This window comes from Lygodium microphyllum, chromosome 18, assembly GCF_053477565.2.
Source record: "Lygodium microphyllum isolate KBCC chromosome 18, Lygodium_microphyllum_v1.1.10, whole genome shotgun sequence".
Taxonomy (NCBI): Eukaryota; Viridiplantae; Streptophyta; class Polypodiopsida; order Schizaeales; family Lygodiaceae; genus Lygodium; species Lygodium microphyllum.
In genome coordinates, this window is record NC_141152.1 from 124,351,564 (window position 1) to 124,423,652 (window position 72,089).

At 39.8% G+C, this 72,089-nt stretch overlaps 1 protein-coding gene and 1 pseudogene across 1 annotated transcript; one reads left to right on the forward strand and one right to left on the reverse strand.

The window, feature by feature from the left end:
- The first annotated feature begins 21,854 nt into the window (after nucleotides 1-21,854).
- Nucleotides 21,855-52,528, forward strand: LOC148021341 (uncharacterized). Its single transcript, XM_087699218.1, has 2 exons — nucleotides 21,855-23,416; nucleotides 47,970-52,528. The coding sequence occupies exon 1, from the start codon at nucleotides 22,019-22,021 to the stop codon at nucleotides 22,616-22,618; it is 600 nt and encodes a 199-aa protein (XP_087555344.1). The 5' UTR covers nucleotides 21,855-22,018; the 3' UTR covers nucleotides 22,619-23,416; nucleotides 47,970-52,528.
- Nucleotides 35,495-36,638, reverse strand: LOC148021342 (uncharacterized; annotated as a pseudogene).
- Nucleotides 52,529-72,089: the final 19,561 nt, after the last annotated feature.

The following is a 72,089-nucleotide window of genomic DNA, read 5'->3' on the forward strand; positions in this document are numbered from 1 at the left end:
GACATACAAGATAAGAAATTCATTCTCAAGCAAATTAGGGCACCCGAGTTTGATGGAGAAGGGATAGACATCGCAGTGGAGGTGGAGATATGGATTGAGTCAATGGATGATTATTTATGTGCTTCAAGAACTACTTTCTCCAATCAAGCAATGATAGCCAAACTTAAGTTAGTTGGCCATGCTCAGTTATGGTGGAAGCAATGGTGTAAAGATCAAGGTGTTTCTGAAGCCATTGTCACTTGGGCTCATCTAAAAGATTCTATACGTGGGCGATACCTTCCGCCAGCCTACCAGACTTTGAGGATGAATGAATTCTTCAAGCTCAAGCAGCTGGAATTACCCTTGGAAGCTTACTTCTCAAAGTTTGTAACCTACTAAAATATGCACCGCCTATGGATATTGTGCAGCAACAAGTATCCAAGTTTTGTCATGGCCTGAATACTCCTCTAAACCATCGTCTTGAAGAAATGCATCCAACAGACTTGCAAGATGCATTACTTTGAGTGAACCTAATCATCTAAGAATTTAAATTGGGCAATTGTAGCAAAGATGATTCTCGAGATCAGGACAAGAGATGCCGCATGTATAGAGAGATAGGGCACATCTGTAGGAGATGTCCCAACTTCCGATGTTTCCATTGCAATGAGCTAGGGCACATCTGTAGCACTATGTGCAGCAGTTGGGTTACGAAGACCACTGCCTTTTATGCGTATCGGGCTGCTCCTTTGAGGAGAATAGCAACTTACAATCTCCAACCGCCGTCTAGCCCTCTTAGCACATTCTGCTTTTTGTATTTCGACTTGACGGTCCTTGTCAGATGACATAAACCAACTTTTTTGTTCCCTAAAACCCCTAGATTCGAGAACCACCACTTGTTGGCATCTCCCGGCAGACACACCACTGATGGGACCTCAAATGGGCCGGCACTGGCTATGGCACTAGCCAGACCTCATGCTCATAACAGACAAACACACCCTCACGGCCTCGCGGGCCAGGAGCGTCTATCTACTGCAAAAGGACAAACTGTCCTAAAGCCTAATCTATGCATTTATAGTTTCTTGTAGTCCAACGTTTCCCTTTCCATAAACTCTACAGAGGGAGAACCCTTACACCTTGGCAATAAATGCCACGATATTCACATACATGGGAGGCAACCTCTCGGTGGAATCACCGCGGCCCCACTGCAGCTCTTCTACATCGCTGGGATTGGCCCCTTGATGTGCTGCTCAACATATAGAACAAATGAACAAACTCCACTCTTTCATTTTGAACATATTCCAGGAGATACCATGTGTCCTTACCAAATGATCTCCTAAGAAACGAATGTCTATCCTACAGCTTAGGTTGCACGCAAGCATGGGTCATCATAATCGAAAACAAGTGTTATGCATCCAGTCCTGTATATTCTGATACCATGGTTTACATGCACATGCAAAAGTGGATGATCCTAAAGTGCTCAAACATAATTTTCAATCAGAAACGTGTTTTGCACAACCAGGCTTTCCAATGCTCATTCACTAGCTCATTGCGGCGATGTAAGGATAGCATCGAGACAACACTCGTGCTACTATCCTCTTAATTAAAATACAACAAACTCTATGTCATGATATGCATGAAAAAATCAGCAATAATCAGCACGCAAATCGCACCCTTCAAACATCCCACCCCCTACGTTTAGGTATTACTTTCGTTGCATAGGTGTAGAGATTCATTTTGTCATGTTTTGATGTATGAAAAGCGATAAATCACAAACTTTGACAAAGAGATAGGAAAAACTGAGGCTAAACCTCATGTTTTGCCACTACCATATATCCACAAACAATCATTATATTTTTTCTTATTTTTGTGAAGCGTATTTCTATTTTTTCCCTTATTTTTCTCATTTTCTTGATTTATTTGGCAATAAAATATGTTAATTTTTTATTTTTCTTGTTCCAATCACTTCAGCATACTAACATTCATTTTATTTTTCATTTTCTCCCCATAGGAACACATTTCACCCACCTGAAACGACAAAACTATCATTTTACCACTTAAAAACCGCATTTCGAGTTTTACGAGAATTAAATAGCGCATGTAAATCATTGCGAAATCAAAATTTTCTAATAAATAGCAATTAATCATGATGCAACCAGCACTCACACAAAATTTCATCCAATAAAAACATCATTACCATCATAAACTATCAAAAAACTTCATTTTTCTTCATAAAAATAGTCATACCGTGTTTTTACAAAACCCGAGACGCATTAAATGACTATGTGACCAGTGGATGGAGCCTCCATTGCTCTCAATCCAATGCCGCACATCAATCTTCAGCATCTCTATCCATCTCCATCACCGTTTGCTTCAATCTCCTTCCCAATTCCTCCTTCAAGATAGTGCGCATGAACAGCCCATAGAGAGGAGAGAGAGGGGGAGAGAGAAAGACTAGATTCTGATCTCTTCATGCAGTCAACCATATCTTGCGCGAAGACCAGCGATAGGATCAAGGAAGAAGGAGAAGTTGCCGGACAATGTCTGTTAGATAGGTTGCTTGCAGCCCAAAATTCGATTTGGGGGGGGGGGGGGGGGGGGGGGAGGGGGGGTTGGGGGTTCCCCCTCACAAAGGGCTACAATATCTGATCAATCGCCCATTCGCATTTGGTCAAGGAGCTCCATTAGCTCCCCCAGTTTCTAATAAGCAAAGGTTAGTTGCACCAAGGGCAACAAACATTCATCCAATTGGTGTACCTAGACCCCTAGCATGAATCCTTACTTTCCATAGGGCAATGCTCCAGTGTATTATGTAGAAGAACCACTCAAGGAGGAGCCTTATGTGAGCCCCTACACCTCATATGATGAAGAGGGAGACTCGGTCCTTATGGACTACATGCCCATTCTAGTGATGACATTGGGTAGAGGAAGAGATGAGGGTCTACATGTTGGAATTGCAGTCATTCTAGACACATTTCTTCTCAATGCCCTATAAGAAGGAACAAACTAATAAAAAGACATGGGATGCCCTAAGTGTGGCATAATACACTTGTATGCAGCTTTTCTTAGAAGAAAAGCATCAACAAGTGGCTCAAATATGCCATCAATTCCCTTAGAACTATTTAGAATAGAGACTCTTGATGATGACACAATGCCCATACCACTTAATGTGATGACTAGGGCACAAGCCAAGTAGGCCGGAGTGTCAATACTTGGGCCTAGCAATATGGATGTTTCATCTATTGGCAAAAATAATAAAAAGAAAAAGAAGAAGAGAGTGAGAGGGAAGATCAATTTGAAGAGCAACAGTGCTACAATGTTAACATCGAGAAGGCAGGCACTTGATGCAGAACTCGAAACATTTAAACCAAAAATGAAAAACCCACATGTTCAAGTATTTGGGAATTTTCATAAAGTTTGGGAATTCCTAATGTGATTAATATTTGGACACATGGTCAAATCTAATCCTCCAACTTAAAGGTAAAAATTTTCCTAGATACTATCCCACTCTCAAATATGGGGTTAAGATTTAGCCACTTGGTCAAATCTTTACTCCTTATTTGAAAATGGAACTTGGGAGATTCCCAAATTCTCTAATATGGTATTAAAAAGAAGGGCACTACTAAGATAGGGGAGTATCTAGACCTGAGACATCAAATGGAGATCATGGAGAAGGTCAGGTGATGGGTTGAAAAGGCTCAAGCACACATTGGACAATCTTTACTAGATCATGAATACCATGGATATCTAGTATAGTGCTACTCTCCTCACCAAACAACTGGCCAAGGACAAGAACCTCATTTCTAGCAAAATGAAACCACCTTGCCACAACCTACCGACCTATGGATGGAAACCTAACCACCAAGTTGATATGTAACCAACAAGGTTGATGCAAGATTGCTAGCAGTTCTTGTATCAATGCAAGTATCATCGCCTTTAGGGAAATTGATGAGGTAGAATTGCAGGTTGTGGAATACTTTTAAGGCATGGGTTGAGAGACAAGAGAGAACTAAGCCACCAAATGAAGCAAATAATGACACTCACATACCTAGTGTGATGCCATCTCCAATGACAAGGTCAATACAGATCAATGCTTTCTAGGAAGGGACCAAGATGCATGCCATCCTACCTATGATAGTGCTAGGAGACATGGCATGAAAGGGCATTGTAGACACTAGGTAGGAGTGTGTATTCTTAGCCATATAGTGATACAAGCATCGGGATATCCACCTATTGAAACTACTAGATTCAATGTGACCTTGGCCAACGATATGAAGGTTTGCATGTTTGGAGTACTAAAGGATGAATACGTGGATTGTGACTCTAAGAATGAGGATAGTGAGGAAGAAGTGGAAACCATAAACCATGACACTAATGGGCAGATAATCAAGCAAGTAATGATGGACTCTAAGCCCAAAGGCACTAATGCTTTCAAGATAGAAAAGAGGGTTATGAAAGTGGATTGTGCATAAACTTGGCTAGAGCATCTAAATGTGGTTGACTATGAGCAAGCAAGGTTAACCTAACCCACATCCATAACCATATATGAAATAGGACCATCATTTGAGCTCCAATCACTTGGTGAGACTCCTTCTTCTAGCGGAGAAAAAGTGAATTCAACTCTGATTTTGAAATAAGCTCTGATAGTGACCGTAAGATTCCAAAACCCCCTAGGACTGACACACCAAGGGATATCTCCTAGTCCATGGCTATAGGAGGCAACAAGGAAGTAAACTAAGGATTCAGATGCCAAAAAGAAAAGGAAACAACGGGACCTATCTAAACAATTCACGAAATTCAAAGGATGATAGAATAGTGGTGTTATTGGAAGTAAAATGACAAGGCCAAATGAGCGAGCCCATTGAAGGACCTGCCAAGGTTAAGGAAGTGAACTTGGTTGTGGTGAAGGTGAAAAAACCTAGCCGATATTCATAGTAGATGACCTAACCATGGACAAAGAGCCTTTCATTTCACCCAAGGAATGAAGAAGTTTCATTATTAAGAACATACCAGATACTCCGGACATACAAGATACACTGGTGGTGCACAAAAGGAAAACAACCTACTAGAAGTTTTCTAGGGGTCTTACTGACTAATTTGGCATAGAACAAGGTTAGAAGAAGCAAAGAGTACGTGCTTGTATATGATAACTCATGTACAAATGTAAATTTTTTATAAGGATAGGCCTCGATATAGAAAAATGCTAGAGACAGAGCTCAAAGAGCAGATAATCAAAGCTTTTATTCCTATCTACATGGGCTCAAAGAGAATGCTTTCATATTTTTTGTCAATCTTCGTTCTAGATCTTAGCCAGATTTGCATTGAATTGAGACTATACAACCAAAGTTCAGGGGCTCTTTCAAATTGGCCCATGAATAGCACTTCCTAACCAATTACAAGGTATTTGCAAACACGACACCAGCATGTCACATGAGCTCTTCTTCTTAGCCTTGGAGTTTGCAAAAGGTATGCAAAATGACCATATGTAGCATTGTCTCCTCCCTTAAGCCAGATGAGCAAGGAGGTGAGAGAGCATATACTTGGAGAGATTGAGAGAAACGAAGATAATTCAGGCATGGCTCATCCCCACACTCCACCATCTGCAAGTTTCTTTTATCTTCAACAAGCTGTGGAGTTTGTTCAATCCTTACACCTTCTTGATGTGCTTCCAAAAAATGTTTGACACTTATCACCTCATGGAAGACAGGGCTTCGTGGTAGGATTCAAACTTCAGTCAATCACAAATTCTAGGATGAGATCTACCTCCTACACTTTCAGCAATACATTTTCAACATATTTGCTCAGAATGTCCTACAATTTGTGCTTCCACATCCATATCATTGCAGCTGGTGGGAAGTGCGGAGTTCTACTACTCATCAAGGTTATGAACTTGAGGTTCACATCAAGCTCAATGGTAGAATGATGATGGTAAGGTCTTGCTAATTGACACTCATGTTGACATTCAAGGTGGACTGTTGTGTATATGCAACTAGCAAAATCTTTAGGATACTTTTGACAAGCTTCAAAATGGATCCAACATCACAGTAGAGTACTTGGTTATTAACGAGGTAGTTATGGTTCCTTGGAAGAGGGCTTATCAAGTTGGTAAAAGTTCCTTATATGAGAAACAAGGTTACACTACAAGACTAGAAGAGCTGCCTACAAGACTAGAATAGCATGAGGAGAAACATTAGAAAGAAGGACTAGATACAACTATAGTTGTTCATGCCCCTATGCTCAATATATTTGCATGTAGTAGGAGGCATCAACAAAGAAGCTGCTGAAAATTTACAAGGAGTCATTTGTGCTATTTGGTTCATAGGTCAACAGTGTAACATGTCCACTTGTATTTTCAGGACACGTCTTAGCAGTCCATCGGAAAGGATGACTAGAAAGCTTCGCCCGGCACTCCCATGGAATGTTATGGGGTTTGCGATTTAGGGCTTTCCGCGTCTGCCACGTAGCGGAAGTATTCCGACCGTTCCCACTTAGGATCGACCTGAATTAGGGTTTTGCTGATTGGTCATTTTCTAACATCAACTAGCGTCAGACCCAAGAGAATTACTTTACGCAGAAACGCCAGGTCCGAAGCTGATTCATGCTGCACTTGGTTCAAGGAGAATGGGAAACGAGAGGGATGCAAAGCTCAACCTCTCTGCCATAAGGCATAGTCCCATTCAGTTCCCCTAAAACAACGTAAATCAGGTTCAAATATAACTCTAGGTCAATGCTCTTGTTGTTCGTGTTCTTTGACGATCTTCCAGTTGTCCATCGTGATTTGAGAAAAGTTCCTGGCCAACCGGGACCACCCATCCATAGGACAGACCTATGGCCCATCCTCTGCACTTTCCTCGGGTTGTTTTAGTTATTTAATTACCTAACACATTAGTTGGACATGTAACAATCAGCTTCTTTAATTAACACGTTAAGCACTAGTTCTTTCACATAATCTTATCACTTGACATAGAAAAACAATATCAGACAAGTTCATTATTAATAGGTTAACATATTTATCTTTGAAATACAAAGAGTCCAGCCCATAGGCTTATCCACAATCCGCCCGAAGGCTATCCAGCAATCCACAGGGATCACTAATCCAAGTTTCTACCCATAGACTAGTATGCGGGCCTCGAGATCCAATCCCGAGTCACGTTAGCCTCTTGTGCAGGGCCCGGAAGGCGAGGGATTTATGGCCAAAGCCCCCTCTCGCACCCAAGCGTCCTCCTACTCCAAGTAGCGCTCAACAGAGAGACATCTCGCAGTGGGTTCGGTCCACTTGCGCGGTGCGGTTAACAACCCCCTTGGTTAGGGTTAGGCAGGCAGTTGGGGGTAACTGAAGCTGCCTCTCCCTTCAGGCCTTCAACCTGAAGTATAGATATCCTTTTATCTTTTAATTCATTGATCAAACAAAGCCAAACAGTGCTCTAAAATCTGTAGCAAGCACAAACATTTCCATTGATCGTTTTTGTTGGCAAACTGCTAAGGAATGAATCCTTCCTTTCGAATGCGTCCAGTACTCGATCCGGGATGACTTGCAACTAGGCAAGATCCCCTATATCCTGGGTTAGGGCATACCCTATTAACCCGACTTGGTCAAACCTTAAGTTCATTGGTTATTTCAGTTTATCGGTTGGTCTTTAGTTTCCAATCAATCTTCTTTACTCAAGAAAGATACTAAATTAGGATGATTATTCATCCTCTTACAAGATAACTTGCGTAAGGACTTGCCATTCTCGTTGCGAGAATTTGTCCATTCCCTTGTGATCCAATCACAAGATCGTATGACTCCGCACTTGTTGCACAAGTGTCACATCGAACTATGAGACAATGGAGTCACGAAACAATCTGTTTCAGGTTACTAGGCTGACGTCATTAGACCTAGGGTTTCCAAGTTTCATCTTGTAAGATTCTTAGGGACAAACCCTAGCTCACTTTCCAATTACATTTTTCATTGTCTCTACATTTAGTGAATGTGGGCAAGTATTTAAGGTAAAGGAATATCAGTTTTAACAATACGATACGATTAGGTCACGCGTTAATTTCCTAGTGAATTACTTGGAATTCAACTCTTTCCAAACGAGTACTCCGCGGTTTAGGTGTTTTAGATTTATACCAATTTGGTTAACTCTAGAAAATAATTACGTGATCATTTCCACATGACTCGTTGTCTATGCGTAAATTAATTTTTCAACCTTAACTTATCGATTTAGGGTCAGGCATAGGTTAGGTTAATTCCAACTAATCTTCCTATACTTTGCAAACAAAATTCATACTAAACAAGCAACCTTTTACTTGATAATTTATGCAATTTACAAACGATAATTTCCTAGAGTTATGCCTCGTAAGAATCATTTCATGCTTTGCACTTTCCATGATGATTCATTGTGAAGAGGATATGGGTTAATAGTGCGATACATAGTTTATACATCTAGGCTTAAACGAAGTATACTATTTTAATGGACAATAATCTAGTTTATAATTCATTTCAATGCATAAAGCTATTTGCTAGAAATGCGTTTATGCTTTCTTTAATTTGCATGTTTCATTTAAAAGTATTGACGACTAAGTTCCTCCGTTGTGAGCATCCAGGACAAAAATATATCATATTTCTAACAATTAACCTTGCATGATTGAATTACAACAATATCAAATAAAAATTAGGAAGGAAAACCTAAGCTTGGGGTGAGATATCCACGTGGATGCTGAGAGACGACCCTCCTGCCGACTGCACCTTGGACTTTCTTAGGAGGCATCGCAATTGTAGTCTTTCGGACGTGGAAGTAGCTTTACAACTCCTCTTTGGAATTCCACCGTCGCTCCCTTGCACCGTCCGTCGAAAGTAGTTTTAGAAGGCTCCCTCCTTGAAATAGGGATTTCGAAAGAAGGGGTGTTTCAAAATCTTTTGCGGATAAGACCCATTAAAGCCATGGGAGGGGCTTAATGGCCTTATAATGACTCACACAAACGGGGAATAAATAAAGTGTGGAATCCCTTACGAGGGTTTTTGAGTGGGAAAGGGAGGTGTTAAAAGCCTTCAACACTCTCTTCTCTTTTACGAGTGGGGAAAAAGAACAAAGCTCCAAGGGTATTTTGCATGGGGTTTCAAGAGCACAAGGGAAGGGCTTAAGGGGGTTTTTACAATAGGGGGTTTCAAGCCCAAAGGAAGGGCCTTAAGGAGGATTTAAAAAAAACTGAGGAGATAAGACCTTAAAGGTCAAAACCCGTTTATGGGGGAAAACCCTAAGGGGGAAACTCCAAGGGAAATAGTAACCTTAAAGGTTATAAGTAAGGGTCTAAGGACCCTTAGGAAAATTTGGAGGAAAGGGTTTCAAGAGGCCACGGGAAGGGGTTTCAAGATGCCTCAAGAGAAGGGAGGCTAGAAGAAATTTTTAAACACGGGGGCCCAAAGGAAAGGTTTCCAACATCCATGGGAAGGGGGCTAAGGGGGCTAAAACACGGGGGGGGGGGGGGGGGGGGGGGGGGGGGGGGGGAAAGGGGGCTTATAAAGCCCCCTTAGAAGCTTCCCCTCAGAAGCTTCTACAGCTTCTTTTAGACATGTGGCAGGAGGGGGAAATCTCAACACTGAATTGGCGGCGTTTGACGGGGCTGGGTGTGGCCTCACAGCAGAGGCGACGCCATCCTGGCCTTCGGCAGACATCAGCGGCCCATCTCCACTCCCGGAAGCAGCAGCAAGCCCGTCCTTGATCTCTCTCTCCCCTCACAATGCTGCAGAGTGTCCGTCTCCTCTCCGTCCTTCCTTTCTCTCGCCGCCCTCACAGTTTAAATAGGGGAGGGGAGGGAGATGCTTCCTCTCCTACGTGTCGAGAGGCATGCCTCCCAGTGTGAGCACGCTCGGGCAAGGAGCTTGCTTGACATTCTATTTCCCTCTCCCCCTCTAGCACAACCGTCGACTGGGGGGGATAAGGAAAAAAAAATTCCATTATCCTTTTTAAAAAAAATGCTATATCATTATCCTCATTTCCTATTAGAGGTAGTTTACGCGGAAAAAAATTTAGAACGTTACAAATAAACTAAAATGCAAACTTAAATCAACAAAATGTATCAAAAATTCTAACTCCAAACAGTACAAGGACTACCTCAAATGCATGCCACTTAAGGGATTATAGTATTGGTTATAAACTGTGGGCATCTTACTTCAGATGGTATACTAGATGAGCAGCTTAAAGACATAGAGATCAACGTTTTCCTTGAGACCCAAGGGACTTTGAGCCACATTTGTAGGCCATAGTTGGAAGCACCTGATCAATTTGGTCTACTGCACCTATGGAGGCTCCAATTGCTCATGCCCAAGTCATTTACCATTTGAGAGAGATTGCTAATACAAATGATCTGATTAGGAACTTGTAGTAGCTTTGGTCATGGAAAGGAAGGGATTGACCCTCTTCTGAATACCTGTGTCAAGCTATGTCATTAAGATATGACATCAATACTTGGAGCACCCAAGGAGCTTAACTATTGTTATTCAAAAGCATTCCAACAAGCCTCTGCAGTGTTGACTCCAGAGGGTATGGCCAAATCCGAGTTAACAATAAGTGAACTTGACAATGGTACTCATAGTGGTATGCCTATGTCTATGTTGGCAAGTATATGCCCTGTTTAGCAATGATACTTATTGGTCATGAGATGATCATGTTTAACAAGGCTATGCTCATGTTGGCAATGCATTTTGACATGGTGGCAATGGTTTGGATCATATTGGCAGTGACTTCCAACCCAAAATGATTTACAAGACAAGTTTTAGATCATAATAGGCTTATACATGCTGTTGTACACTTCCACTTCTACAGGTGTTTACCAAGGTATTTTGGGTTGGGAAAGTATTTGCAGGTCCCCTAGGGTGCTCATAGGTCTCCCAAAGGTCCTAATTCAATTTGATAACTTGGTTAGGCCCTATAAGGTATCAACTATTCAAAACATGCCTCTCACAGTTGCAAACAGAGTGTTGGATTGCACAGTTCAGCCACACATTTCTTATTATAGAATTTTTTGTATAAGACCTGTTATTACATACCTATGATCTTTGCATAGAGGGGATCAATATCTTCAATTAGAGCTACAAATATCCCTGATTAGAGCTCCCATTGGAGAGTTATAGCCACTTTTGTGTGTAGTGGTCCTACGAGATAGACTGTAGTCCCCTTTAGTACAACCACAGAAAGTTGTTCACAATCAATTCTAAATATTTTCTATTATAAAATTTTTTGAATAGGCTCGCAAAGGGCACTCTCCCCTCTATTTTGAACCAGAAAGTTCGCCGATCAGAGCTCCATAGCCAAAGTTATCTCAAATTTTGTGACTAGGGGCTTGTGTGGACTGCACCTTCAATGGTAGGGGACAAGGATAAAAGAAACATAAGTGACCAAGAATGTAGAGCTTTGCTCCATACTTTACGATGGATTGATGCAAGGGATGAAAAAAGGCATAAGGACTTGATGGATAAAATGCTCCAACAAAGAGACAATAGTATTTGCAAAAACAAATCAATCCTAGCTCTTAGTTCTAGTTCCTTTTCTCACTCTTGGCATCCCCAAATGAATGCATTGAATGCTACTCTATGGCAACAAGAAGCTCTTCCACATGCGAGCCACAACCAACTAATTGGGCAACACATCAATTCATGTCTAAGATGGATTGAGTGATCTCAACCATCTCAGTTACCAACATGCAAACCAAAGCAATCAATGACAAACTTGCAGCCCTTACAACTCAAGTTGCTCAAATGGCTGCAATTAAAGGGCGACTCAACATGATTATGAATAGTAGCATGGGCATTCTCATGGACATTATGAGTACCATGACCAAACATTGGCAGCATGGGTTCGATGTGCAAAGGCAATTGCATGCACCTACTTATGGTCAGCATGCATATGATGATTTTGAATATTTTGAGCAGCAGCATGCATCTAATGACTATACATGTTCTTACGACCTACATTCTGGTCACATACATGGAAAACCATCTAGACAGCCTTATATACATGGGTAGCATCATGCAAATGTATACGAGTATGTACATGGGAAGCAACATCACTATCAATAAAGGAGTGCTTGATATCATCAGCCATTTGATAATTACTATGAGCAGCATGCGCATCCTTATGAGCAACATGATGCTTCTCACAACCGATGCCATGATGAGAGCATCTCACTACAGCTTCATGAGCAAGTGCCCCATCAGCCCAAGACCCTTAATGTTGAATGCCCAGTAGTAGCCACGTGTGGGACTCATGGACATGAAATGCCTAGGGGTTGATGCAATGAATGCTATACTGATTGCAACCTCATCTGCTCTAGCATGCTACTGTATGGGTCAGTGAAAATCTTGTGCCACCATCAGTGCTTGAAGATGACACCATGAATTACTTCTATGATACAGCGGATGCATTGGATCACAATTATCCTTTTGACCCCGGAGGTAGTACAGTGACCCATGCTTGTATGGATGACCCTTATGCTCTTGATGCTTATTATGTAGGTTATCCATTTGACCCCGAGGAATGGAATGGTCTTTGAAAATCCCAACCCCAATCATCATTTCACCAATGCAATTCTCCCCCTACTTCAAGGGTGCAATTTTGACTAAGGATTAGCTAAATTTGCCCTAGTTTGCACTACAAACTTGTAGATAGCACACTATTTTAGAACACTTTTTACCCTGCATTAATGACAGTGAAGTGTGACTATATGGATTGAAAGTACGCTTCATGAGCTTCGTTTTAACATGTCACACTTCTCCATCAAAGCTGCCTATAGAAAGTTATGACCATTTTTCTCCACAGTAGAGGCCTATTCTGGACAGCATGCTGTCCACTATTTGTCAGCCCCTAATTGTCAAGAATTGGTGGCCAAACTCATACGCTATCAACTTGCACATGTCATATACATCATATACACATTTGTATACCCCAATTCCACATAATATTGTACTTTCCCATATCTGTATTCTCCTTTGTAATGCTAAACAGAGTAGTACTCTGCAACCCTTCCCCCCCTCCCCCCCGGGTCCGCTATGAGGCACACTAATAAGTCCTCTTTTTGTTTTTGAGGGCAAAAACCTTCAGGGTCAGGATGGAATGTAAAAGAGTGGGGATAGACAAGTAGGACACGGGTTAGCACGGGAATACCTAGTTATACATACGGGGTATTTAAGGTGTTGGGAGATCCAATTAGGGCATCAGTTTTATCAATAATCAAGTCTCTGTTACCCTTCCTTCCAACTTCCCTTCTCTTTCTCTCTCTTTTCTTGTATTTCTCTCTTCTTCTTCCTCTTTCTCTCTCCTCTCTATAGTCTCTCCCTTCTCTCCTCTCTCCTAGGTCTCCTTTTACAGAAAGGGGATAAGCATCAACCCCTAAACTAGGGAAAATATGTATGTGGTGTGATAGTTTGTAGCATGAAAGGAAGGATGGTAATGCTTATCAAGATGCCTTGGCACGACATCTCATCTTTTGGAAAGATGGCAAGATCCATGCACAAGAAATGAGATTGCCTCTTGCTTTGAATTTTGGAAAGGGAGATATGCAAAATTTGTTGGAAGACTTAGCTGTTCGAAATGCTTATGCGACTGTACATGCTTCTACTTTTGGTCTACAGTTGGATAGAATGCTTGGTCAAGTGATGGTTGGGTCCAAAGGCTACAACATGGATACATGATTTGCATGTAATTGAAAAGATTAAAGTAATTGATAGTGAAATGTCTCACACAGGGCAAGACTTTCGTAACATAACTAGCTGGAAATCACCGGTAGATGCATATTCGATGTATGCATATTTAGCAAAGGTGCAAAACGCGGATATACTTGCAAGAAGAAGTGTGGATCAGCCTAAAGTTACAAATCAACCACCTCTCGACCATGTTATGGAAGAGATTGGACAGGAAAAAAAACAGGATACCAAGCAAGAGAGCAAAAAGAAGGGCAAATAGTTAGGATATAAGCTGTAGTCTGATATTGAGATAGCCACCATGGATGCCTCGGAAGATCATGTAGTGGAAGAGTCAGCCATTGCATATGAAGATTTTCTTAATGCATCTGAAGAGGTTTATGAAGCTCATGTTTTACTTGATGTAGGGACTCAAAGGGAGATTGGTGAAGTGTTGGATACACATGATTTGCAAGATATAGTTATTGTTTTTGAGACAATTCATGAGCTCAAAGATATACCTTTAGAGGATGTTAGATGTGATGTCAGATGCTTTGTCTGATGTCTTGACATGAAATGTAGAGATGCTTCAAAATTTGAAATGTTTTGATATTTTCAGAGATAGTCTAAGTGTGTTGGATGCATTGATTATGTTGGATGTGGAGCAAAAAGGTTATTAGGAGCAACTTTCCATGCGATGGATTTTGAAAGAGCAAGCATATTGCTATGTATTTGTGATGGGGGTGATAGCCAGTGTATGAAGATTCAATAGCCTCTAGTATACAATACACACCCAAGCCTGATGACCCTAGAGTGGATGCTTGGTATAGTGTTAGAGTTGTGCAAATGCTAGTCATTTTGATCTATGATCAAGGGGGATGCCTTCTTATGTGCATGATGAGCAACAAGTTGATGATATGGGTGTTTGACCTAGGTGGATGCATCGTTGGCACATACTGGAGGATGTGCATGTTCAAAGGGGGTGGATGTCGTACTCCGCTACATGAACATAGTGTGAAAAACCTTGGAGTACATCATTATTAGGCTTTCTTATTATTGATCTAGAGAGTCAATGTCAAATTAGTCATTAGTCTTAGTGTCCATAGTATGGATGGTTCCAAAATACAAGTTTTTTAGACAAGTTTAGTCTATTTTTAACATATTGGATATTATTTCTTGTAAATATCCTAAAAAGGTATAGAGAACTTCTAGAATAGAGAGACATGCAAAAAGCAAGTGGTTTTTCAGCCAATTTTGGGACATCTTATGCAAAAAAGGGGCTTTCGAATTCCTGCACGATACGATCCAGTTTTCAGGCAATAAACAACACTCTGAATTGGGAAGAAGAAGAGAGAGCAATCTAGGAGAATTTTGATCAAGCATCCTGGGTTTTAGCTCCCCTTTTAGAGCCAATGAGACCATTAGAATTGCGATCTAAGCAACAAAGAAGAATCTAGTGTTTGGTGAGCGTGTTTAGTCTACTAGAGAGCTCTAGGATATCTAATGCTTAGAGATTGCTTTCGAGTAGTCCCAGATAAGGATTTTGCTTATCTTCTCAGGTTCTATCAATACATAGTGCTTTGATTCATTGAGCTTTGTCTTTATCTTGTGTACCTCTTGCCTATTCTTTTTCTTCTCTCCTATCTCCTATTCTCTACTTCATTCTCTCTTTGATCCCCGGTGGATATGACCTTTTGACTAAAACCCCTCTAACAATGTGCGCACACCCACACACACACACACACACACAGAGCTAACTGAGAGGTGGCAAGAGCGATATACATGATGTTGGGGTAAAAGGCCTCTGGGCCTGCCCGTGTACATTGTGACTGCCCATTCTTTATTCATATATAATATGATAGTGCAATAAGGCAGTCAATTTAGTTGAACAACACCTACATTGTGTGTGCTCTTCCCTCCTGTATCTTCCTCTTCTCCTTCTCCACTGCCATTGTATCCCCTTCAATTGGTGTCAGAGCTTTGGATTAGAGCTTGATCGTGGAACTTGGCTTGGCATTACTTCAGCCCAGATTGAAGTCCTAGAGCTTGGAGCTTCAATGCTAGCCATGGCTTCTTCCCCCCGAGGTAAGATTTCATCTCTCATCTCACCCCGGCCCTTATAGGCTCTTTGCAGGTGTTCCTTGGCTTCATTGGGCACCTTGTATGCCCCCATTTTCCCCCTTATCCTTAGCATAACCAACATGCCCCACAATAGCAGCTCAAGTTTTTTTGTGCTTGTTTCAAAACCTGGCTCAAAAATCCCATTTTTTCTCATATCTCGGGCATTCAGAACCCGATTCAGGCAAGGTAAGAGTCTAACTTGGGGTTTTGTCATGCTCCGAGCACAATGGTGATGTCAGATCTACCAAATTTTGATCATATAATTTTTTGTAACAAATTCGAGTTGATTTATAGCAAGAAAATGTCATGCTCTTAGCTTATGTGATGCTCCCTAGGCTTGGTATGTGATGCCCAAATGCTTTGGGGATGTTTGCGCAATGTTTTGAGATGCTTTGGGACTTGGTTTGAGCTTCCATAGCTCAATCTATGCAGGGATTTACTGTTGTACATTGTTTAGGTAGCAAGGTTTTATCGGGGACGACTTATGCATAATGCTCTTTGTTGATATTCGGGTGTCCTATTGGATGTATTGATGCTTGGTCATCATGGTTTATGCCCGAATATGCTATTTGAGAGCTATTGAGCCTTGTTTTGGATGCAGACACTTCGTTGTTGGTTGGGATTTATGCTACCTTGGTTGACAGGTTATTTTACCTCCAGTTTGGTTATGCCTATGGTCTACGAGTGCTGCAGACTACTCGGGAAGATATGCTGATATATTTGGATGATACCACTTTGATGTTTATACTCCCAGATGCTTCTTGAGCAAAGAATAGAGCTCAATTCTTGGTTCACTGTCATTTTCTTTGCATCTAGCATTTCACTTGACAAGGTTTACGCCCGGTGCTACCCATTATGGGACTAATGTCTGATGTGGATGCTTTTGGATTTGGCTGCAGTATGGCAAATGTTTGAGCTTGAATCGACTTGCATTTGAGAATTTTGTGGAGCAGTTTGCATTTGGTTGGCTTATCACTTATGCAGCTTGGATGCTATTTGGCCCTTAATGCCCCGATTATGGATCTTGGATTTACTTGGATACAGATACATGTTTGAGCCGTGCTTGCTCCGTTGTCTTGGTAGTTGGTTATTGAGATTTCATTGCTCATTGATGCTTGGTTATTTGCGGGGTACTCCTTGATCACTAGACTTCTTGAAAGTGCTTGGATTTAGCAGTTATGGCTTTGTTGCTTTTGTGCTGCCTAGCTTCTATGCTAGTTGGGTTGCTTTTGCCCATATAGGTCAAAGAGCAGTTGCTCTTCATGCTTACCTAGCTATGCACTTTGTCTACTGTCATATACTTTACAAAGCCACTCATTTGGATGTTGTTGTACATATACTTGGGCTTCTCCTGGAGCTTGACCATTGCAGGATCTTATGCCACTCACCGATCTTGCATTGACTTGGATGCTACTATGTGGTCTAATGTACTACAGAGTCATGTTTGCCATTATGGTTATGGGCTGATTTCATGGTTGAATACCATATGCTCTTATGAAAAATGTCTTATGCTTTACCGTACTGTGGTTGGTTATGTCATGCAGTTGGCTATGACTCTTCTTCATGTGGGAGCTTTTGCATCCTTGGTTGATGCCTTTATGTCCGCCCGTCTGTTGAGGTTTCATGAGCCTTTGTAGCATGCTTCTACCACTGACGTGCTTGCAGATGATTGTCTTTATGAGCAAGTTCCCTCCGTTGGGATAGCCCTCGACTGCTTGAGCTCCGTGGGGGATGCTATGGATAGCCCTATTCATGATGACTTGGATTCCTTGTCGTCTTCTACAGGTTCTTCTACTTCAGATGTTGTTTGCTTCCATTATGGGAAGCTTGGGCATGTTCAAAGAAAATGCTTTAGACGGATTAGAGAGATGCAAAGACAGAGACGGACTCGACATGAGCAAAGAGTCAGAGATACAACAGATGCAACATGTGTCACCACTCTTACTAGTGGTGAGATACATGCAGTTACCCATGATGATGCAGTTGAGCATGTACTCATGTCATCTTGTTTCCCTACAACTTACTTACTCAATGAGCAAGCCTATGCATTTGATTGGCTTTTGGACTCTATGGCATCTTGTCATGTTACCACTCATAGAGCATGGTTCTCTTCTTACACGGAGGTTGACGAATGTATTGATTTGGGCCTTGAGCAGTCTTATGCTATTGTTAGTACAGGGGATATACACCTAGCTTTGCCTAATGGGACTTCTCTTATACTCAGGGATGTTTTGCATGTTCCCATGCTTAGTAAGAGCTTGATTTCAGTCTGTCAGTTGCATAATGCAAGATATACTATTTCTCTTCAGGATAGGTCATGGAAGATCTATCGTCGTGGTTGCTTGGTTTTGGCCAGAGGTTCTAGAGTTGGTTCTCATTACCCAATGCATGTCTCTCATGTGGGAGATTCTATGGTTGCAGTTATCTAGATACCACATGCATTGTTATGGCATTATTGCCTAGGCCATATGCACCACAGAGAGATGGAGATCTTGTCTCATTTAGACTTATTGTTGCCTCCTATATCACTTACAGATCTTGATGCTTGCCCTGATTGTACTCTTGGTCCTTGGAGAGCCCCCTTGGCTTATGGCAATTGTATGAGGCATGCTCCTCTAGATCTTGTTCATTTGCAGTATATGGACCTATGCCTTCCTAGTCACTTGGTGGAGCGTTGTACTTTGTGACCTTTGTTGATCATGCTACCCACCATGTTTGGGCTTTTCCCTTGGTGCAGATTGAGGATGCTGCAGTTATGCTTGACAGGTTTATGGATTCTGCTGTAGTAGCAGGCCTAGGGGCTTGTAGATGGATTATGAGAGGCATGCTCTCTCTCCTAGATTTCGAACCTCTTGTCAGCAATATGGCATTGATTTCTTGTCCCCACGGTATATTATAGGATTGCTCATGGCATGTGCTTGACCTTACAGGCAAATGTTGCTTCTATGCTTACCACAGCTGGGTTGTCTTATGGCTTTTGGGCCGAGGCCCTTATGACGGAAATCTATTAGGTTAACATGACGCCGTGCTTGACCTTGGATCATATTACACCCCATGAAGCATGGAGTAGCATGCAACCCTTCTATGATTACTTGAGGATGTTTGGCTGCCAGGCATTTGTACGTATGCCACATGAGCCTATGTCACATAGATGTATCCTCCTTGGTTATGGAGATGGTGACTTTAAGGCCTACAAATTATGGGATTTGGATGCTCGGCAGGTCATACGTAGTCATCATGCTGTCTTCTATGAGACACAGACACCTCTCAGGCCTCTTGATGAGCATTCAGTACACTTTGCAACCGATTTTACATCAGCTACAGTGCCATTACAGCAAGTTGTTTATGCTGAAAATGAGGCACTTATTGGCCCAGATGACGTAGCTATGCATAGCAGTCAGGGTCAGGATATTGGTGGTCATTTGCTAGACCCCTTGCAGGCTCATGAGAACCATTTTCTTGTAGTTTTGTAGGCTGGACAACCAGCCATATGTCAGTCTTTCGCTTTGCTGAGGCCACATGTAGTCTTGAGATCCCATTGGACGAGTGTCCAAGATGTTGGCTCTCTTTCAGTTATTGACTTTGGAGAGTTTGACTGCTCTCCGCTACCTTGTATGCGCCACGCTGATGCTATGCCTGACTCTGATGCTTTATAGCCGTGCACTGATGAGTTGTGCTTGCTTCATGAGAAGCATTCTTGGATTGCTCCATTGTATGGAGCTGCAGGATCACTTATCTCCTAGATGTCATGGACTTGAGGATGCTTGACTTTTCTTCTGTAGAGGTTCCCAACACTTCTTGCACAGCTCGCTTTCTGATTGGGCATTGGGTGAGATGTCATGATTCCTCACCTTGTCTTTTTTTTCTTTTCTTTGTTTTCACTTCCCAGCTACATTGGCCTTTTAGTGGGAGGTTATTGGGGTAAAAGGCCTTCGGGCCTGCCCGTGTACACTGTGACTATCCATTCTTTATTCATATATAATATGATAGTGCAATAAGGCTGTCAGTTTAGTTGGAGAACACCTACATTGTGTGTGCTCTTCTCTCCCGCATCTTCCTCTTCTCCTTCTCCACTGCCATTGCATCCCCTTGACATGAGAGAGAGAAGGGAGTTTTGATTCTTGAAAATGAGAGAGAGAGAGAGAGAGAGAGAGAGAGAGAGAGAGAGAGAGAGAGAGAGAGAGAGAGAGAGAGAGAGAGAGAGAGAGAGAGAGAGAGAGAGAGAGAGAGAGAGAGAGAGAGATCCCATAGCCTTTGAGGGTACTTATTACACCCCATGATCTATTCAATGTACTTTAGTTAAGTGGTCCACTTAGCTTTAAAATGTGTGGAAAAAAATTTAAAGAAAAAGGGTGCTCTCTCTCTCTCTCTCAAAAATGGCAATGCTCTTATGTGCGATAGTGTGCCCTTGTTGATATATATATATATATATATGTGTGTGTGCCTCAAAATTTCACTTGAATAACACTAATAATAATAGTAGTAATATGTAATACTATAATATACTTAGTTGATATATTATACTATTAGTTAGTATATAATTATTAATGTATACTATTAGTTAATGATAATTATAGTATTAGTATAACATAATTATTACCTCGGCTGCCTATGAAAGCCCCTCCCCTATTCTCAAAAGTTTGCCCAAATAACATTAATAATAATAGTAGTAATATGAATAATATAATATACTTAGTTGATGCATTATAATGTTGGTTAATATATAGCTAACTTTATACCATTAGTTAATTATAAATATACAATTAATATAATGTTATTATTACTCAATGGCATGCAAAAGTCCCCCCGCATCAAATGTCTACCCAAATAACTTTAATAACAATAGTTGTAATACATAATAATATGCAATAATATAGTATACTTACTTGATACGTTATGCTGTTAGTTAATGATGACTATGCTATTAATATAATGCAACTATTGTTATTAATGTTAATGTGGCTATTAGTTAATAACTAAATATCCATTATTAATAGTTAGTTACATTTTATTAGTTAATATTAACTCTATACTATCAAATTAGTATAGTTAATAATAATTATACTATTATTATTTTTTGTAATGCACTTGCTCATATATTGATATTGGTAGAGGGGGTGCATCATCGGGACACGATGAGGCATTATGCCTTACAACAAAGCTTCTTATACATTAGCTTGTAGACCTAAAGTTTCTCATTGAGTATTGTTAGCACAACTATTACCTCAAACTTGAATTGGTTTATAGAGTCATCAGGTTTCTCATTCTTGGTATTCCTAAAAATTAGGTTGTTTCTTTTGGTCTACACAAATTGGATTGCCAACCCATTGAGTAAAGTGGCGATCTTCCATGTTCTAGAGTCCATTCTAGCATGGTTAGCAAAAAGAGCTATTGTCATTCCAAAGCTGTTTAGAAGATTGGCTTGACTAAGTCACCTCCTCACCTCCTTCCACACTAGAGTGCTGTGTAGACAATCCCAAAAGAGGTGCTTTTCAGTTTCCTCTGCGCGCCCACAAAAGGGACAGAAGGGGACTTTCCCGTGGTCCATTTTGGAAATGCACCAAAAGCAATGATCGCCATTGTCATGTGTTTTCTAACTATGTGCATTGCCAAAAGCAATGATTGCCATTCCAGCACGGTTAGCAAAAGGTGACCTTCCCCCATGTACTAGAGTCCATTCAGGCATAGTCAGCAAAAAGAGCTGTTGTCATTCCAAAGCTGTTTAGAAGATTGGCTTGACTAAGCCACATCCTCACCTCCTTCCACATTGGAGTGATGTATAGACAATCCCAAAAGAGGTGCTTTTTAGTTTCCTTTGCATGCCCACAAAAGGGACATAAGGGAACTTTCCCGCGGTCCCTTTTGGCAATGCACCAAATGCAAAAGTTTCCAAATTATTCTTGCTCGTTGTAGATTTGGCATTGTTTGTTGGGTGGGAATGTTAGGCTGTTCGAAAAGGGGCCGAGGGAAGGTGGTCTAAGGGAGACACCCTCACTCCCTGTTAGTTAATAGTACATAGAGTATACTACAGAGTAGACGATGCACCAATTATAACAAAGGAAAATGAAAATAAAAGTAGAAGTAAACAGACTATGATGGCAGCTTTCATTTTATGTAATGTTATGCAGCACGGTCACGACTCGCACGCGACGCACATAGATTGACAAGGGTTTAACGTGGGCAAGGGTTTAGGGTTTATGCCAGCACATCATTACTGTGCTCTCTGTTGCTCGTAGCCCAGCGTGCATTGTCGTTGTTCGCATGGCAGACAATCCTGCCGCCATCGACCGCACAGAGGAAGGGGAGCAGCGTGACCCAGAAGATCGCAATGGCAAGCCACAAGAGGGCCCTGGCCCCAATGAGCAGCAGTTGGCCTTTGTCGCGACTAATGAGGAGGCCATTTCCCAATCGGGCGATCAGAAGATAAACACGCAAGAGGAAGATGAAAGTAAGGAGGGAGAGGAGGAAGAAGAAGAGGGGGAGTGTGGCTTCTGCCTGTTCATGAAAGGCGGGCCCTGCAGGGAGAATTTTATCAATTGGGAGAAGTGCGTTCAGGGCGCAGAGGAAGCTAAAGAGGACATTGTAGAGAAGTGCTACCATGTCACTTTGGCTCTCAAGGAATGTATGGAGAGCAGCCCTGACTACTATGAACCAGTCCTGCAAGCAGAGAAGGCAATGATGAATGATGCCGAAGCTGGGGAGGGGGAAGAGTCCAGGGATGTGCTGGAAGCGGATGCAGGAAGTGGCCTATCGGAATCAACAGAGGAGCAACAATCATTCGAACAGAAAGCAGAGGATTCAGACGCGGCACAATTGGAGAGCCATCAGGAAGCTTCTAAACCATCTGATGCTCAGAGATGAATTTCTTTTGTCTCATTTAGCAGATCAGTTTTTGTTACGGGATATTGATCACAATTTAGAGCTTCGAAGCCTGGGAAAAGGGTTAGAAGCACATTTTTTCAATGTAGCCTCCAGAGTGTACATTTTACCGACTTCCAAGCAGCATCAGCATGCCTAGTTGCCGAACAATTTTGCAACTTCATAGAACACTTCTTTTTTCCGTCATCCACCATACTATCACATTCTAACCTATTTACTGCTCTGCCAGTAACATTTCTGGCTCATAGTTGAGAAATAAATACAAGTTATGCAATATGTCAGCTTGACATGTGTCTTGATGGGGAGGTATGGCTGAAACTGATCGAAGTTACTATTCTAATGGCCAAGTATTGGGGATTTGCCTTCATTTATTTATGCCATATCATCTGAAATGTATTTTTGACAAGGCAAATATCCTTAACAGTTTGATTGTGAGCGAGCTACATGCAAGGGATTGTGAAATGCCATATGAAATGGCAAAATATCACATACAAATTGCATTTAATAAACATTGGTTTCCCCCCCCTTGGATTGAAATAGTTAGGTAAAATGTTGTACATTGATAAGTTTCATTAGTGAAACTTGTTCCATGTTTCATCCCTAGTGAAATGCATTTCAGGGTTACCATGCATATATGTAATATGAGTTTGGAAAGCTTTCGTATGGTTATGTGTTTCTTAGGTTTCTCAAGTAAGAGGGAGGGAGAGGAGGAGAGAGGTCCTTAACATGTTGGGTCCTATGCAAGGCTACTTTTCTACAACGAACCTTACAAGTGGAGAGGTATCAGGCGCGATGCTTTTTAATTTCGTTTATCAAAATAGATGTACTTTTGGCCAACTTGCAAGCAGCATAAGTATGCCTAGTTGAAGAAAAGCATTGTTTTCTTGATTCTCTAGGAGTTCAGTTGTATAATTAAGCTCTATGATTGTGAGCTCTCATTAAATCAAGCAATTGATGTATAAGTCCTCAATGATCTTTGCCTAGATTTCTACTTATAATGTGGTTGTCTTTGTTGTTTGAGTTTATTCACCTTCTTGCAAAGCCAAATCTCTCTTAAGCGCATGAGATGTAGGAGTTGTTACATGAAAAGTTAGGCTAAAAGTGGCCCAAAATCACTATTACTTGAGTTGAAAGATTCTATGGCACTTCTAAGTTGAGGCTTAGCCATCCATCGTATGTAGCTCCAAGCGGTTCTTAGTCATACGATTTTTACACCCTCACTGACTTCAAATGACAAGAGAATGTAGAGCATAGGTAAAAGTTAGAAGCTTGATCTTGGAATTATAAATTAAAGAATTATTATTGTGTTATTCGACACGAGATGCTTTTAGTTAGATAAAGCTGTTGGAAATTAGAGTTTTTGGAGCATTTTCACATGAGGCCATAATACGATTTAGTAGTCTCTTTTATAGGAGACATGGAGCCAAAGCTATGTAGGAGGAGCCTAACCTTGTTGAGTGAAATTAGACCTGGAATCTGATTCCACATCCTCCACATAGGAAAGTGATCGGTGCTCAATGGGTGTACAAGACCAAATATTGTATTGATGGTACCTTGAACGAGCTTAAGGTAAGCTTGCTTTGTTACCAAGGGCTTTGCTTAAAAGTTTGGCTTGAATTATGTATAGAATTTTGTTTCAATTGCCCAAATGCCTACTATGAGAATAGTCATTTGTCTTGTAGCACACTACCAATGGCTATTGTATTAGGTGGATGCCAAATAAGCCATTTTGAATGACATCTTGTAGGAGGAGATTTATGTTGATTAGCCTCTAGGTTTTTGTGTAGTTAGTAAAGAAGATCATGTATATTGCTTGCGCAAGGCTCTCTAAGGTCTCAAGTAGGCAGGTTTCAATATATTTGGTATGGAGGCTTGGGTCTATGACTCGTGCAAGGTTCTTTATGGCCTCATGTATTCCTCACCAAAAACAGTTTGACCACTTCTTCCTGCAGAATGGGTTTTAGAGATAAGATAATTTCCCCAACCTTTACTTCTAGTTGTAGGATGGCCTTTAAAGTTTATATGCTTATTATTCTTTATGTTGATGATTTGATTCTTACAACTAGCCATATAGAGCTTATTGCTTGTATGTGAAAGATGCTCAACTAAGATCTTATTATGATGGATCTTGGGTAGTTACATTTTTTCCTAGGTCTTGAAGTTTATCAGTTGCCTCACGCATAATGACATGGGATGAGTTTTGGGAACGAGGATAGCGAAGGAACAGGAATTGTTGTCTACTCTCATCGTAAGGGCGTCTCTAACATAGAGATGAGACTACAATAGTATGGGAAGGAGACTCTAGAAAATGTGTCTTGTACATCATCTTGACATTTTCATCTTGCAACAATTCCACATCTTTGAGTTGCTTATCAACTTGGGTATGGCTCCTTGTAGCTTATCTCATGCCCAATGGACCTCAAGTTCCAATTTTCTTAAGATGGCAAGTGGCATAGACTAATGTACTTTGGTTTCCAACGCGCTTTTGTTCCACTTTTTGCATCACCTCAGTGTCAATGCGTGACAGAAGAAGGAACTCGAACACAGAGGAAGAGAGAGACAATTTGCAAGAGAAAAAGAAAAAGAGAAACTTGCACTAAAAAAGGAATAAATGCCGAACACACTAGGATTGATCAATCCTTGCACACAGCCCACAGCATCAATGAGGGCACTTGATCAGGTTGATGATGATAGCAATACCGAAGATAGAGGAAGATGATGGAGTCAGAGTGCGCACTTGCCAAGGAAGGAGAGAAAATGATGATATATATGATTGCGAAGTGGAAAATGGCTGAAAAATAGCTAAATGTCCAAAAAATTGGCTAACCTAAAATCTGGGGTAAAAAATATGGCCGACCAGCATTCAATGATGGGAAAAATGTTAGAAATGCTCAAAAGAATCCTCGAAAGGTTGGACAATGTCCAAGAGGTGAGGCAGGTTAAAGAATGCAGAAATTGCTTGGGAAGTGCACATAGAATTCCGATTGGAGGAGAAAATGCATTAGAATGCAATAAACTAGGTTCTCTAGAATGAGTTGTCTCCTCTGTCAAAACAAGTGATAGATAGACCAAAGCTCCTAAAGTTCTCGTTTGACTTAGATTGAGGGTCACAAGCAAGACAAACATGATTGCTAATACTTCTCCAACTAGTGGTTATAGCACTTGGGATTTGTCTCTAATAGATGTCCCATTCTTGTCTACTCTTTGAGCTACTCCCATGAGAGCCATTAGTTTGTTGGATAGCTCTACCCTTGAGACCCTTTTCTTCATTTACAATGTTTATCCATTCACTTTAGTGTTATCTTTTTTCTTTGTATGTGTTTGTGTTCTGTGTTTTGTGTTTTGTGCTTTTGTGTTTGTTTATGGTCTTGATTCGGAGGACATTGCTTCATTTACTAAACTGCTGTTGCACACTTAATTTTCTCATTTATTTCAGCTGAATTTTAACACTCCTTTAGCTCTCTTTTTCCTTTAACACAATACCCAAAGCATCTCAATATGAGACATCTAGTAAAACCAGCCTTCCTCCTTGGATAGGGTGGTAAATAACGTGATTAAGTACTATTTACAGCAATTAACACATTCACAAAACTGAAATGCTTACTTTACTATATAATCTTGGACATTGGACACCTTGTTGGCCCCAAAATTGGCGCCCCTTTCGGTATTCATTTAACTTAATTGAAGAAGAAGTTGATGTACAATGGGATTCTCCCAATGCCTTTCGGTATTTCAACTCCCCTTGCTATCCAAAATGACCACCAAGTCTTCAATCTGATTTGCCCCTTGATTCGGTTAATTGATTGGCCTTCATCTGCTTTGATGGAGATGGAAAATGACCCAAATTCATTGATTTGTTGGTCCCTCCATTTGAATTTGACCGAAAATAGCTTTTGTCCTATTGAATCCAAGTCTTGGAGCTTTCAATTTCTGGCATGCTTCCCAAGGCTGCTGCTGAATTCTGATTTTTGTTGTAGATTAGGATTTACAGTAGAGAAACCTGAAATTTCTCAACCTTTGGTGATCTCAATGCTGTAATCTTCGGAGCAAGGTTGTAGAAAGGTTGGAGATGAGAGAGAACATTGAGGAGAGAGAAAATTCATACTTTCTTCGCAAAGAATTGAAGAAAATCTATCATTTACTGTTGCTGCTCTATCTCAACAGCTTGTAGATGCAAAGAACTGAAGAAAATTAGCCATTTATTACTGTTGCCTTGTCTCAACAGCTTATAGATGCTATCACCTATGTTGATTGGTTTTCTTCTAAACTTGGTTGCCTCAAAAGGTTCTCCAATGGTTGGAAATCAAACTAGTAGCATCTTTTCCCTTTTTCTTGTAGGTTGAATACACTAAAAATGCCTCTCTCTAGTCTCTAAAGACGTTTTTAAATCTTGCATGGGCATTTTTGACAAGTGGCAGCTTTCTCAAATGGTTTTTCCAATATTATCCATAATTAAATATTAATTTTCAATCTTTAAATATTTAAAATTAAACTAATAATTATTTCAGTGCCTTGAAAAATAATGACTTGCCAATAATTAAATTAGCTAGGCAACTTCCATTCTCGAGTGTCTTTGCGTCATCTTTGACCATCAGATTGGCGTTAAGTACCATTAAATGCCACTTCTCTAGTATCACCAACTGACACTTATGGCTAAATGAATGACCTAAGCGAAGAACAGGCATCGGATACCACTAAGTACTTGTGTGGCATAACTTATAGCAACTTTTGCTTTGACATCCCATGGTTTTCTTGGGTTTCGAGCTTTTAAATTTACTCTAACATGAGTTCATCTAGTATGTTGGTTTCTTTCTTAATCGAATAATCCTGTTATAAGATCCGAGAAACACTCAACCTTTTTATATACTTAAAAGATATATGGTGAATATTATGCTGGCGCAGAGAGAGAACAAATGAGAGAAAATAAAAATGTAGAGAGAGAGAGAGAGAGAGAGAGAGAGAGAGAGAGAGAGAGAGAGAGAGAGAGAGAGAGAGAGAGAGAGATTAACAATACACTAGGGACTGGAAGATGGGCCAGTCCTCCCCCCCCTCTTGTGAAGTTATATTATTGACAAGGAGCAAGCTCTTGCGTTGCACATAAACCAGTTTTTAACTTGCAGATCTTGGGAACAAGATCACGGTTCGTTGCATGGTATACAACCGGCTAACACTTGCACAACTTGGAAGTTAGCACCTTTTGATCCTTCTTGAGTCTCTCATTCTCTCGTACCCAATATGTGTAGGGATTTCTTCTCGGAGCTAGATTTCAGCAGAGCTTCCGCAGCACTACACCTTTTTTCATTCTCTTGGAACTTGATTTCAGTAGTGCTTCTGCAGCACTTGCACCTTCTCTCCTCCTCTTGGATGCATGCAAAGTGATGCTTCCTTCACCTCTCACACCCGAGGAGAGCCTCCTCTTTTTTAGGCTCCAAGAGCTTTCCTTCTCCCTTCTTCCTTCTTGGAGAGAGACTTGAGTGCCAAGATTGGGAAGGTTGATCTTCATGTAAGACATGGCTGTTCCATGATCTTCTCTTCAGTACCAATTTTGGAATATCTCTCTATGCGTTGTTCGGATGGAAAAACGTCCAACACGAAGTTGTAGATCTCGCCGTATTCGAAAACCTTCGCGGGCCGTTTTTATAGATCGTCTTTTTATCGTGAGATATTTTGAAAATGGATTCACCATGTCTATTTTAAGAAAAGTAGCTTTTTAAACTCTACTCTTAACTTATGGTCCATGCAACCACCTTGAGCCATAGATAAGGAGAGTTTATTAGATTGCCTTGGGCCTCAACCTTAAGATTGACTTTCCACAAAAGCTTGTGTCATCTTAGACCTTAGAAAGAGAAAATCACTTCTCTCCTCACTTCCAGAGGATCACGTCTCTTGTCTTTCTTAGTGAGAGAATTACCTCTCTCGTCTTTCTTAATGAAAGAAAAGACCTTAAATCTTGACTTGTGAGGGAGAGGATGATCCCAAATGAATGCAATGCTCATCACACACAAGTAAACATTTCTAGACGTCCTTGGATGCACACATAAATACATATACACAATGGTAATGCATTTCCTCTTCTTAGAACTCAATTCATCTTCATTTATGTGTAACTCCTTAGTTCTTGTGTACACTCTTATACTTGGCAAACACTTCCTTTCCCCTTCATAACTTGTATTGCGTGTACCAGATATCCCCATCAGAGTGCTCTGATTACCCTTTTAAGTGATGTACTAGGAATACTCGTCTCTAAATCGTCTCATGGCCATACTAGATCATCATCAATACTTAAAGAAAAGTTAGTCATTAGTTTATTGATATAAATTCTCTAAATAGAGAATGCGTAATAAGCAATCAATTTAGTGACATCTCTCTGGCTTCTAAACAGTTGACCTCAACTGTAGAGGGGATACATAGTCCTTAAGAAGATCTGGAAAGTTTTGTAGTTCTCTCTTAGTTATAAATTGAGCATTCAATAGGGGATAATTCTTAAACTTAACCAGATACTTCTATAATATCTTGCCTGATCTTAGAGTATTGTCCTGATGGTGTAAAATTCTTTCAAGCACAAGGAACACTTCTATTTCTTCTATGTCAGGTAAATCTTCTTTGATTGGTTCCATTGGAGGTTCTCCAATATAGGGATTTAACAAACTTATATGGAAAGCGTTATGAATGTTCCTATGACTTGGTAGATCCAAACAAAAAGTCACATTGTTTATCTTATCTCTGATCTTAAAAGGGCCATAATAGTGATTAGAAAGCTTAAGCACTTTACCCTTTTGACCTTTCTGCTTCTTCAAGCGAGCCTTCTCAAACTTAAGAAGAACATATTGTCCCTACTTGAGATCTAACTTAGGATGCTTATCAGCTTCGCGTTTATGCTTCTATTGTGTCCTTTGGATAGCAACTTTTACTTGAGTGAAAGCTGTATCAATGTCTCTAACAAACTCATCTGCGCAGTAGATTTTATCTTTCGTAAGAAGAATGGGTGGTAAATGAGGCTTACCATAGATGATCTCAAAGGGTGCCTTACCAGTACTAGAGTGCACCGTGTTATTGTATGCAAACTCTACGAAAGGCAAATACTTTTCCCATTCTCTTTGATTATCAGAGACATAGAATTTCAAAAGGTCCAGAACAATAGAATTAGCACTTTCACTCTACCCATCTGTTTGGGGATGATAAGAGGATGAAAACTTTAATTGAGTCCCGAGGTTCTCGAAGAGAGGTTGCCAAAAGAGGCTGGTCATGCGGGGATCTCAATCACTTATAATGGACTTAGGCATGCCATGATACTTGAAAATATGAGCAATGAATAGCTTAGCCATATGATCGGCTTTGATTGTCTTTTGCATCGGTATAAAGTGAGCTTGCTCATTATTTCTATCAATGATAGTCTAGATTGCATTGTTGCCTGCTTGTGTGCGAGGAAGCTCCATGATAAAGTCCACGGTTATACTTTCCGAAGGCTCATTGGGAATAGGTAATGGCTTGAGTAGACTAGGTGGTTTATGCCTGTTATACTTTACTTTTTGGCATAACTTGCTCTCGCGGACTCTTTCAATGTCAGCTTTAAGAGTGGGCCAAAAGAAATATCTTTCCAATGCTTGAGTAGTGGGTAGAATACCCCTATGTCCAGCATATGGAGATGCATGTGCTTCATCCATTACCTTGTGTCGCAATGGTAATGCCTCACAAATTGCTCGATGATGATACAAATAACCATCTTGAATCGAGTAAGGTGTAATCGATTGACTTGAGTTAAGCTAATCCCATATGGTTGAGAAGTCGGAATTAGTTGCATACATTTTGGGTAAATCCATGAACTTGTTATGGTAAATAGTCGTGATTGCATTCACTTGAGGTCGCTAGGATAGAGCATCTACTACCACATTCTTAGTTTCAGATGTGTGAAGGATTTGAAAATGAAACATAGATAAGAAATTTGCCCAACACATCTGTTTCTTTGAGATCTTCTTCTGAGTGAGGAAGTATCTTAGACTTCGGTGATCTGTTTTAATAACAAAATTTGCACCAAGTAAGTAGTGTTTCCATACTTGAAGAGCATGTATCACTGCCATAAGCTCTTTCTCATATACTGGAGCATGTATCTCATGATCCTTGAGGCACCGGCTCTCAACTGGTATTGCATGATGCTCTTGGTTAAGCACAGTTTCAATGCAATCCCTAGAAGCATTGCTGTGAACTTTAAAAGGTTTTTGAAGATTCAGAACTATGAGAACTGGTTCTTGAGTCACAAGAAACTTAATTCTTTCAAAGGCTTGTAGTTGCCTTGATCCCTAGTGAAAAGGCATTTGCTTCTTAGTAAGGTCATGCAGAGAAGATGCAACATACGCAAAACCTCATTTGAATCTCCTATAGTATGAACATAGGTCCAAGAAACTTCTAACTTCATGTACAGAAGTAGGTGTAGGCCAATCAACAATGGCTCAAATCTTCTCAGGATCCATTCTCACCAGATTGTGAGAAACAATATGGCCCAAGTAATGAATTTCTGAAAGGAAAAATTCACTCTTCTTAGCATTGACTTGTAGTCTATACTTGTGAAGCTCTTGAAAAACAATAGATAGATGTTTTCTATGCTCTTTTTCAAACCATGAAAATATTAGAATGTTATCAAAGAAGACACTTGTGAACTTTGAGTGAGGTTTGAAAATTCTCTCCATTCGATTGAATGTGGCGGGTGTATTAGTCAAACCAAATGGCATGATTAAGAACTTGTATAGTCCAAACGTTGTATGAAAAGCTGTCTTATGAACATCTTCAGGTGCTATCTGTATCTGGTGATAGCCGCTCTTGAGATCAATATGATTAAAGATACTAGCCCCTTGCAACTTATCCAAGATATCATTTATCCTTGGGATAGGAAAATGATTCTTGATTGTGATCTTGTTCAAAGATCTGTAGTCTATGCACATACGAAAAGAACGGTCTTTCTTTTGAGCAAGTAAGACTGGAGAGTAGTATGGAGAAGAGCTAGGTTGAACTAACCCTTTTTTCAACAGTTTGTTTACTTGTTTTAGGATCTTCTCTTGCTGGCTTGCACTTACTTGGTAAGGCGGTTGGCTAGGTGGTAAACTGCCTGGGATAAGATCAATTGTGTGATTTTCTGGGTGCTTAGGAGGTAACTCTCTTGGGAGTGAATCACCAAAACAATCTTCATATTGTTTAACAAAATCATGTCTGGCTTGATCAATTAAAGAGAGGGGTTCTTTTAAAGTCTAAGACTTGGAAGCATTAGTTGGTATCGTGTGTTCATTAGAGGCATCAAGTGCCCTTGAGTCATTAGCTTCTTTTGACTCTCTCACAAAAATCATGTACGTAGAAATAGCTTTCTTCATTTCTTTAGAAATGCTAACATGACTAACCATTGGCACAGGCCAATCTCCAGCATCAGCAATGCATACTATGTTTTGACTCTTGAATTGAAATACAAGGGTCTTCTTAATAAAATCGAGAAGAGGTCTAATCTTGTAATGCCAAGGCATACCTAAGATAACATCACATTTACCAATGGGTGCAAGTAGAAAAGATTCTTGGTCATGGTAATCCTCAATTCTAAGATTTCAACTTTCCGTGTATAGGAGTAGAATTGGTTGTAAGTCCTTCAAATGTTGAACTTAATCCAATCAGTATTCCCAATCGATCCGGTGGAATTTGTAGCCTTTCAGTAGCATTTGTTGACATAAAATTATTTGTGGTCCTTGGATCAAAGAGTATTAAAACTTGTTAATTGTTGAGTGTCTCGCAACCCTTTAAGAGTTATCTCTTCTTCTCATTTGAATGAGTGTTAGCTTGCACATTCAAAATAGAATTTGAGGATGGCGAAGGAGGATCTTTAATCACATTTGCTTTTTTCCTTTTGTGAGGACAATCAGGCTTCATGTGTCCTAACTCACTACAAAGAAAGCACCTTCCTTCCTCTTTGTACTTTTGTATCTCAAAGGGTGAGAGATAATTGCGTTTTTTCTTGTTATCCTCTGGCTTTGAATATTGGTCATGGGTAGAGGTAGGTCTTCTTCGATTAGTCCTATCTCTTGTTTGCTCATAGAGTTGCTCTTGTTTAGCTCTATAAGAACTCATCTCCAACTTTACCAGGTGTATGCAAACTTTCAGCTATAATGGCAGACTCCATCATGCAAGATAAGGTTTCATGTGGATACACCTTTATGGTTCTGTGTAAATGAGGGAGTAGGCCAAGTTCAAACTTCATTTTCTTCTCTTCATCGTTGATCTCCATGAAAGGAGTAACCTTGAGAAGAGTAGACCAAAACTTGTCCACATAATTAGTGACCTTCTCATGCTCTTTCTGGCATAGCCAATCCCACTCCTTGATATCATTCTCAAAATCAGGAGGCAATAATTGAGAATAAAACTTCTTTTTGAACTTTTCCCAAGCTGTAGGTTTTTTTCCCTCCAAAATAAGAGTCAACCACCAATTGCTAATGGTGTCTTTTAAGTGCATGTCTACATGCTTGAGCTTGGACTTTTTTGAGAAATTACCATAAAAAAAAAGCAACTTCAAATTGCCTGAGAAATGCTAACGCCTTAGCAGGATCTCTCTTACCGGAGTAAGAGTCAAACTTTATGTCCTTATCCCCAGACTTGAAAGTCTTAGTCTTCTTAAGCTTGCTCCTCTTATGTTCCCTCTTTGTCTGCTTGTAGATTGCACAAGACTTAGAACCAAGAGAGTAGGAACTAGAAGATGATGATGAGGAGGAGGAACTTGAGTAATCAGGGGAGTAGCTGGTTGCTGAGGGAGATGACTTTCTCCCTATCCGTCTCACTCGAGGTGAGGTCTTTTTACTCTTCTTGACCTGAGAGTCATTTTTCCTTCTAGGAAGCTTCTCAGCAATTGGGTGCTTTGCACCTTCACCATCATTTGGCGCAATGGTGTTTTCTCTAGTATCACCATCTTTTGGAGGACCCCGTCCTTCATAAGTAGCTTTTTCTCTTGTCCTTAAGCTGTCAATCAATTGATGTACTTCAAGAATTTCCATAGTTGTCAGGTACGAAAGATACGATACGGTACGGTACGATAAAATACGGTACTAATTGGTACCTTATGATTTTATAAGGTACGGTACGATATTAGTACGAAAAAAAATTAAGATGATTTTTAAAATAACAAAAACCATAAATCATTCAATGATAGGTCATAGAATATATGTTTAAAGTGGAAATAGCCATTTCATTACATAATAAGATGAATACATGAGGGTGATCATCGCGGTCGCATGGGCTATGCAAAACATGCGATACAACTACAGTCTAGTATATTTGATACAAAAAAAAAGAGAGACCTATGTCATATGAATAATGAATCTATGATGAGACATTACTATCATCATCATCATCATCATCAGAACCATCTGAGTGCTCATCAAGAGAGTCTGAAGATGACTCCTTGGTATCCTATGATAAGACAGACTCATACTCATCCTCACTGATGAGGTTACCATCATCATCAAATGATGGCTTTCTAGGTGACGGCTGTGTAGGCAAGAGGGGGATGTCATCATGAGGCACAGGATGTGAGCTACTAGAGCCCCGCCTTACATATGTTTGCAAGCCACTCGAACCACCCCTCCTCAATGATGGAGGGGGTCGAATGACCATGCTCCTGCTACCACCTACTCGAATTTCTTGCCCACGAGCATGCTGATTGCGAGTATCACGAGTATCGGCTGCTATAAGCTCTCTATAGAGCTCTACAAAAATCATCTTCTCATCCACCTCCTTATGTATACTCGGAAGAGTGTCGCCCGTCAACTTGAATGTATCAACATTCATCTATACAATGTAGTGATGCACGTAAGTTTGATCATTGTAAATGCTAAAGTCTAAATCGTAAAGTATAAAGTTTAAACTTCAAAGTTCAAAGTTTAAAAGTTAAAACAACAAATTTTAAATGTTATGGTTAAGTGTTTAAACTTTACCTGCTTTGGATTACCCATGCTCATTATAGCCCTCATCATGCGTAAGTTAGTGCGGCAATAGACTAGCCGCTCTAACTGTCGTCCAGTTTCTCTCACATGCACCCGAAGAGCAATCTTGGGCAAGGACCCTCATGGCTAAGGGTTGGAGGGTCTCTAGTGCGCATCCAAAGTTTTGCCACCAAAATAAAGGCTTCACAAGCGACTCTCTCCTCCAACAATTGGAAGAAGCAAAAGCCACATGTCCTCTTTGATCTGTATAGCATCCTAGCTCCTTTAGCACTGCATTGTGGTCATCAATAGGGACCACACGAGTCAAATAAGCAAGCTGGTCTGAATAGAACTCTCTATCATCCATGACCGCTGGTGACTTGTAGACTAGATGTACCAATGCGACAAAACCATGGATAGGCTTATGCATCCACGCCCATCTTCTCGTTGCTATCTCTAAAACATGTGCACGTTGTGTCTCTGTGATCACTGTACAAGCACGTGCCTCTGTCAATGCGGCTCTAAAGAAGTGAACGAGAAGGCCCATGGTGGACCCCTCGCAATCACTCATATGTAACACCCTATAAAAGGAAGGATTGACAATGACGATGACATGGACTTTTTGCCAAAATTGCTCATTAAGGCATAAGCGTTGCATGGCTTTGGCCTCCTTTGTCTCATGCTCATCCCACTCATTCCATAGAGTGGACACCACTGTTTGGTGCAAGGCGGACCGCACCTCATAAAGGCGCTTCAGCAATAGCCACATGTAATCAAAGCGAGTTGAAGAAGGCTTCTTCAACTCCAGTGTGCTATACTCATGATACATCGCAAGCACCTTTACCTTTACCGTGAAGAATGTGACAATTGATGTAGCTTTGCAGACCACCCTCTTCATCCACTTGAGCTTTCCAATGTCCTCCATGAGCAAGTCCAAACAATGACTTGCACATGGAGTCCACACAATTGTAGGGAACTCGGCCTCAAGCAAACGGCCCATGCGCCGATAATTCGATGCATTGTTGGTAACAACTTGCACCACATTTGAGGGGCCCACCTACAACCACAATTTACAAATTACAAGTTATGTATGAATCAAATTTCAATTATGAATCATGATATTATCATAATGAAAGAAAGTGAAACAAATTTAAAACGAAAATTGCAATGTATACCTCAATGATAGCTTGTCGAATGTGGCGGTAGATGAATGCGTCCGTCGTTTTTCTCCCCCTCTTGCCGGTATCTACGGCCCGCAAAAAGTAAGTGCCGAGTGGACATGAGATGAGTATGTTGATGATGCCCCGTTTCTTACGATGACTCCATCCGTCGGTGAGAATGGAGCAACCATATTTTATCCATGCGGCCCGAATAGAATCAAGGGCTCTATCAATCCTCTCCTTCTCTTCATCAATCTTTCTCGTCCTCATGTCGTTGTATGTGACATCGGTCCATCCTTCGCATGGACCCACATTGGCAATGGCTTTTACCATCTTCTTCCATTGCTCTTGCTTTAGGACATTGAATGCAAGATTGCACTTAATCACCCTGCATGCAATTTCAACGTCCGCAAGTCGTTGCTTTTCTCTAAGAAAGGCAACTGATCCACGAACATGACCGGGAGCTTGAGAGAGAGACGATTGTTTCTCCGGCATCGCATGAGCCTCCACTCTTTGTCTTTTACCGGAGCCAGATGCAAATGGGGAGTCCCCACCACCAATGGTAGAGGCCTCTCCTCCATCGGTTGAAGATACATCCACATTGGATACTTTCTCGTTAGTAGGCATAGGAGTTGGTGCCGATAAGCCACTTCCTCCTCCTCTTGTGGATCCCCCTTTCATCTTGGCGAGAATCTCCTCCGCAATGTTTTGATGGATGTCCTTGCATGGAGCAACTTGCCCCCCTGTCTTGGAAAGATGTTGGAGAAGCCGAGTTGCACCACTTGTATAGCGCTTCCCGCAATACTTGCATGTTCAATGGTGGGAGTTGGACTTCTTTATGTCCCTCTCCACATGGATCGCATGCAAATTAAAGGCCTCGTGCTTCGCACGAGTCATGGTGTCGATGACGTATATATATATATATATATATATATATATATATATATATATATATATATAGAGAGAGAGAGAGAGAGAGAGAGAGAGAGAGAGAGAGAGAGAGAGAGAGAGAGAGAGAGGGCCTTGAGTCTCGACTCTTGAAACTTGAGTCTTGAAAGTTGAAAGGGAGGAAGACTCAAGAGGCCCGAGGGTTGGGGTAAAGTTGAAAGAGCAAGAGTGAGAGAGAGGGAATGGGAGATGAGAATGGCAAATTCTTTGATAGGGTGCAGGATAGAGGGGATGGGAGATGAGATTTGAGAATGGCAAATGCTTCGATAGGGTGCGGGAAAGAGGAAGATGAGAATGGTAACTTGTAAGTGCTTGCTGAATTGGTATGGAAGCATGGAGGAGAGGAGCACCTTTTGTAGATGAGAGAAGGGTTGAAGTTCAAAGTTCAAACAGTCAAAGAGAGAAGGAATCCAAAGAGAGGGCAAGCTCCTTGCTACACATAAACGAGTTCTTAACTTGTAGATCTTGGAAACAAGATCACAGTTCCTTGCACGGTATACAACCGACTAACACTTGCACAACTTGGAAGTTGGCACCTTTTGATCCTTCTTGAGTCTCTCCTTCTCTTCTACACAATATGTGTAGGGATCTCCTGTTGGAGCTAGATTTCAGCAGAGCTTCCGCAGCACTACACCTTTTCTCATTCTCTTGGAACTTGATTTTAGCAAGGCTTCCGCAGCACTTGCACCTTCTCTCCTTCTCTTGGATGCATGCAAAGTGATACTTCCTTCACCTCTCTCACACCCAAGGAGAGCCTCCCCTTTTTTAGGCTCCAAGAGCTTCCCTTCTCCCTTCTTGGAGAGAGACTTGAGTGCCAAGATTGGGAATGTTGATCTTCATGTAAGACGTGGCTGTTCCATGATCTTCTCTGGAGCACCAATTTTCGAATATCTCTCTATGCGTTGTTCGGATGGAAAAATGTCTAACACGAAAGTTGTAGATCTCGCAGTTTTCGATAACCCTCGTGGGCCGTTTTATGAGATCGTCTTTCTATTGTGAGATATTTTGAAAATGGATTCACCATGTCTATTTTAAGAAAAGTAGCTTTTTAAACTCTACTCTTAACTTATGGTCCATGCCACCTTGAGCCATAGATAAGGAGAGTTCATTAGATTGCCTTGGGCCTCAACCTTAAGATTGACTTCCCACAAAAGCTTGTGTCATCTTAGACCTTAGAAAGAGAAAATCACTTCTCTCCTCACTTCCAGAGGATCACGTCTCTTGTCTTTCTTAGTGAGAGAATTACCTCTCTCGTATTTTTTAATGAAAGAAAAGACCTTAAAGCTTGACTTGTAAGGGAGCGGATGACCTCAAATGAATGCAATGCTCATTACACACAAGTAAACGTTCCTAGGCGTCCTTAGATGCACACATAAATACATATACACAATGGTAATGCACTTCCTCTTCTTAGAACTCAATCCATCTTCATTTATGTGTAACTCCTTAGTTCTTGTGTACACTCTTATACTTTGAAGACACTTCCTTCCCCCTTCATAACTTGTATTGCCTATACGAGATATCCCCGTCACAGTGCTCTGATCACCCCATTAAGTGATGCAGTAGGAATACTGGTCTCTAAATGGTCTCATGGCCATGCTAGGTCATCATCAACACTTAAAGAAAAGCGAATCATTAGTTTATTGATATAAATTTATTAAATAGAGAATGCGTAATGTCAATTTAGTGACAGATCCTTTAATGTATTGTTATATTTTAGCTTAGGACTTATATTACTGATCCTTCTTGGGTTGAAGGTTTGGCTTTTTGGTTCTTGCCTTAGTGAGTATTGCCTTCATCAGCATGGAGATAGAGATAGTATCTTCTCTATGAGATTGGGTCTTGGGTATTTTTTTCTTGGCATCTCTCTTTCTTTCCTTTCAATTGAGGTATTTTTGTCATTTAATCATCATTTTTTCCACTACTAGTTTGTTTGCTTTTCATGATAGGTGGATTGCTACTTTGGTTGTTGTGCCTTTGCATTCTTGGCTAGCATCAAAGCCATCTCCCGAGGTCCTTTCATGTGGGGTTTTGTATTTCAATTTAGGACTAACAATATACATTGCCAGTTCTTCTTGGGTGGAAGTTTTGGTTTTTTAGGTTCTTATCTTAATGAGTATTGCCTTTATTAGCATCAAGATGGAGATAGTATCTTCTCTTCTAAGATTGGGGCTTGGGCATTTTTTTCTTTGCATCTCTTTTTCTTTCCTTTCAATTGAGGTGTTCTCATCATTTAACCATCATTTTTTACATTACTAGTTTGTTTACATTTCATGATAGGTGGTTTGCTACTTTGGTGGTTGTGCCTTCACATTGGCAAGCGTGCCTATGGCACATAGTTAGTATTGGAGCCTTCTCTCGAGATTGAGCACGAGCACATCTTGATTGCCTTGGTGGTTGACTTTTCCTTACTTTTCTAGTTGGGGAGGGTCAAGCCTTCCTTCTTCATCCATTTGATCTATTTGCGTGGTGGATTGATATCGTGGTGTTTCTCGACTAGCATGGAGTCCTCTCCCGAGGTTGAGATTTGGGCTTGTGGATGCCACTTGGTGACCCTCAATTAGCTCCAAATATTAATAGTCAGTCCAAGGCCAATTTATTAATGCTAGCGCTAGCGCAAGGCCATGGATTATTATTAATTTATTAATGGGCCCAAAATTAATTGTCATTGCCTAGTCCCATAGTGTCACTATTGAACATTTAATAGGTGGATTGCTACTTTGGTGGTTGTCCCTACACATTCTTGGTTGGCATCGGAGCCATCTCTCGAGGTTGAGTTTCGTGCATGCCTATGACACTTGGTCAACATTGAAGCCCTCTCTGGAGATCAAGTATAGGCACATTTCGATTGCCTTGGTGGTTGACTTTTCCTTGCTCTTCTACTTGGGTAGGGTCAAGGTTATCCATTCGATCTATTTGCATGGTTGACTACTATCATAGTGTTTCTCGACCAGGATGGAGCCCTCTTTTGAGGTTGAGATTTGGGCTTGCCTATGCCACTTGGTAAGCATAGGAGTCTTGCCGCGAGGACATGCAATTTTGATGCTTTTCTTAGCATTTAATTAAGTGTCAATCAAATGTGCAAATGAGAGATGTATATATGATGTGCAAGTTAGTTATTTTACAATTACGGGCCAAGGACCCCAGGATGTTAGCGGGTATCAAAGGCAAAAGTTATAACAAGTTGCACTTGATGAGTACTAGGTGGTACTTGGTTACAAGTTTTGGCCTAGATCATTTTATCAGCCATCAATGTCAGTGGTGACATTAGGAACTAGATATTAATTAATTAATTAATGCCATTTCAAGGGCTAATAAATGCTCAAGAATACTTGGGTGACATTGGTCTAGCCAATTTAATTGTTGATTGGTAGAGTTAAATTTTTGAGCAAGAATTAATAAGTGAATTAATAATCAGGCCGAAAATTGGTGTGCAATTTGAAGATTGCTTTGGGCAAAACCCTCCCATGCAAGTGAGGGAGAGATTGAGTTTGTTGGAGCCTCATTCTAGCATGGTGGAGATTGGGAGAGGAAAAGAGAGAGTTGCTATTGAAATCAATCTTTTGCCAAAAGTGGATGCAGCAATTGAATCATAAACATGTGCTGTAATAACTGCTGAACACAAGACAAAGAGAAATGAAATAAGGAACTTTGAAGAACACAATACAGATGAGAACTCAGATGTATGTTTGGGAAATCCATATATCCAACACGAGAGAGTCGCATACAATAATGAGTCACTAGTTGCGGGCATCGGCATTCGCTCCTCTTCCCAGTAGAAGATCCAAAAGTGTGATGATGAGGGACCAATTGATTGAGGAGGAAGAGCTTGAATAAATAGGACAGAAATATGTCCACAAAATGATCAAGTCAGCCAATATTTAATGCTGGTCGGCCAGCAATAAATGCTAAATATGCAATCCATGCATAGACTCATGTATGAGTTGATACATATCTGCTAACACCCTCTCTCAAATCATGGGTGATCTGATACAATACAACGGTACAATTATAATGAATCAAAAACCATACAACATAGGTTCACCAAGTAGATGTTAGCAGTCATGTTTGTCATGCCTTGTCATCTCCTGCCTGTGAGCCTCAGTCTGAGTCAGACGAGGACTTTAGGAGCTCTGACTTGTCTATCACTTGTTTTGACGGAGGAGGTAGCTCATTCTAGAGCACTCAGTTTATTGCATGTCAGTGCATTTTCTCCTCCAGTCGGGATTTTATGTGCATTTCCCGGGGCAGTTTCTGCATTCATTAGCTTGCCTCACCTGCCGGACATTGTCCACCCTTTCCGGGATTTTTCTGAGCATTCCTGGCATTTTTACCAACATTAAATGCTGGTCGGACATATTTATGGCCTCAAATTTCAGGTCGGCCAGTTTGTGGGTTTTTTGGCTATTTATAGCCATTTCCCACTTGGCAGTCAATTGTATTATCATCTTCCCTCCTTCTTTGGCAGGTGCACACTCCGACTCCGTCATCTTCCTCCGTCTTCGGTGCTGCCGTCATCATCAGCCTGATCTGGTGCCCTCATTGACGCTTCGGGCTGCGTGCAGGGGCTGATCAGTCCACAGTTTTGTATTCAGCATTCATTACAGTCAGTGCAGATTTTCTTCCTTCATTTTCTGCTGTCTCTCTCTCCTCCTCTGTGTTCGTGTTCTTCTTCCGTTGCGCACTCTCACAATAGAATCATGGATACCCAAGCAGTGGGTGCGCAAGCTACCACTAAGGTGTCTCGGAATTAACCTGAGGTTGATGTCAATTGCATTAGTACCTAAAAATAGAGAAGATCATAGCATATCTTTGCTTTTATCCCAATGTCTCTAGTAGTATACGTAAACATCCTGTCAACAATGCCTCTAGAACACACGTGACCATGGATTCCCCACCTTTGGCTAGACCACCAAAGTGTCCCCTCATGTGAACTCATGACTAGGAACCAGTCCCGTTCTCTGTCGAACAACCCATCATAAACTTGGATGTCAATCCTAGCTCCAAGATTTGAACCTGCAAGACTTCAATTGATGTGTGAGGGAAGTCCCTCTTTGGATCGTTTACATCTATATAGATTGTTGGGAATAAAGGGAAATCGTGCCTTTTATATATGCATGAGTGTGTCACCCCTCATCGTGAGTGGTTTTTTGACTATACAGGGGGTCGGGCAAGCGCGGTTGGGCAAGCCACCTTCGTATGCACACTTGAAAGTGTTTGGTTGCGAAGCATTTGTTCACATACGTAAGGAAGAACGCAACAAACTTGAGACAGAGTCCTGTAAATGTATTTTCCTAGGATATGGTGATGAAGGTGAAATGGGGTATAGATTATGGGATCTCGAGAAAATAAAAGTAGTATGCAGCAATGATGTTATCTTCTAGGAAGATCGCATGCACAAATAGCTTGAAAGAACAGAGAAAGTTCGTAGGGTTGTATTTCGGGAAGAAATACATTTTGGATAGCAAAATGTGCCCGCTGTACAGCAGCAAATACCTGCTGTAAATGAACCTGCAAATGCAGAAAATAATGCTGGAAATGATCAGCCAACCATTCCCCATAATGATGAGCCACTAAATGTGCAGGAACAGCTAGGACAACAAGCTGTTAATGCTGATTTGCAGGCTGAAATGCTAGGATAACAAGCTGAAAATGGAAATTTGCAGGCTCAACAACCAGCAAACAATGATCATTGGGTTAGAAGATCGTCTAGGGCTACTAGACAACCTGATAGATTCATTCTTGGTGCAAACAATGTGGCTGATTATGTCATGTTGACAGACTGTGGTGAACCGTCTTGCTTTCAGGAAGCAATGGATAGATAGGACAGCAAGAAATGGTATAAAGCCATGTTGTTAGAGAGAGGGTCTCTTGAGAAAAATCGCACTTGGGGCTTGGTGCAATTGCCTTAAGGTCAGAAAACCCTTCCATGCAAATGGGTTTACAAGATGAAGGCCAGTTCTGGTTCCTCGCCAAAGTACAAAGCAAGATTGGTTGCAAAGGGGGACAAGTAGGAACATGGAGTTGACTTTGATGAGATCTTCTCTCCTGTAGTCAAGATGACTACATTGAGAACCATTTTGGGCTTGGTTGCAGCTGAAGATATGGAGCTTATACAGATGGATGTAAAGATTGCATTCTTACATGGTGATCTGCATGAAGACATATATATGCAGCAGCCTAAAGGGTTTGTGGCAAAAGGGAAAGAGAAGATGGTATGTAAACTCAAAAGGAGTTTGTATAGGTTGAAACAAGCACCAAGAGAATGGTATCATAAGTTTGATACATTTATGCAGTCTCAAGGTTTTCATAGAAGTCAAGTAGATCATTGCTTGTACACCAAGAAGGTAGCAGATGGCAGTCTGATTATCTCAGTTCTGTATGTTGATGACATGTTGATTGCTGGCAGAGATACTCATGCCTTGGACTCACTGAAGCAAAGTCTTCATGGCAGCTTTGACATGAAGGATCTTGGTGATGCAAATCACATTCTTGGCATGCAAATACTCAGACATAGGTTAAAAGGATTACTCTATCTATCTCAGCAGGAGTATATCTCCAAGGTTTTGTAGCGTTTCAATATGGAGGGGGGGAAAACAATTGGGGTTTCATTGGCTCCATATGTGAAACTCAGTGCAGAGGACAACCCTACATTTGATGATGAGAAGGCTGAAATGGCCAAGATACCATATGCTTCAGCTCTTGGCAATTTGATGTATGCTATGGTTGCTACACGTCTTGACATTGCCTTTGCAGTGTGAATGGTTAGCAGATACATGGCAAACCCTGGTAAAAAGCATTGGGAAGCAGTGAAAGATATTATGAGATACCTCAAAGATACGAAGGATTCGTGCATCTGTTTTGGAAAGCAGAAGGTATCTGTCGTTCGCTTGATGGATGCAGATTATATCGGTCATGTGAACTGCAGAAAGTCCACTTCTGGGTATGTGTTTACCTCACAGGAGGAGCAGTCTCTTGAATCTCCAAGCTACAAAAGTGTGTTGCATTGTCTACTACAGAGACAGAGTATGTGGTTGTCATTGAGGCATGCAAAAAGGCGTTATGGCTTTCACGTCTGGTAGGAGAGCTTGGCATTACAGAGTTACCCGTTCTCAATTGTGATAGTCAGAGTGCTATTATGCTAGCACGGAATCCCATCTTTCATGCAAAGACGAAGCACTTCCAGCAGAGCGGTTTGCTCATTGCCGACAGATGATGGGAGTTGGATAGGTATATGTATTTCAGCTTTGTACATATCTAGAATTAGTTGATTCTTTTCTCCTCTTATGGTATATTACTTTAGGTGGGAGGTTGTTGGGAATAAAGGGCCATCGTGCCTTTTATATGCGCATGGATGTGAACACACCCTTAGTACATTTGTACTTTCATATATATCTATCCAAAAATCTAAAGAGGTACACTAGTCTTTTTGTACCGAACAAGAAAGGTGTCGTGCCCACTCTCCTCTCTACTTTGCACTCTCTCTTTCTCTTTGCTGTGAGAAAGCACATTGTGTCTCGATCCTTGCGCTCTCTGTCATAACATAGATGAGATGCGGTTGCCCCATATGTCCACCCTCTCACACTCCCTCTCTTGCATTGGAGAGTCGTGAGGGATGCCGTCATCACCACCACTAGTAAGCAACACAGGAAGGGGTCATCAATCCCTACTCGTGAGCCAAAGAAGCTGATCCTTTTTGTGCCTTGGCCTTTATTGTGACCGGAGGCACATCCCCCTTTGTCTTCGTAAATAGGACAAAGGATCAAGGTAAATAATACCTTGATTAGGAAGAGCCTAAATAAATAGGACAAAAATATGTCCTCAAAATGATCAAGTCGGCCAGCATTAAATGCTGGTCGGCCAATAATAAATGCTAAATATGATCAATACGAAGACCATAAAAAATGCCTAAAATATTATAAATAACACCCAGCTCTAAGTCATGCACAAACTCACACATGAGTTGACATATGTGCTAACATCTTTCTTTTTCAAGAGGGTGGTAATTCCTTGATTAAGCACTTAATTATAGCAATCAGCAAATAAACATAAATTGAAATGCACAATTACCTTGATAATCTTGGACATTAGACACCTTGTTAGCCTCAAAATTGGTGCCCTTTTTGGTATTTCTTTAACTTTGATTGCTAATGAAATGAGTACAAGTTGAGATTCCATAATCTCCTTTGCTGTTCCAAAAGCCCCTTGTTGTACACACAATCAGCAAGCAATTTGGTCCAATTGCCTCTTGATTTACACCTAGAACTTGCACAATTGAAATCACCAATTGGCCAAATGTAGCTCCAATTCACAATGGATGGCTTGTTATGTGAGATCCTTGTGAATTCCATAAATTTCAGGTTCTGATTTCAGTGTATGATGCCTTCTCCTGATGGCACGGGTCCCAAGGTGATTGCTAGACTCTTAATTTTTGCAGAATTTTAGGGTTTATAGTAGAAATTCTCTTGTTGTACTCCAAATTTGGTTGAGATATGCTGAGAATGGCTAAGAAATGTTGAGAGATTTTGGGAATTGATTAGAGAAAGTGAGAGAAAGCCAAGATGAGAGAGATGTTTGATTTTCTTTGCAAGAAAATCCTAAAATTTGTTTGTTGCCTGCCCCAACGTGCATCTAATGCAGTCACCTATATTGCTAGCTGTCCCTTGCCTGTTGAGGCCCCTAGATGGTTGTCTTCTGCAGCCAATTGTTATTCTTTGATAAAAAAAGGGACAAAGAGCTCTCCCCCCTCTCTCTCTCTCTCTCTCTCTCTCTCTCTCTCTCTCCCCAAGTTGTAAAACTAAGTGAATGGTTGAGACCCAGCTCCCAAAAACGTTTTCTCAAGTATGGGCATCTTTGCCAAGTGGCAATCTTTTAAACCCATTTTTCAGTATTATCCAATCATTTAATTAATTTTAGAGTTAAATAATCCTGAAAATTAATTTCAGCTCTTCAGACCTTGCCCAAAATTAAATGTGTCCATTCATAATTAAATTAGCTAGGGCATTTGCAACCTAGAGTGGTTCCCAACCTCTGTTGACCCTTAGAGTAGCATTAATTAATTAATTAATTAATGCTAGTCCCTAGTGTCACCATTGACACTTATTGGCCAAATAACTATCCTAGGGTCAAAATTGATACCAACTGACCCCCAAAGCCTGGCTCGCATAAGTTATAACCTATCACAACTTTTACCTTTGATACCCATTGCATCATTGGGGTTCTTGGCCTACTACCATGAAATAATTGCCATGTGCATCACGTGTTAAACAATCTTGCACATTTGATTAATAACTTAATCAAATGTTATCAGGAAGATTAAAGTAACTTAAAATTTCATGTCCCCATGATAGTCGCTACAATTTCCTAGCCATTGGTGATTAGTCCAGCCATTGGAGATTGTTAAAGAGCTGCTCCCAACTGGTCAGGAGGCCATTGGAGGTAGGTGATAGCCTCTGTAGACTGTAGGTGATAGCAAGTTTGGGGCCCACAAGGATAGGCAATCTTGCATGCGGGGCTTTTGTTGATGGCGAATTGTAGTAAAGCAATCATTCACAATAGGGCAGTATCAAATTTCAGCCAATTTTGGCGATGAGAGTCTCTCTCTATCTTGCTCTCCATTTTCTCAGCTGATTCATAGCTTCCCTCAAGAGATCTCAGCCAAATTCAGTCCCAAGAGGGTGCAGTTGAAGAATTTTTGCTGCTAAAGCTTGTACTCCGTGCTGGTTTCTTTAGTGGAATGACTGGTCTCATGTGGATTATCCGTCCTTCCCACAAAATCAGTAGATCTGTGCACCAAATCTAAAGGGGATAAAACAGGTTTACCTTCCAATAGTTGTTTAATTCGATGCATAAGGATGAGGGTGTGCTCAACTTGTGTGATTGCATAAGGTCTATGGACTCCATGGTAGTTCAATGTCTCCCCACTTGTATTGGATCCTTGCAGAGCAAGCTATGAAGCCCACTCTTCCATGGGTTGTTGCACTGTCATTTTTATATATGCATTGTAGCCATATTATTTAATGTTCAACATCTTATACAGCTCTCTCTCACATGCTTGTTCGACATCTTATTAAGCTCTCTCTCTCTCTCTCACCTGTTTGTTCAACATCTTATTAAGCTCTCTCTCTCTCTCACCTGTGTGCAAAATTTGGGGGAATCAGACTGACAACCTCCAATCAAAGACTGACAGAGGCTGAAAACATTGTCACCCAGCCTGCAAGAGCACAAAACGCGGAAAACACAAATGCTGAGTACAAAAGCGCAGGCAGCCAGAGCATTAGATGCAGTTGTGCTTCATTAAAATATTGCGAAAAATGAAAATGCAGATTGCAACGTAAATGACATAGAGAATTGAAGCCTGAAAACAGGCTGAAAGTTCCTAGAAATTGGTCACTAGGGTGCAGTAGATGGTCACCAGGTTGCAGCAGACACTTGAAGGTAGATCAGCATTAAAAAACTGTGATGCCAGATTGTGCATTTCAGAAAACAGCACCTGGAGCTCAAACACATGGATGTTTGATACCATGTTAGAAGTGGATGCAATAAGGGAAGCATAGGAAATTATTGTAATAGATTGCAATTTGCACAACACTAAGAGAAAAGAGAGAGAGAAGAAAGAACATTGCAAATGGAGAACTTAACGATATGATTGGGAAATGGAATCCATATACCGAACATGAGATAGTACAATAGTGAGTCACTGGCAACGTGGGCATTGGCATTGGCTCCCTCTCTCCACTGAGGCTTGCATTGGAATTTGCAAGTGATGAATGAATGACTGTGGAGGATGGAGCTTGAATGTATAGTAGAAAAATATGCCATAAATATGATGAAGTTGGCCAACATTAAATGATGGTCAGCCAGCCATAAATGCCAAAATCACCATAATAATGACACATAAATTGCCTAAAATAACTACAATGCCTAGCCCACTAAACCACATGCCAAAATCACTCATGAGCTGACAAAATTGCTAATATGAAGCAGTGTGTAAGTGTTCGAAGTCATCTTCCCTATGTGAACATGTTTTTGATGATGAGCTCTTTGATCAAAGCCTAGATTTATTGTAGGAGTACCTAGCTCTAATATCATGTAAAGAAATGCTTATTTACATATAACAAACACAATTGTACGATAACACAGATTGATAAAGAACATAGTTAGGTTTAGAGTAACTCAAAGACAATGAACACTGAAGATAAATAATGAATGAATGAACATATACAATTCTCAATGCAAAATGCAAAGTGAATATTGATCCTCAAACTCCTGTCTCTATAGGACCAGGGCAGAGCATATGAGTAGGAGAGAGTGTCGTATTCTGATGGATCCTGAACTCCAGCAGACAACCTTTGGAGAAGTTTGGCAGCAGTAAACACAGTCCACAAAAGGTGGATCAGTGTCAGACAGGGTAGATGGAAGAACAATCAGCAAAATGCAGCATGGATGCTTACATGGCAGTCAGGAGACTGCAGAAATCTGCAAATGCAGGCTGGCTGATGATGTGGCAGTGCAGGCGACAGCAGAAAACAGCAAATGCCGATGAAATGTCAGGCTAGCAACAATAGATCAGGTCCAAATGCAGTGAACAGGAGTTGATTTGGCAGTAAATGCAGGCTGAAAACAGGTTGCCAGCTGATGGAGAAGGCTGTTGGCTTATGGGCTTAGACATGCTCTAGAAATGCATTTCTTTTCGAGTGAGATTTTACTAATTTGAGTTTTGGGTTGTAATAAAGAGCTCATCAGTTTATAATGCATTTTTAGCTCAACACAAACTTCATTTTGCTCTGTTGTATAGGAGTATGTCTTTCCATTGTGCTTATGTTCTTGTGAATTTCATGACCATCAGGTTTCCATTATGGTATCAAAGCTTTGGTTTTGATTGCTTAAAGCTGAAGTTGCAATTGGGATGACAGCTACTGTAGTGGATCTGAGAAGTTCTCTTGCAGGAGCTGTTACTATATGTATAATGTGAGAGATTTGTCAGCTTTAGGAGCTGCGTTTTCTGCATAAAATGCAAGACTGGGCTGGGATCCTCATCTAGTGCTGCATGTGTTTTAATAAGTGAGGGTGGTGAAGCTGTTAGAGACAGCCAAGGGATGCTGTGGGTGTTTGCATGCTTGTGTGCCTCTGTGCAGTATTCTGTGAGGCTAATCTATTTTTTGAGCTCCTGGATCTGGAACTACTACAGTTGGGCTGGTATGTGCTGTGTTTTCCTTTCTGGGTGGCTGTACTGATGTTCTTCTGGTGTGTACCTGGTTCAGAGTTTCTGGAGGCTGGTTGAAATGGCCAGCTGCTGTGCTGAGCTGCTTGTATCTCTTCCTTGCCTTAAGGTGGCAAGTTCTGATCCTAGTTATATTGCAGTAAACTTGGCTGTATGGAGCCATAGCATGGTGATACTGGAGCCATAGCATGGTGATGCTGGTGCCATGGGTGCTCTTTGGAGCTGGTCCAATGTTTTTGGAGGTTGGTCAAAGTGACCGAGCTGCTCTAAGGCTGCATGACATTGTGGTTGGTTGCTTGCTTGATTGTGGCAAAGCTCTTTTTCTAGTCAGGTTGCAATGAGGGAAGACTAGACTCTGGAGAGTTGTGGCAGTGCCGTCTGTGTTATTTTGTTTGCACATTGTTTAGATGTTTGTTTCTCTTCTGCACATACAAACATGGAGCTTTATCCCAATTTCTTGACCTGATACTTGGAGTTGCACTGGTCTGCATGAGGATTGGGAGGAGCGTGTACTACATGGGGGAAAGGAGTTTGATGCCTGATGTTCTGGTTGGCACGAGGACCTGGATGAGTGTGTGTGCATAGTAGGGGTTTTGACACATGATGTCTTGGTTTTCAAGAATGTGGAGTATAGGGTCAGTCTCAAGGCTGTATCAAGAGCCCTGATGCAGTGGAAGTAGTGTTGCAACAAATGCAACATTTTGATTTTTATTGTGAGGGTGATCAGAGTTTTGGAGTAAATGATCAACTTTACTCTGAAAACAACGTTGTAGCTTAACAACTTGGCCAATATCACATGAGCATTCCTTAAGCATGGCACTCAGAGGTGATCTTTCATCAAATGCCTCGATTAGGACGTAGAATGTGAAGTGGCTACATGAATTGTAGGTTTACATTGTATCTCTGGTAGTGGAGAGCTAACATGCCTCAATCTATAACAGTGTGCATACATGTAATGTTCCTGTAAAGTTGTTAACTTGGAAGTGCGAAATTTAAAGCGTGTATGTAAATATAAGCCACAGGCAGGAGTGACTATGCAAAATGTAATAGGATGTAAGCCACAGACATGATTGATTATTCTGTTTCTCCCTACGTAGCCACAGACATGATTGATTATTCTGTTTCTCCCTACGTAAATAAAGCAGCATCTATGGTAAGGAGCCTGATTCTGCAAGATCTTCAGTGGTTGGCTGCTTCAAATAGTGCTTTCCAAGGTGTCCCTAATTGCTGTGATTCATTACCTGGTAATCATCTCAAGCCAAAGAAAGGTAACAAATCCCAAATGTCTGCCGTGTAGAAGTATAGGAGGGAAAATAATTTTGTTTGGAAGAGGAAAAGAACTTAGAACAGCTATATGAAATTTCAAATGCTGTGGCTAAAATCAGAAAACTCACATGGTTTATCTCAAACATGAAAAATGTGCACCATCCAGGAACCTTCGCATACAGTATGCTTATCAGGGTGTGAAGACTGATCCCTTACTTTAGCTCGCTTTTGCTTATAATCATGGTAACACTGCCCATATGCTGATTAGAAAATGCATTGTATAACTCGGAGTAACTGTACGGAAGTCATCAAATGAGCCATGTGAAGCTGCTCTTATCCTCTTATGCTGTTAATGGAAAGTGGTTTTACTATTGTATGGCAACTAAAGAAATTATTGGCTTATATAATATGAGTGCTTGCAGGCTGTATGTAGTTTTTGCTTAGGCCTGTTACACATCGGGAGGGGTCGTCTGGTTAAGGGTGAATTGGCCAATCGGAAGGGCCAAAATGAAAAAAAGGGCGGCCCTTGTTTTACATTGGGGGCGCTCGGTCATAGGAGTTGCAGGGGGTATTGAATGCCCCCCCCCACCTTGTTTCGGTGTTCCACAGGGCGGGGGAGCTCCCCCGTCCGATCTCATCTGCGGGTGAGGTGGGCTTCTTCGTCGCTTACCTATTGGTCGAGCAAGAAGTTTGTTGCACTTGGAGTCGTCGATCGTTGCTTGCCGTTGTTGACTGCTGCTCCGTTGGTGATGACTGTTGCTGTTTGTTGATTGGTGTTGTATAAAAACGTGAACAGAGATGCCATGCCTACACAGAGGACGTCTTGCAGCGGATCACGGTATGCTTCTCTCTCTCTCTTTTTCTTGCACATGCATCAGGCATGAATGGTGCCTCTCTCTCTCTCTCTCTCTCTCTCTCTCCCCCCTCCACAAGAGAGCAATGCATCATGCATCATCTTTATTGCTCAGCATTTCCTTCATATCCATTGCTTTGATTGGTTTAATTTCATGTCCTTCATTTTGGCCCTTTCGATTGGTTAGATTTTTGGTTTAATTAACCTATGAACTCCAATTAGAAGGGCCAAAATGAAAAAAAGGGAACCCCTCGTTACACATCATTTGAATTTCTGGTTTAATTAAATATGCACCATCTTCGTCATTACTCAGCATGTCCTTCATGTCCTCCATTGCTCCTCATTTCTGTAACCTGTAAACTTTGAATTTTTGGTTGAATTAAATGTGCACCATGATGCATCATGATAATTGTGCTTTAATTATGTTTTTGGAATGATGCATCATGTTTCGAATTTTTTGAAATGACGATAATTTGAATTTTTGGAATGATTAAACTTGTATTACTAGCGTTATAATTGTTAAATATGCATCATGCATGAATGCTCTCTTTGTCTCTTTCTGTCTCTCTCTCTTTTGCTCAAGAGGGCAATGTATCTTGCATCAATCATCAATGGAATGTAACTTGCAATTTTGAATGAATTTTTGCAACATGTAAACTTTTGAACATAATGCATCATTAAAAGGAGCATGATTTTTTGAATGTTTGTAACTTGTAAACTTTGAATTTTTGGTTTAATAAAACTTGCACCATGATGCATCATGATAATTGTGCCATAATTGTATTTTTGGAATGATTCAGCATGTTCGTTAATTCTGGAATGATAATCTAAATTTTTGAAATAATTAACCCTTTATTGCTCGTGCCATAATCATGAAATATGCATCATGCATGAATGGTCTCTCTCTCTCTCTCTCTCTCTCTTTTCTACACGAGCGCAATGCATCATGCATCAATCGTCAATGGAATGTAACTTGCAAATCTAAATGCTTGGTTTAATTAAACTTGCATTATGATGCATCATGATAATTGTGTCGTAATTGTATTTTTGGAATGATGTATCATTGTTTGAATTTTTAGAATGATGATAATTTGAATTTTGGAATGATTAAACATGTATTGTTAGTGTCATAATCATGAACTATGCATCATGCATCAATGGTCACTCGCTCTCTTTTATGCACAAGAGAGCAATGCATCATGCATCGTTCATGAATGGAATGTAACAGGTCTAGGGTTATTGGATATCGATACAATGCCACTCCATAACTTCAACATATTTGAAAGTTTTTCATGAGAATGTTGTTAGCCCATTAAGCCATGAATGATTATTTGGTACACAAAGCTTACAAGACAACCTATTATTACTTACAATTAAATTTGTTGGTATACATTGGTTATCACAATAACATATTGTTGTAGGATTACACATTGGCTCTTGTTTTGAATTTAAAGTAGGCAAAAATATCATGAGGTCTCTTTTGGTGGGACTTATGACAATATTGTCTCTTGTTTTCAATTTAAACTAGGTAAAAATTGACATTTCAAAACATGTGTCATTATGTAAGTGCTCTAAATTGAGGTCAAGCAATATAGATAATCCTATCTTTCATACATGAAAGATGTTTTAGAAGGCATTAAACAACATGGTATACATATTAAGCGAAGAGGTGCGACCTTGGTGGAAACTATGGATTAAGGAAAATGGCACCCATGACAAACCTTTTCGAATGATGACTAAGAGACAATAGATGAAACCTTGGGTATGTGTTCATAAGCATGTGCTAACAACATTCTTAAGAGTATGTGTCGTAAAATTATGTAAGAATATTAGATATGTGGCATTATGGTATAGCCAAGCTCATATTATATATTTGCAAACTAAATTATGTTTTTGTAAAAACCTAAGTACATTTTAGTTGCTTGATAAGTTTTGACATACTGTTGTTGGTTTTCATTAAAGCTATTTTAACTTTACAATTTATAGTTTTGGATAGAATAAAGTTATTGAATTTAAGCACCATAAATTATGGATAATTTTCAAGCATAAGGTGGAGCTTGATGAATTCTCAAGAGAGCACTTCCATAGAGAAGTTTCATCAGTTCGCGTCTCAAATGAGCCAGGATACAATATGCAATAATGAGTTTTACTTTTCGAGCCAAAGTTTGGGTGTTTCCAGTCACATTTCAAGCCACAGTGTGGTTGGCAGTATTCTTGTAAATGTGTTTTCAAACCACTCTCTTTTGATCAATCCTTGTTCTCCTCAATTCGCATCGTTTCAATGACCAAGACATTTAGGTGTAGAGAGACCCACAACAATACACAATCATGTAATTCGTCGTCCAATTACATAGTCCTCAACATGGCCCCTCGACACCACTAGAACAAGGACCATAAGCAATAAGTTCCCATGATGCAATCCAGAACACATGTGAAGAGGTTGATTTGGTTCAGACTTAAGAATCAATGGTGCCATCTTCCAAGAATGTCAACAAGCAGCGTCCACGATGAATTTAATATGAGTTTTACACCCAAATCTCCTAAAGCAAAGAGGGTGTAGAAAGGAAAGAATTAGGATGATGGACGTGAGACATAAGATCATTCAATGACCACAAAAAATTTGTTTGCCTAGTGGAAGGATGCACATACATTTCAACTCATTCACATCCAAGGATCCATGATTGCAGAGTTCTCAAAGCCACCAAAGCAAGGAGTGGATATATGGTCGAAGGTAGCCACACAGCTAGCATCATTATTTCTAGAGTTCGACAAAGATGGTGAGGCATGCTGAAAACGTTGGGGATACGTTTATGAGTCATATAGAAAGGATAAGACCCATAATGCCATATTAGGCAATGATCGTAGGATCATTTGTCAATGATATGATATTGTGGATGAATATATGTGGAATCATGTGAATGTTATTAGCGATGCACATACCTCATCTGTTGGTGGGTTGTCTTCTCTAAAAAACAACACTAAATCAGTCTCCAATAATTTGTGTGACCACACTTGGGAAAACATTGGATTCAATGAGCCTTCAAAGATCGGGCAAGATAAAACGACCAACCAAGGAGCACGCAATAAGAAGGGTAGATAGATGGAGGAATCTCTCAATGACATGGCTAGCAAAGCCCGATCTATGTTAGCCAACCAGAAATCAAACCTAGAGGAAAAGAAAACATTTGAAGAGCGCGAGCTCGTTATCATGGATACACTTGCCTCCTTTGTATTTGGTTTGTTAGACGTAATCGAAAGTCTTAAAAATGAATTATGGCAAAAGTCTTAAAAGCATGTGACGTGATATTTAGAACTTAAAAAAAATGTTTTTTAGTCTACTTATATATCTCTTTTCAATTGTCTCATAGAGTTTCATTAAATCTTTTGACGGGTGAGTGGACGACGAAAGTCTTTTCATAATGTGTGTAATTGGCGTTTTAGTTGTTGTCATGGCAATGTTTCAACTATTGTTAAGGGATTTGATGATGGGGACGATGACAATATGCAATTGTATACTTTGATGGAGTGCATGGTTACGTTGCATGTTGAGTTAGGATAGGTAAGCAAAGGCATGATTGACGGTCATGTTGGGCCTATCCAAGACCACAAACTTTCATGGAGCAAGGGCTTCTGGGGAGTTATTTAAACAAAATGTTCAGAAGCAGGTTACGAGTTAGCAGTAGTATATTTGAATATCTCGTTGTGAAGTTAGCACCACAAATGCAACGTAAGATTACGAATTATAGAAGAGCAATACTTGTGGAGAAGCGAGTCTCTGTGGCTCTATATTACTTGGTGAGCGGCTCAAATTTGAGACTCATAGTTGATTTGTACAAAGTGTCACCTTCGTTTACATAGATCGTTGTTTTGGACTTTTGTGATGCATTGGCCGCATGTGAATTTCATGGTTTGTACATAAAGTGGTCGACATCACAACAAATGCAAAAAAAATGTAGACGCATTTTAGACCTTTCGAGGTACATCTTATGTTGGAGGTGCAATAGATTATATTCATATTCTTATCATTGCCCCAAGAGAACCGTGAAGATTATTTTAATAGGAAGGGCTTCCACTAAATTTTTCTATAGGTAAGTGTGGCAGTCAATTGTGTTGTTTAGGACTATGATGTTGGCTGTGTAGGTCTTATGCATGACTAGAATGTTTTTCAACATTTAGACCTAGGAAAATGATGCATAAACAAAGCTTTGGGACAATACTGTCTACTAGGTGATTGTGCTTATCGTGCACGCTTTTGGATGCTTCCTTCTTTCAAGGGTGGTAAGGATGGACTATCTTCAAAACATTATCATTGGAATTATATACAATCAAGTACTTGTATGCTAGTTGAAAGGGCATTTGGTATTCTTAAAGCATGATTTTGTTTATTGTTGAAGAGATGTGACATGCTTTTACAAAATATCTTGAAGATAGTGGCAGCATGCCTTGTTCTACATAATATATGCATTGTGCATGGAGAGAGTTTTGATGATGCATGGATACGTGAAGCGACAGCAGAACTTGAGAAAGTAATGCACCTCGTTAAGATATGGACCAACAAAATAGTTTGAGGAATGGATTAGCAAAGGTTGCTACGCTAACAAACACAAGTACCATTCAAGCAATACAAAAAGCTCAAGTAGCGGAGCCAACACTGAAGGCAAGCCATCTTGGGGGGGCATCTCGAAGAGAACATTGCTCGGGCCATGTTTCGAGAGAGGGAGAACACAAATGTGAGAACAACCTTTGGTGATTTTGACTCTGCAGAGGAAATCGACGACGAAGAAAACGATGAGTAAACTTCAATAGCGTTTGTAGTGCAGGTGGAAAGGTTGAAAGAGGGGCACTGGTGTGCTAAAAAAAATTTCCCTCTTTCCACCTTTCGGCTGTAGAGAGCTGGGTAGAGCCATGCCTCAATAGCATGGTGAAGGGGTTCAACTGCCCTACTCTCTTTTTCATTACTAATTTGTGTCAGTGTTATAAGCTGTTTTTTAAAATTTTGTAATGCTTTTGGTTTTATTAATTACTTTTTTTCAATTTTATTAGTTGTCTTTTAAAAATCAAGCATCAATGATTGTGTTTAATTAGGTATTCAAATAGTAATTATTATGTCAATAATAATCAATATCCATAGCATCCCTTCATTCACACGAGTCAAGACGTGTCCTGTGTATAGGTGGTGGCCAGTGTGTATATGATTGTAGACGAATAACAACAAAAAGTGTCTGCCGCCCAGTGTAAGCAGGTGATGGTTGTCGAAGTCAACTTTTCTTGTGTCCAATTGGGCACAAATTGGGCAAGCAATGGCAGTGTGTAACCAGCCTTAGATAACATGATGAATGCACACCCGATTGTTGTTGGACAAAAAGTTTTTGCATGCTTATCTAATAAGTCTCAATATTCGTACTTGAGGTTTGGCATATGATGGATCTTTTATATATGTTGTATTGAATGTGCAAGTTAGGAGGGAAAATTTTAAATTAGAGTTGTAATAACCCATATAATTTACCAAGCATAAATCGAGAATGTTGATTGCTTTTCACAGAAATATACCATCAATTGTCATGTTGAGGGGACGAATAAGATGCCTTTGTCAACATCTCAAGAGAATTGCAAGCTCAAAACATTGCTTACACAACTTGGCCTCAATGTCTAACAACAACAATGGATTGAAATTATTTAAGAGACTAGTACTAGTCAACTTGAGCATCATATTAACAAGGTTACTTTGCCACAACTATAAAGTGATCATAATGTTTTGGAGAAAGATTAGAAGGTGATTAAGGATTTTACTTTTAAGAATATGGTATTCTATCAATACATCTTATAATTCTCTAGAAAGTGATTGTTAAAATATCACTCTCTTTATAGCCAATAAACCAATCAACATCTTAGTTATTCAAAGACATTGAGATCAACCAAGTGCGGGTTTTTCAAATCTAGTCTAATGAAAGAACACTTTAGTATGCTCCTCAATGTTTGGCCCATGAGAGTCCAAGCTGAAGTGTTGAAACTAAAAAGATAAGGAAAGTGTCAATAAGGATTTTGCTATAGGACATCCTTTGCGGTAGAGAATGGGGTCCTATTGGTTGATATATCTTAGCTTGCTACAACTGCCTATCTTGTTGTTGTGGAGCCAACTTTTGAGTACAAGCTCCTTATGGTTGATGCAGATTAGCTTGCCAAAGTTGAATATCTTGTTCTTGTGAAATCAACTTTCAAAGCTCTTGCTATTACCACTTCATATGAAGGATGCTATTTGATTTCATAGCATTACCCATGTCACCAATAAGTAATAGAGATCCCAAATGCACATCTCAATCTCAGACAACACTTTTGGAAGTGTGGAAGTGGATTTATTTCAATATGAATTACCTTCACTCCATAGCCAATGGAAGTTATCCCTTGAGCTTAGTATCTCCAAGGACAATTGTTTGATGATATGAGCAAGGTGGTGCTACTTTTGTTGTACTACTTAGAATGTATGACCATAGTAGAGGCCCCATTGGAAAATCTGAAGGCAACTCAAGATAAGTGAAACCTTTATGTTAACAAGTAGTGAACCAATCAATTTTAAATTAAGGTGTTATAAGGCTTTTTCAAGAGTGCAACCTAACAGAGTTCTCTATCTATGGGGAATCAAAACGAGATAGTGTAAGATACCATGGTCCTTAACTTCTCACTTGAATGGTAAAATGACCAACTCGAGAAACAAGTTCTCTTATGAAATTGCAAAATGTATTTCATGTGATAAGCCCTTACTATAAATGTACTAGTTCATTATGCTTGTATGAGAAGTCCTGCATTTGTAGCCATTAATATATATTATAACTAGAGAGATGGCATTACATTTACATTTAATTGGAAATGCAACCTTATCATAGGAATCTTAGATTTGGACATGTGTTGCAAGATATTCTTATGTTTAGGGACACCTTGAGCTCATAAAGAGGAGAGGATTGTTTTATCAATTATTTTGAAGTTAGGCTTTCCCCCCCCCCCCCCCCCCCATTATTTGCCTTAATGTAGAATTGACTATTTAATAAACTCCTTAAGGTTCATCTAATCAATCCTTCAAGTGTAATGAATGCATTCCACTCAACGAGGTAATGCTTACATAGTTCATAAATAATGCTAATTACTCATTATCAATATCATCACAGTTGCCATCATCACAACAATAACAAAATAGCAACAACTTACTATCCCTATGAACAAAAAAAAGTAACAAGAAATGTGTAAGTAAACCAAATGTGTATGGTTTACTAGGATGTTTGACTTGATTTACTTATTTTCTCTTGCATCTTTTGCTTCTCTTTTTTTGGGAACGTTCTCTATGTTGTCTCTAATGAAGTGCAATGGAAGGACATAGATAAACATAATTGTTTGTTCAATAGCTTCTGCGCTTGTAGAGCTTGCAATTGACCTCTCACAAGGGTCTCTCCGCTTACCACTCACTCCCTATCCTTGCATGCTCCTCGCTTAACCATGAAAGCAAGCAAGATATGCAAATTTGCGTGTCTTGTTATCTCTTCTTCTCTTGGTATAGGTGATTATTGACGGAGAAGCTTTGAAGGTTATGTGATCTAAGTATGGTCCTCTAACCAAGTTTCTTGATGCCACAACCTTTTCTCTTTAGTTGCGAAGCCACCACAAGTTGCACACAAGAATGTGGTTTTCCCATTAGTTTGAGCTTTAGATACCCCAAGGTCTTGTGAGCATGTGCCCATGGTGTTTAGTTTTCTCTTAACATATACATATTTACAAGTTTACTCTAACATGTACATATTTACAAGGCTTGCAATCCTTCATAGCTTATCTGTGAGATTTTGAATGATTGCTCATAACAGTAATGGGCTTTGGGTATTTATCCATGGTTATGAGAAAACTTCTAAAGAGATTGAAGATTACCCAAGAGACATCAGTTTTTGCTTGTTGATTTACAATTTGCACGAGCATGCTTGATTCTTGAATTTTACATTTTAATGTGTATGTGCTATTGGATTTTCAAATTTGTCTATAAATTCTATAAGGTTTGAGATTTTATTTCAATGCATTAGATTTAGAAGCAATAGATTTAATGCACTTTGTTGAAGCACGTTACAAAGATAACCTCATTGTTTGACTATGAACATGAAGCAACAAGAAGGGGGAATCATAAAAGATTGTGTGGGTAAGTGTGAAGCCTATATAATAGAATCCCACTTGTCGAGAGGTTGGGTACAAAAGCTATAATGAAAGCTTTCACAAAAGGCGTGACTTGAGATATGATAGTTTAGGAGGTTTCGGCTAACTTTTGAATCATACATAGATCCAATATCAATGAGGTGCTCAATGAGGCAATAAGAATCAATGACTTCTTAAGAGAAAGAATCCATGATCAAAAGGGAATAGGAATATAAAACTCCCAATCAAATCAGAGTGGCAGAGAGCTCAATTGTTGTTATAATGCTACAAGGTGTGTTGGCTATGGGGGATGTGCCTATAGTGTAGTTGTGATAGATGAAGGTGCAATCAGAAGAGTATAAGTTAATGAGCCGAAGCTCCCTAAGTGTGTCCCACACTTGAGGAACCAATTAGTGGTAAGGGGATGCGGGACAATGGATGTAGGAGATTATTTCATTTAAGCAAGCTCAAGGGTAGCTTGCCCTTGATGTGCCCTAGATGGTATGTGAGGGAGGGGGACTAGGAGATTAGACATGGGGTTGATTGACCAAAGCCATCGGCCAACACTAACTTGGTGACCCCTAGGTGCAATGTCATGCATCTTGTGCATTTGAGGCATTTGCTCTCTTTTTCTTCCTCTTGAAGCATGAGTTGAGAGCTGCAACTCGTGAGATGGGGGACCATGGGGTTAATTTGAAGGTGGTGTTAAGAGTCGAGGTAATTGGAATGGATTGAGATACAAGCGGAAAGGGTTGTGAGGAGGTGATTCCTACCCTAGAGGTATAGTTGAGAGGAGTCGCAAGTGTTTAAGGAGGTGACCGGTAAAAAGAATCTCATGCATGCATTGAAATTACTTTCATTCATGTCATCAAGCAATTGTATATAGAAGGTAGTAAGTACTATGGCATAGGTATAGAGCCTCACCATGGCTCATAGATAAATTCCTATGTGGTATCAAAAGAGAGAGTGAGCATGTGTTCCTCGTAGGGATGGTTTGGTTTTAAGAAGTAGAATAAGGAGACGAAGGTAGTTGATAGTGTCAATAAAGGTAGGGTCGTGAATTATTGAATGAAATGGCAAAAGAAAGCAAGGCTAGGGTTGAAGTTCTTGGGGTACAAGAATTTTTGGTTGGATTAACGTATTCTACTTGGGAGGTCATAATAGTAAGATGGTTGATATCGTTCCACCAAGTCAGCATTATCGATGGGTAGAGTATGCCATACATTTTGGATGAAATAGTATGAGGGTAGCATTTGTCATGGGCCCTCAACTCTGTCAGTTGTTGCTCATGTCATTGGTAGATCTCCGTCATCTCTTTTTGATGTATCATCTATGTCTGGTACCCCTTGATCCGTGAGTACTGTGATACTTTGATTTCCTCTACTCTCTAGACTATCATCTCTCTTTGTGTAGGTGTTGTGTGTAGTCATTGATTGGAAGAAATCAATAAGTTGTGACTAGTACCCTCCTCTTTGTGTAGTGCTAGCATGTAGTAGTGATGTGCAAAGCCTCTAGATCTCTACTAGAAATTAGCCCAAGAGGCATTAGTGTGGGGATTCCATAACTAGCTTGAGCAAGGTGTCTTCTCCAAACACCAAGATTTAAGATGTACCTACTTACTACTCCCATTGCAAATGCAATGTCCAAGCGAGTGGCAATCATAGCATACATGAGACTGTCCACGCATGATGAATATGGACCTTGGCCATTTCATCTTTCTCCTCATGAGATTTGAGGTAATCATTAACACTAAGTTTTATATATGAAGGCAATGGAGTAATAATTGTGTTTTCCCCTCCATATTGAAACATTGCAACACTTTGCTAACATAACCCTTTTGGGATAGATAGATCAATTGCTTTGTTATATTTCTAGTTATGCACATGCTAAGAATGTGTTTTTCATGTCCCAAATCCTTCATTTCAAATGTCCCATTAACCTTTTTGTTAGGGCATCAATCTCATATTTATATTTCCCATGTATCAACATATTATCCACACAAAGTATCAATACTATCAAGCTACCACCTTTAGCCTTTGTAGTGTATAAACAGTGATTTGTCTCACTTCTCTTATAGCCATGAGACTTCATAAAGGCACTAAACTTATTGTACCATTCTCATGGTGCCTTCTTTAATCCATAGAGACTCTTTTTTATCTTGCAAACAAGCTTTTCTTTGTTAGGTTCCACAAAAACCTCTGGTTGCTGCATGTAGATCTCATCATGAAGATCACCATTTAGAAATGTTGTCTGGACATCTAATTGTAAAAGGTGTATATTATCCTTAGCTACCAAGTCGAGCACGGTGTAAAAAATAGTCAATTTCACCATGGGTGAAAAGATCTCGATAACGTCCACACCTTTTTATTGCTTAAGACCTTTGGCTACTAACATGTAACCTTCAAACTTATAGATCCACTTAGATGGCAAAGCATTTTTTCCCTTGGGCAAAGAAACCAAATCCCAAGTCTAATTCTTCATAATGGAATCCATTTCAAATTGCATGGCTAGCTCCCACTTAAGCTTATCACCATGGCTCATGGCCTGTTTATAACAAGATGGTTTTCCACAAACTATCAACATCACATAGTCAACCCTAGGATGTTGAAATCTCTTAGGGAGATGAGAGATATGAGTAGATATGCCTAAAGTGGAAATTTTAGCCTCAACTCTTTCTTCAGGAGACACCATAGGGCTCTCAACTTGTTGCTCAATAAATATCATTGCTTCTTGCTCATTAGTTGAAGCATCACTTGTACTACCTTCTATTTGCACACTTGGTGTACTAGCCCTTGCCTTACATGGAAAAATAATAGGTGGCATTACATCTTGGAAAGTAACCTTTCTTATTTCCACTAAGAGATTGCTTTTGCATCTTCTTCTCATTAAATATTACATCATTACTACACGAACAATCTTTCTATCTCCTAGATTTCAAAGGTGATAGCCCATCTCGCCACTTTGTCTATAGCCTAAAGAGATAGATGCACTTAGTGGATTTTAGTTCTAGTAGGTGTAGTGAGTTCTCTTTTTATCCCATGTACTTTACAAAAAATTTTGAACTTAGGAGAGACATATTCTCTACCATTATTAGTTCTCAAATCCTTGTCTCTTGCTAGACTAATTTTCTACAAGTACTAAAATTTTTTCAAAACAAGACAAAGCCTCATTTTTTCTATCCATAGTAAAAGCCCGCATTTTTCTAGTTACATCGTCAATGAACGTGATAAAATAGGTGCATTCATCTAGACTTTGTATGCATAAATCCACATATATCAATGTACACTAAGTCAAGAGGCTCACTTCTTTTCACGTTTAGTTTTTCTTATGGGCTAAACATGCATATTTTCTATATATACAATGCTCACAAATAGAAAGATTAGAAAAATCAAGAGAAGGAAAGTAATCCAAATGAGATGGCATTTCCATTCCTTTTTTAGTGCCCCAATTGATGATGCCACAGAGATACATTTGGTTGCTTGGTTATTATAGTTTTATGCTTTTTGATGTGAGATACATGAAGGGGATACAAAGTGCTACATTTAGCTCCTTTAGCAACAACAAATGATCCCTTGTGGATGTTTCATAACTAACTCCTAAAAGTAGTAGAGTATCCCAAGTCATCTAGTTGACTAGTAGATATCAAGCTCTTAATAGCCTTAGGTACATGGCATATATTCTTAAGAGTAAATGTAGATCTATTCTGAAAAGTAAATTGCACATAACCTATACCAATTGGAGTCATATGAAAAGATGTGCTAGAATCAAGAATCCAATCTTGAGCTAGTTGTCTATCCACTTTAACTAGTATATGTGCATGAAGACTAGAAATAAACAACACCTCACCATCATCATTATGCATAGACATTGATTTTTTCAACCTTTACATTTCCTTTGCCTTCTTTTCTGTAGCCTCCTGATCCTCCTTCTTCTTATCCTTTTGCTGTCACTTCCATTTATAACAGTCCTTTGTATGACCCATTTTACCAAAATGGAGGCATTCAATGTCTTTCTTGGACTTGGATTTGTTGCATGAGCATCTATGGTTCTAGTTGTTGCCTTTACACTATTTTCTACTCTTTCTTCGTGAGTGGTCAATGCCTAGCCATTTTTGCCTTGGTCCATGGATTTTCTGCATATCTTTTTAGCCAATAAACTATCCACAATATCATTAAACTTCAACTCACCATCTAGAGTTGAATTATTGATTGTTGTTCTAAAAGTGTCCCATGATGCAAGTAAGGATCACAACAAAAAGATTGCTTTAATCCCATCTTTAAACTTCAACTTTTGAGTCTATATCTAATTGAATATGATATTGAATTATCTAGATGGGAGGTGACAATAGAGCCCTCCTTCATCAATAACTCAAACAACTTTTTCATGAGTTATACCTTATTAAAGGCAAATTCTTTCTCATAAGTGTCACATAGTTTTTTCCCATAAGTCATGTGTAGTGGTCTCCTTTACAATTGTAAAATATACAGATTATGCCAAGTGTAACCTAATAATGGATTTGACCAATGCATCTAGCTATGACCAATCATCTTCAGACATGTCTCTTGGTTTTCCATCTTTGCCTCTTATGGGCCTTAGCTTCTTCTAAATAAGGACATCTTGGATTTGCTCCCTTTACAAATTGAAGTTGGTGCCATCAAATATCTTGATGTTGTATAGTTCCTTGTCCATTGTAGATGATGAAGCCATTTGTGGAAAAAGATATCAATTGTCAAGTAATAGTAACAATAAAATCAGCAAACAACACCACAAAACTGACAAACTTTTTGTATCATCTACTCAATATGACTAAAACTGAGAGAAGCTACAAAATGAACCATGGCTCAACAATATTGCATATGTCACTATCCAAACACTATGAAAATCATTGCATGTAGTTAAAACATAGTACTACAATATCAATGCTTCCTCATAGATATAGCAGCATATCATTAGCCACATATTCATAAATACATAAAAAAATTGATCCCCATAAAACCACTACAATACATCAAGGAATATTGTTCTTGCTCAATCACGAGCAACTATGCATGGATAATATGACAATATATGTAGCTCAAGAATTGCTACATCATATACATCAAAGTCTCCACTCTAGTATTACTTGTTGCATACAAGTAGCAACCAACAACAATCTCTAAAACTATAAAATCTATAATTTGCTACCTGTGTCAAAATGCTTGCAACCTAAAACTACTTATTTCTAGTAGTTTGTCCACTTGTCTCACGAATGCCTGTGATAACCTATATAAAGTATCTCTATAGTGGACTTTGTAATCCTTGATCTATTTTGTAGTTTCTAAACAACCTATGTAGAATTGCATAAAAAGACAAAACAACCTATGTAGCACTTACATGTCTAAAATGGAGCTTGAAATAGCCTCGGATAAAAAAAGGGAGCATGTCAACCTCTTTGTCCATAGAAAATCTCATTCAAAATTGAGACCATGAAGATTTCTATTGGCAATGCCAATTGGAGATTCCCTTCCACTTTGATACCAATAGTTGGAGTTGTAAGGAAAATGGGGATTGCACACACGCGTGCGCGCGCATGCGCGCGCGCGCGCGCACACACACACACACACACACACACACACACACACACACACACACACATACACGCACGCATGCACGCACGCACGCACGCACGCACACACACACATCACACCAGACACCATGTTTGTGGTACCCCCAATAGCTATCTTGTGAGTATCAACTTATTGTTTTATCACTTAAAGAACAAAGAACGAGTGTGTACATATATAATTAGGATTAGTGGAGTAAGATAGGTTGCTAGCCACATTGGCCTTTACCCCAACAAGAAAACCCTTGGTCATAAAAATTTTGAACAATTGGAATTCTGCACGGTGATGTGGATAGGCCTATGCCTACAATTTCATTAGAGGAGCACCACATCTTGTTAGCCTTGTTGAGTACTTTTTGAGGTAAGGAGTAGCCATTCTATCCATTTTTGAGTGGATATAGAGCATTCTGTAAGTCATAAACAACTATGGAAGCTTGATAGTATTGTCTTATTTTGACCATAACTTTTGCATACAGTATCGAATTTAGGTATTCTATAGCTAGAAATAACGAGCACAATGAGAACTAAAAATGTGTGTACTCATATATTTGATTCTGCATAGTTTTCTAATCTCTATTTCACACAAAATAAAATACTTTTGATTTGAACAACAAACAATAAATTCTATAGTGCATGTTTGATACTTCGAGGATACCATTTGGATTGTTTGAAGCTTGATTAGCTCAATTTTGCAAAGGTTTATTGTTTTCATAATAGTTTGGAAAGCAAGCATATAATAGTAAGCTTTATGCTTTGAATGCATATTATGTCTACATGGTATTTTGGATATACTACATGTCCATGGTGATGTCTAGCATTGATGTATGAGCTTGGATATGGTTATGACATGCTTTGTCACTTGGATTTTAACTACATTTAATGTACTTGGGCTTTGGTCAATTGCTTTGAGATTTTATGCTTAGTTACTTATAGATATTGAAGCTTCATTTGATACTTGTGCTCTTAGATATATTTGTGATGTGCTTGGGCTTCTCGGATACTTTAATGTACATGTCTCGAGCTTTGCTTACTCACTTTACATTATAGATTTTCTTTTAGTGGGATATTCTTGTACTTGGAAGAGCTTGATTCTTTGAGACAATAGGACTCTTGGTTCATGTGTATGCTCTCTTGTATGCTATATTAGACACAGTTATCTCCGCTTGTGGAATGATTTGATTTCTTATGCTTTGGACATCAATACTTACCCTTGTCTTAGTAGTTTGTTAGTGATGTATATGCTTATGGGATGTATGGCTTATTGAAAATTTGAGTTCATGATAGTATTTGGCATTGGTAGTCTATGCTTAGTCATCATCACTAGTTGCATTAATTATATCTCGATTGCTATTTGGATATCCCTAGCAATGGAATCTTTCTTTCTTAACTATTTGTTGATAGTTGGATTGGCATATATTACTATTTTTATTTTAGCATTATTGTAATTAAAATTTTCAACATTATCTTAGAGAGAAAACATTGTACTTTGGTAGTCTATTGCTTGTACTTAGTGGACAGCTCTATACTTTGGTATTCCCTCGTATTTTACCTTTATTTTGGTTAAGTTTTGGGAGACTTATTTGCAATCATTTATAGTAGCGCATTCCCTTGGATTTTACATTGGTATACTATCATTATGGTTGGTTCCTCGAATGATAGTGCTATTTGATTGAAAAGCTTGATAGTACAAGCATTACCTATTAGAAGACACATATGTGGCAGGTAGTGGTCCAAAAGAAGCGTGCTAGGCCTTTGAAAACCAATAGTGTAAAGTTTGAAGGCATTTATTGGGAAATTTGGGATGAGTTGGATGACTTATGTATATCCACTATTATATTATCATTGTCATGAAAAGACTAGTGTGTCCACGCATCTGAATGAGTTTCACTCGATTTTTAGCTAGTTGACCTCATAGGGCATTGAGTTTAAGGATAATCTTTCTTCCTTGTTCTTGTTTGTGATACTCTGTGCACCATGGGACACTTCCTAACTTCCATGTGTGCTAATATGGCTAAGGATAGTTTGAAACTCTAGGATGTTGAGGGTGCCTTACTAATAGAGGAGATAAATAGAAAGAATGTGAATGCAACTCTACTTCTCATGCATTGACTATTAGGGTAGACATGATGGTAAGAGAAATAATGAACACCATGGTAGAGATTCTCAAGGAAAATTTTGTAGTAAGTCCTAGAGTTGTAAGTCCTGTCTTACATCTCATTCTTGTGGGAAGCAAGGTTATATTAGGCCATAGTGCCATAGGATACACAATGAGATAAGCGCAAGGAGAAAGACAAGGGTAACGTGGATGATAAGTCTGATGATCATATCATTGTTCTTCCCAGTAAGTCTAGTGTGAAAATTGAGTAGATAAATACCTTAAAGTCTAAGTCTCATGATGATTACATCTTGGCAGCTTCTTCTCTTTATGCTAGTTAGTTGGTTGATGCCTCCTCTACTTTTTCTCAATGTTGGCTACTTGATTCAGGGGCTTCTTTTCATGTTATCCTACATAAGGACTGGTTTCATTCTTATCATAGCATGACCAGTTTTGTGAGACTAGAAAATGACTTGCCATTGGATATTATTGGTATTGGTGATTTAGAATGCAATTTGCTTTAGGCAACACTTTTATTTTACATGATGTACACCATGTTTTGCTGGATTTAACCAAAAGCCAACTCTCTATTGGATATTTGATATTTGGATCACTACAAGGATATATATGCATAGTGATGGTGGTTTCCGACACAAATTAGCATCGTCGCTATTTGCATCGCAAATGTGACGCAAATAGCGACAGTACTCAGGAGAAAAAACACGGGTTGAAATTCAAGCGCGTCATTTTGTGCGAACGAATGAAAGAGAGAACGAAATCCATCTTGCATTTGAGAGGGAGAGGGAGAGAAAGAGAGAAAGAGGGAGAAGGAAAGCTTATCATCATTGCCACCGCCATTTGCGAAGAAGAGAAGGAAGTATACGGAGGGCGAAGAGGAGCCGCCGTCGCGAAGAGGAGCTGCCGAATCCATTCTCGGGTCTTTGCGGTGAGTGCATTGTTTCCTCTTGGTTTGTTTTTGTTTTTTCTCCTTTTCTTTTGCTTGTTTTTGTTAAAAATCATGTGTATTGAGAGAGAAAGAGAGAAAATGAGAGGGAGAGGAAGAGAGAAAAGGAAAGAAGGAACGAGAGAGAGAGGGAGAAAACATTAAACATAATAGGAAAATAGAGAAAGAGAGGGAGAGGGAGGGAGAGAGAGAGAGGGAGGGAGAGGTTGTTGTTATTGTTGTTGTTTTATTTCTTATTTTCTTATTTTCTTATTTTCTTTTTTGTTGTTATTGTGGTAGTTGTTGTTGTTGTTTAATTTCTTATTTTCTTATTTGTTGTTGTTGTTGTAGTCGTAGTCATAGTCGTAGTAGTGGTAGTGGTAGTGATAGTAGTAGTAGTTGTTGTTTAATTTTTTCTTTTCTTGTTTGTTGTTGTTGTGGTAGTCATAGTTGTGGTCATAGTCGTCGTAGTCGTGGTTGTAGTAGTAGTTTTCTTGTTTGTTGTAGTAGTAATAGTAGTAGTAGTTGTTGTTTTTTCTTTTTTTCTTGTTTATTGTAGTGGTAGTGGTAGTGGTAGTGGTTTGTTGTTGTGGTAGTGGTAGTGGTAGTTGTAGTCATCGTAGTAGTAGTAGTAGTAGTAGTAGTAGTAGTAGTAGTAGTAGTAGTAGTAGTAGTAGTAGTAGTAGTAGTAGTAGTAGTAGTAGTAGTAGTAGTAGTAGTAGTAGTAGTAGTAGTAGTAGTAGTAGTAGTAGTAGTAGTAGTAGTAGTAGTAGTAGTAGTTTTTTCTTCTTTTCTTGTTTGTTATTGTAGTAGTAGTAGTAGCAGCAGTAGTAGTTGTTTTTTCTTATTTTCTTATTTATTGTAGTGGTAGTGGTAGTAGTAGAGAGAGAGTCTGCGACACAAGATTAGTGAGTTTGAAAATCTCCCAATTCTCATTTTTTGAATACTAAAGAGGTGGCACTTGGATAACATGCCCGTAAGTTTCTCAAAACTATATGATGTGACCTATCATTGAAAGCGCTTGAAAAATGAAATCTATTGAGCTATAGACCGCTCGATTTGGAGTTATAGTGTTCGAGTTATGACAAATCCAAAGATTTGACCACGTGTCTCAAACTTATGGGAAATTTTCATATTCCCCAATATGGTGTTTCTCAGAGATGTTTTGTTAAAGGAAATTGATAGTAGAGGGAGAGAGAGAGAGATGTTTTGTTAAAGGAAATGAGAGAGGGAGAGAAAAAGAAAAAGAAAAAAGGAACGAGAGAGAGGGAATAAACATACAACATAATAAAGAAAAAGAAAGAGAGAGAGATAGAAGGAGATAAGAGAATAAATGGATAAAAAACAAAGAGAGGGTAAGATCTTATTCTTTAATATCTTATTTTCTTGTTTGTATTAGTAGCAGCAGCAGCAGCAGCAGTAGTAGCAGCAGTAGTAGCGAGGTCCGATACAATACCACGAGACGAGAAACACTCCGATATGCGTTAATTTGTGAGTGGATGGAGACTTTACATACGTTAATTTTGTTGAGTTACAAGAGAACAAATCCATTCTTAAACAATTTAAGAAAGAAAAAAAGAATGATAACAAGAAAAAATTGTTTGTCGTAACGTAGACCAAATGGAAAACGATGAAGATTGTGATGTTCAAGATCGTGAGGCATATCTTAATCAGCATGTCCTATGTCCTTGCTCTCAATGTAAGCTTGCAATTAGACAAAAACGTCGATTATCTGTAAAACACGTACGACGCTTCGGTGAGTTTTAATATGAGATCATTGATAAAGCGATCTCAAATCTTGAGCAAACGGTAAGAAAAGTGTATATTAATCATGCATTGTATTTGCAAGATAAATGAATACCATATAAAAAAACATTGGGTGTGGCTAGCAAATTTTCTATCCAGGGAGGTGACATCTCGTCCCAAGGAGGAGTGCACCCTTTGCGACTAATTAAAAGAGTTCATGGGTGTGCAATGGATGGAGTGCCTGAGCCAATCCACCACTTGGAAGGTACTACCCGATCTATATCGTCAATACCAGAGGAGACAAGCAGCCTTCCAGACTTACCTACAATCTTGGAGCCTGAGATGGAGGCAATGATCAATGCATTGATGCTGCCTATGGATGTCGAGACTTCTGATCTACTTAGACAGGAAGCATCCATACCATTATATGATGGGTGCCGAGTATCTCGCATGAAGATACTGCTTGCACTCCTAAGTGTTAAGCAAAATACGGGTGGAGTGATGCGAGTGTGACTGAGTTGTTAAAGTACCTTGTATATACATTTCATTGATTTCTTTTCGGCACTATCATAAAAAACATGTGTTTTTTCAAGGTATTTTATGATTTTTTAAAGGTTACTAAAGTATCATATATTACCACTTGCAAATACCATGCCTGAGTCTTGTGATGATGTGTGACATGTTTTACGAAAGCTTGGCATGGACCACAACAGCATCCATGCATGTATCAACGATTGCATACTGTTTTGAGAAGAATACGAGACTATGGAGACATGTCCAAAGTGTGGTGCTCACAAGTATTGATAGGACTTGCAAGGGCAAACCATCCCTCAAAAAGTTCTTAGACACTTTCTGCTTATCCCCCGCATAAACCACATGTTTCGTACGTCTGGAATGGCGAGCTTGACAACGTGGCATGCACAGAATAGGTCCACTAATGGAGTTCAATGAATATCAGTGGATTCATGCACATGAAGCCACATTGACTCTACCTTCCTAGGCTTTGCCCGAGAGATAAGGAATCTTTGGCTCGGTCTTGCTATGAATAGCGTGAACCCATTCGGTCTGCGCTCAACTTCTTATAGTATGTGGCCTATAGTCCTTGTCAACTACAATATCCCTCCATGGATTTCTACGAAGAAATGACATGTCATCCTTAGCTTGCTCGTTCTTGGCCACTACAAAGTTAAAAATATGGACGTGTATGTTCGTCCATTAGTTGACGAGCTTAAGATTTTGTGGGAGGAGGGGGTCACCGTGCAAGATATAAGCAAACATGATGGTCAACGGTCCACCAATATTCCAGCCATTCTCATGTGGACCATGCATGACTTTCTAGGATTTGGAGAGTGCTCAGGTAAGTAGGTTTCCGTTCTCGTTGGTAATATCTATCATAGCTCGTTCAAGTTTGTATTCACTAGATAGAGGTATTGGGACATGTCTGGTTACTTCAGGTTATCATGCATGTCCATTGTGTGGGCCACGGTTAGACTCCCGAAGGTCACGAACCATGAAGAAGATGGTATATCAAGGACACGCTGCTTTCTTGCTAGAGGGTCATAAACTCAGGGAAGGTTTTCTTGGACGATCTTCAGCACGTATGAATGCCCAAAGCTGGTACGAGCTGAAAATAGTCTACACGGAGTCACATCCAAACGGAATATGACGGTTCTCAGTTTTCTACGAGTTGCCATATTGAACCCACTTATAGATCAAGCACTCGTTGGATCCCATGCATATTTTCAAAAACGTGGGTAGCTTACTATGGGACTACATCACAGGAAAGAGAGACACTATAGAGGCATGAATGGATTTGAAGGAGGTAGGCAAGATGGAGGTGCTTTGGCCATAGTCGAGTGCTGATGGTCGCTTGCAGCTATCTCGAACTCCTTGGGTTTTGTTCACTAAAGAAGAGCGCATTGTGAAGCAAATAGTCAAATCTATCCACACTCCGATGGGTATGATGCATTCTCTTAGGTCCGCGTTTTCTAAAGACGACCAATTATCAGGGCTAAAATCCCATGATTGGCACAAGAATATGTCAGGTTTATACTATGAATGGATTGTAAGTGGCCTGTATATTTTGCTATTTGGAGTGTAGTCATTGTTCATAATGCTTCCTCGTTTGTGGCAGTTTGTACTACCGATCGCAATCGAAGGATGCCTTACTCCAAAAATACGCGAGGCGATTTACAGGTTGTCAACTTTAGTGCAGTGGATCTCATTGAAGGAGATTAAGGCGTCCTCTATTGAATCCGCAAGGCAGGGAGCAGTGGAGACGGTCTGTCTCTTTGAGAAATACCTGCCTACCAGCATGCTCATGATACGAATCCACCTTCTTGTGCATCTTGTAGATGAAGTGAAAATTGCTAGACATGTCCATACGCGATGGATGTTCTTCTTGGAGCCCTTCATGAAAACCTTGAAAGGCTTTGTGTGACAATGAGCGTGGCCAGAAGGGTAGCATGACTGAAGGTTGGTTGGTGTCTGAGGCATTAGTGCATATTTC

Excerpts from the sequence above, each read along its gene's own strand:
- LOC148021341 (XM_087699218.1), top strand. The coding sequence starts at position 22,019 with ATGGCAGACAATCCTGCCGCCATCGACCGCACAGAGGAAGGGGAGCAG.